General features: G+C 45.0%; 1 protein-coding gene across 1 annotated transcript; it reads right to left on the reverse strand.

Moving 5' to 3' along the window:
* Positions 1-2,850: 2,850 nt before the first annotated feature.
* LOC140723402 (uncharacterized) lies at positions 2,851-48,822 on the reverse strand. Its single transcript, XM_073037978.1, has 10 exons — positions 48,714-48,822; positions 48,339-48,415; positions 46,609-46,773; positions 26,911-27,058; positions 26,474-26,550; positions 24,623-24,787; positions 16,157-16,304; positions 15,664-15,740; positions 12,499-12,663; positions 2,851-2,924 (listed from the first exon to the last, which is right to left on the reverse strand). Exons 2-10 carry the CDS (start codon positions 48,388-48,390, stop codon positions 2,851-2,853), a joined length of 1,071 nt encoding a protein of 356 aa, XP_072894079.1. The 5' UTR covers positions 48,391-48,415; positions 48,714-48,822.
* Between the last annotated feature and the right edge of the window lie 5,762 nt (positions 48,823-54,584).

Genomic DNA, 54,584 nt, shown 5'->3' on the forward strand with positions numbered 1-54,584 from the left:
ATCCAAATTAGGAGCATACAAATTAGCTAATACTACCTTAGTATTATACAATTTCCCTGAAACAATAATAAAATGACTATTTATATCAGATACCTTACTGTGGAGTTCGAAAGGAACATTTTGATTAATAAGGATAGAAACCTCCCTGGCTTTGGCCGGGAAGGAAGAATGGAAGTGCTGACCCACTCATCTTGACATAAGACGGGAATTGTCAAAACTTCGAATATGAGTTTCTTGCAGAAAAGCAATGTCAGCTTTAAGTTGCTTAAGATGCGAAAACACCTTCCTTCTTTTAACAGGATGGTTCAATCCCTTTACATTCCAGCTTATAAATTTCAACAAGCTAACCATTATCAATTATTAAAACATAGAAAGTAGTAGGCATAAACAAGATCAAACTTTCAAATAACAGTTCTGGACCAAGGGTATAAGTCAATAGAATCAGGACAAAAAAGTGTTCTGAATAACAAAGAATAACAAAAAAAAAAGCACTGAATAATGGTGGCACTAGAGAACCCACCCCTCCCTCCAATCCCAAAACTAGATAGCTACCCAAAAAAGCAGCAAGCTCTACAAAAAAAAGACATCCCAAAATCCAACTTCCAGTTTCGTAACATTGACATAAGCTCCACTTAACTAGTAATACAGAAACTAGAGAATTTATGCACTACAAATCAAAATTATAGATGAAGAGAAACAATACCATCAAAAAATAAAAAACTTAATTCAGAATAATAATCCAAAATAATCTACTTGTGAAGAAATATAGTAATTTACAAAGAAAACAGAGGAAGAAAAAACAGAAAGAAGAAAAATTTTATGTGTAAAAAAAAGTATTTATTGGCCATTTAAAAAAAAATAAAACAAGTCTGATGTAGTAAAATGGCTGGGAGACCAAAATTTTCAATAAATTTCTGAGCCTCCATAACCAACTAAAACTATTTGTGGTCCTCAGTATTAAGAGTTATTCAGAGGTGGGCTGGATTACGCAAAAAGAACCTGAGTCCACGAGAAAGTTTTTTTTTAAAGTACTTATCGGCCATTTTAGAAAGTCAGACTGAGTCCGACATAGTCAAAATGGTTGGGAGACCTTCAATAAACTTCTGAGCCTCCTTGACCAATTTAAACCATTTGTGGTCCCCATTATTAAGAGTTATTCGGAGATGGGCTGGGTTACGGAGAGAGGGTTTGAATCCACGATTAAAAAACTCTTTGATAACATCTTTGAACTCAGCACGCATCTTCAAAACTTGAGGGGCATAGTCTTCAACGATACGAATGCTGTGACCCCGATAATCCAGTTTTCCCCTCCAGTGTGCCTCCATGATCAGAAGGTTTTTCACCTGATATCAATGAAAACAGAGAATTACTGGACGTGGCCTAGAGCCCAGGTCAGACCTGGCTATGAATGTCCGGTGCGCTCTGTCTAACTCAAGTGGGCTCGAAAGAAATTCCTTCCTGGAAATCTCACAAAGTAAGGAAGAAAAAAATTCAACAGGAGATCTCCTTTCGACAGCCTCTGGCAAACCGAGAATTCGTAGATTATAACGCCTGCTCCGGTTTTCAAGATTGGTTAGCTTGAGAGTAAGCTTGGTGTTTTGTTCAGTCAAATTGGAACAGACAGCTTCCAGCTGCTGAACACGGCGTTTTAAATCTTCGGAAGTTAACTCAATATGAGATAGACGTTCAGTATGATCATCCATTCTAGCGTTAAGTTGATCCAATTTTGACTCCAACGTACTGAAGGAAGACTTAAATTCAGATACAACGTCTTGTCAATGCAGTTCCAAGATGGAGAGAATCTTGGCAGTCACAGACGTGGAAACTTCTTTTTTCCCAGATTTATGAAGCTTTGTAGCCATTGTGAGATAAGCGTATTCGCAGGCAGATAAGAAAGCACAAAAAAAATTAACAAACTGGGGTAAAAAAAGGGAGATAAAGAGAGGGGAGGTAAGAAATGAAATGCAGCAAAAGTATTAAGTGACTAAACAATCGCCATCTTACCGGAAGTCCCCCTCTCTAAGGATACTTGAGCACAAATGTAACCTCAGAAGAGGGGCAGGAAGACGGCTTGGACAGAGCCCTCAACTGCCTGACACCTCGACCCGTGAGTGGCTATCCTGGCCAGGCCCAGGAGCAAGCCCACCAGTCGATTCCCTGAGCAACCCACCCCCTCCCACCTCCCCACAGCTCCATACTGCACGACCATATATCAGGAGCATGGGGCTGAAGAGCATTGAGAACCCGAGGAGCAAACACCTTCAGATACTCAAACAGGGGCTGCAACCTCTCATACTCCATTTAAACACGGTACATTGATCCCTCCCGGCCACAGAAAGGACAGGTGGACAGATGGGGTGCCAGTGGACAGGCTAAAAAATCTGTTGCATATTACAGGATCCACTGTAAAAAATTGTGGTTCAGAAATCTTCCCTTGATATGTCCATCAATTGGTGAAACCCCAGCCTCTGGTCTACTCATATTCAATCACTGAAGAATATTCAAAGCCATTTTAATTAATCAAGGTATCCTGTACCTATTTCTACATGATAATATATATTTTAATTATTGGAAATCAGGACAACTCGGACACTAGATACAAATTCACAGGTGACATCACTGTTGCTGGTAAAGTCTCTGATGACAATGAGGAGGCCTACAGAAGTGAGACAGCTCAGCTGTTTGACTGGTGTCACAAAGCCAACCTCACACTCAGCATCAACTTGACCAAGCGATTGATTGTGGACTTCAGCAAAGGATTTGGGATTACTCTGTAGACATCCAGATCGTCAGTCTGACTCTCCCCTGAAAGTAACTGAGCCCCATCGGTATGAACTCTGACCTTACCATTTAACCAGCCTGGTTTCTTCCCAGAGCAGCGATGACCACGAACGGCCGTCTCGGGAATCTTCTGTCCACTGGAACTGAAACAACAATCAGAGTTAAGTGCTGAATTTAGCATATTCACCCAGAGAGACCAGGAAATGGGGCCCATTCTGTCCTCAACCTGTACCCTGGTGAATATTCTCCTGATGCTGGGAGTCTTCCTTCTGTTTTCTCTCTCTCCTTCTACCTTCCCCTTCTCTCTCTCTCTGGAATGTGAGATCCCTATAATGCCAACCTCCCTGCAGTTTCCCAATGCACACCACTTGTTCTCCTGAGCAACACACACAAAATGCTGGAGGAACTCAGCAGGTTAGGCTGAATCTATGGAAATTAATGAACAGTTGATGTTTCGGACCAAGGTCCTTCATCAGGACTGGAAAGGAAGGGGGAAGATGTCAGAATAAAAAGTTTGGGGGAGAGGAAGAGGACAGCTAGAAAGTGATAGATGAAGCCAGGAGGGTAGGAAAGATAAAGGGCTGAAGAGGAGAGTAAACCATAGGAGAAAGGGAAGAATGAAAGGACCGGGGGAGGTGATAGGGAGATGAGAGGAGACAAGAGGCTAGAATGGGGAACAGAAGAGAGAGTAGGGGAAAAGAAAAAAAAACAGGAAAAGTTACTGGAAGGAGATGTCAAACTTCATGCCATCAGGTTGGAGGCTGCCTAGATAAGGTGTTACTCCTCCACCAGAAGAGTGGCCTCATCATGGCACAAAATGACACCATGGACCAACATGTCGGAACGAGAATGGTGATGTTATTAAGATGGTTGGTCGCTGGGAAATTCTGCTTTTGGCAGATGGAGCAGAGGTGCTCGACAAAGCGGTTCCCAGATTTACATCAGATCTCACCAATGTAAATGAGGCCACATTGGGCCCAATATGTTTGCAGATGAAGTGGTGCCTCACCAGGAAGGACTATTTGGGGGTGAGGGAGGAGGTGAATGGACAGGTACAGCATTTCTCCTTGTTCTCCTGTTTACATTCCCCTCTGTGTCCAGTTTCTCAGTGATTATCTCCTCACATTACCTGTTAAATCCATACCATTACATTAAATGTTAAATCTGTACCTCACATAACTTGTTAAATCTGTGCCACTTGTTCCCGTGTTTACATTCCCCTTCTGTGTCCAGTTTCTCAGTGATTATCTCCTCACTTTACCTGTTAAATCTGTACCATCCCACTTCAAGATTTCCATCACCCATCCATTGTCCACCGGTACACTCAGTGCTGTTACAATCCGTGCTCCTCCAGGGCTGATCCAGGACGCTGTGGGTCACACACAGATCACCGAGTGCTGAGTCTACGGCTGAGGGACAGAACGACGTTCAGTGTGAATGCAAAGTTCAGCTCAGTTTCTCCAGCCTCTTATTTCCCCCATCTGTACTCCACTGTCACCAACCCCAGAGAGCTCATAATGTTCCATTTATTCTATGACAATAACAACATCACCCATAATACCTTAAGACACAGGAGCAGAATCAGGCCACATGACCCATCGAGTCTTCTCCATCATCCATCATGGTTGATAAATTATCCCTCATAACCTTATTCTTCTGCCTTCACCCCATGGCCTTTGACACCCTTGCTAATCAAAATCCTATAAACCTCTGCTTTAAATGTACCAATGACTTGGCCTCCACCAACACCTGTAGCAACGAATTCCACAGATTCACCACCCTCTGGATGAAGAAATTCCTCCTCATTTCTGTTCTAAACCCAGATAAACATTGGAACCAATCCAATGTTTCTATACTCAACTTCATCGTCGGCCCCCTATCATCTACCTATAAGCACAAAGATGAGCTGTCAGCCCAGTGGCTCATGCTGATAAGGGTGTTCAATTCAATCATTCCCATTGGCCCTCTCCTTACGTCCGTGCATCCTGAAGCTTATCCACTCCATTTGATTGATCCTACCGTTAACCGCACTCAGTCACTTGTCAGCATCAATGCAATTAAATACTTACTTGCAGCAGCATCACAAGCACGTACGATCAGATGCACAGCATTTGCCAGAAAATAATCATTTTTATACAAGAGAGAACACTTTTATTTTTGATACATTTTGAGATACAGCACAGTAACAGGCTCTTTTGCCCCATTGACCCACACCACACTTTATGATGTGGGAGAAACGGCAGAACCCGGAGGAAATGCATGCGGTCACCGGGAGAACCTACCAACCTGCTCACAGAGAGTGGGAATTGAACACAGGTCAATGTCACTGTAAAACTTTACACTGACTGTTATGCTAACACACAGTCACAGGGTGAAACTACCAACCTGCTCAGAGAGTGGGAATTTGACACAGGTCAATGTCACCGTAAAACTTAACACTAACTGTTATGCTAACACACAGTCACAGGGTGAAACTACCAACCTGCTCAGATAGAGTGGGAATTTGACACAGGTCAATGTCACTGTAAAACAATACACTGACTGTTATGCTAACACACAGTCACAGGGTGAAACTACCAACCTGCTCACAGAGAGTGAGAATTGAACACAGGTCAATGTCACTGTAAAACAATACACTGACTGTTATGCTAACACAGAGTCACAGGGTGAAACTACCAACCTGCTCACAGAGAGTGGGAATTTGACACAGGTCAATGTCACTGTAAAACAATACACTGACTGTTATGCTAACACACAGTCACAGGGTGAAACTACCAACCTGCTCACAGAGAGTGGGAATTTGACACAGGTCAATGTCACTGTAAAACTTAACACTAACTGTTATGCTAACACACAGACACCGGGTGAACCTACCAACCTGCTCACAGAGAGTGGGAATTGAACACAGGTCAATGTCACTGTAAAACTTTACACTGACTGTTATGCTAACACACAGTCACAGGGTGAAACTACCAACCTGCTCACAGAGAGTGGGAATTGAACACAGGTCAATGTCACTGTAAAACAATACACTGACTGTTATGCTAACAGGTAGGGAGGTCCACATTTTGGATTGGAGCGGGCAAATGGTCCCTTAATAGGTTGAAGAAAAGGTAGGACCCGTGTAGGTTGAGGACAGGGTACAGTTACACATTGGAGGGAGGTTAGCTGGGGGTAAAATGCTGGCTTGAGGAGGAGGAAGGGATGGTTCAATATTGGATTGAAGACGTTGCATGATGGAGTGATGAGTGCGGTATGTCCTGTGATGGGATGTGGAGAGGGACAGTCCCATATTGGGATGAGGAGAGGGGACTGTCCTGTATTAACCATGTAACAATTACAGCACAGAAACAGGCCATCTCGGCCCTTCTAGTCTGTGCCGAACGCTTACTCTCACCTAGTCCCACTGGCCTGCACTCAGCCCATAACCCTCCATTCCTTTCCTGTCCACATACCTAACCAATTTTACTTTAAATGACAATATTGAACCTGCCTCTACCACTTCTACTGGAAGCTCATTCCACACAGCTACCACTTACTGAGTAAAGAAATTCCCCCTCGTGTTAGCCCTAAACTTTTGCTCCCTAACTCTAAACTCATGTTCTCGTTTGAATCTCGCCTACTCTCAATAGAAAAAGCCTATCCATGTCAACTCTATCTATCCCCCTCATAATTTTAAATACCTCCATCAAGTCCCCCCTTAACCTTCTGTGCTCCAAAGAATAAAGACCTAACTTGTTCAACCTTTCTCTGTAATTTAGGTGCTGAAACCCAGGTAACATTCTAGTAAATCTCCTCTGTACTCTCTCTATTTTGTTGACATCTTTCTTATAATTCGGTGACCAGAACTGTACACAATACTCCAAATTCGGCCTTACCAATGCCTTGTACAATTTTAACATAACATCCCGAATCCTATACTCAATGCTCTGATTTACAAAGGCCAGCATACCAAAAGCTTTCTTCACCACCCTATCCACATGAGATTCCAGCTTCAGGGAACTATGCACCATTATTCCTAGATCACTCTGTTCTACCGCATTCCTCAATGCCCTACCATTTACCATGTATGTCCTATTTGGATTATTCCTACCAAAATGTAGCACCTCACATTTATCAGCATCTGCCAACTTTCAGCCCACTCTTCTAACTGGCCTAAATCTCTCTGTATGCTTTAAAAACCTACTTCATTATCCACAACGCCACCTATCTTAGTATCATCTGCATACTTACTAATCCAATTTACCAACCCATCATCCAGATCATTAATGTATATGACAAACAACATTGGACCCAGTACAGATCCCTGAGGCACACCACTAGTCACCGGCCTCCAACCTGACAAATAGTTATCCACCACTACTCTCTGGCATCTCCCATCCAGCCACTGTTGAATCCATTTTACTACTTCAATATTAATACCTAATGATTGAACCTTCCTAACTAACCTTCCATGTGGAACCTTGTCAAGGGCCTTACTTAAGTCCATATAGACAACATCCACTGGTTTACCCTCATCAACTTTCCTCGTAACGTCTTCAAAAAGTACAATAAGATTTGTCAAACATGACCTTCCATGCACAAATCCATGTTGACTGTTCCTAATCAGAATCTGTCTATAAAGATAATTATATATACCATCTCTAAGAATACTTTCCATTAATTTACCCACCACTGACGTCAAACATACAGGCCTATAATTGCTAGGTTTATTCTTAGAACCCTTTTTAAACAATGGAACAACATGAGCAATATGCCAATCCTCCGGCACCATCCCCGTTTCTAATGACATTTGAAATATTTCTGTCAGAGCCCCTGCTATTTCTACAGTAACTTCCCTCAAGGTCCTAGGGAATATCCTGTCAGGACCCGGAGATTTATCCACTTTTATATTCCTTAAAAGCACCAGTACTTCCTCCTCTTTAATCATCATAGTTTCCATAACTTCCCTACTTGTTTCCCTTACCTTACACAATTCAATATCCATCTCCTTAGTGAATACCAAAGAAAAGAAATTGTTCAAAATCTCCCTCATCTCTTTCGGCTCCACACATAGCTGTCCACTCTGATTCACTAAGGGACCAATTTTATCCCTCACTTTCCTTTTGCTATCAATATAACTGTAGAAACCCTTTGGATTTATTTTCACCTTACTTGCCAAAGCAACCTCTTATCTTCTTCTAGCTTTTCTAATTTCTTTCTTAAGATTCTTCTTACATTCTTTATATTCCTCAAGCACCTCATTTACTCCATGCTGCCTATATTTATTGTAGATATCTCTCTTTTTCCTAACCAAGTTTCCCGTACTGGGGTGGGGAGAGTGGACTGTCCTGTATTGGGATGAGGAGACAGGACAGTCCCGTATTGGGATGGGGAGAGGGGACCGTCCCGTATTGGGATGGGGAGAGGGGACCATCCCGTATTGGGATGAGTGAAGGGGACCATCCCATATTGGGATGGGGAGAGGGGACCATCCAGTATTGGGATGGGGAGAGGGGACCGTCCCATATTGGGATGGGGAGAGGGGACCGTCCCGTATTGGGATGAGTGAAGGGGACCATCCCATATTGGGATGGGGAGAGGGGACCATCCAGTATTGGGATGGGGAGAGGGGACCGTCCCATATTGGGATGGGGAGAGGGGACCGTCCCATATTGGGATGGGGAGAGGGGACCGACCCGTATTGGGATGAGGAGAGTGGACTGTCCCGTATTGGGATGAGGAGAGGGGACTGTCCCATACTGGGATGAGGAGAGGGGACTGTCCCGTATTGGGATGAGGAGAATGGACTGTCCCATATTCAGATGGGGAGAGAGGACTGTCCCGTAATTGGGATGGGGAGAGGGGACTGACCTGTATTGGGATGAGGAGAGTGGACTGTCCCGTATTGGGATGAGGAGAGGGGACTGTCCCATACTGGGATGAGGAGAGGGGACTGTCCCGTATTGGGATGAGGAGAATGGACTGTCCCATATTGGGATGAGGAGACGGGACAGTCCCGTATTGGGATGATTGCAGGGGACTGACCCGTATTGGGATGAGGAGAGTGGACTGTCCCGTATTCGGGTGAGGAGAGGGGACTCTCCCATATTGGGATGAGGAGAGGGGACTGTCCCGTACTGGATAAGGAAAGGGGACTGTCCCGAATTGGGATGAGGAGAGGGGACTGTCCCCTAATGGATGACTAGAGGGGACTGTCCCGTATTGGGATATGGAGAGGGGACTAACCCGTATTGGGATATGGAAAGTGGACTGTCCCGTACTGGGGTGGGGAGAGTGGACTGTCCCGTATTGGGATGGGGAGAGTGGACTGTCCCGTATTGGGATGAGGAGACAGGACTGTCCCATATTGGGATGATTGCAGGGGACTGTCCCGTATTGGGATATGGAAAGTGGATTGTCCCGTATTGGGATGGGGAGAGTGGACTGTCCCATATTGGGATGGGGAGAGTGGACTGTCCCGTACTGGGGTGGGGAGAGTGGACTGTCCCGTATTGGGATGAGGAGACAGGACTGTCCCGTATTGGGATGATTGCAGGGGACTGTCCCGTATTGGGATATGGAAAGTGGACTGTTCCGTATTGGGATGGGGAGAGTGGACTGTCCCGTACTGGGGTGGGGAGAGTGGACTGTCCCGTACTGGGGTGGGGAGAGTGGACTGTCCCGTATTGGGATGAGGAGACAGGACTGTCCCGTATTGGGATGATTGCAGGGGACTGACCCGTATTGGGATGGGGAGAGGGGACTGTCCCGTACTGGGGTGGGGAGAGTGGACTGTCCCATATTGGGATGAGGAGACAGGACTGTGCCGTATTGGGATGATTGCAGGGGACTGACCCGTATTGGGATGGGGAGAGTGGACTGTCCCGTACTGGGGTGGGGAGAGTGGACTGTCCCGTATTGGGATGAGGAGACAGGACTGTCCCGTATTGGGATGATTGCAGGGGACTGACCCGTATTGGGATGGGGAGAGGGGACTGTCCCGTACTGGGGTGGGGAGAGTGGACTGTCCCATATTGGGATGAGGAGACAGGACTGTGCCGTATTGGGATGATTGCAGGGGACTGACCTGTATTGGGATGGGTAGAGGGGGCAGTCCCATATTGGGATGGGGAGAGTGGATTCTCCCGTTTTGGGATGAAGAGAGGGGACTGTCCCCTAATGGATGACTAGAGGGGACTGTCCCGTATTGGGATGGGGAGAGGGGACTGTCCCGTATTGGGATATGGAGAGGGGACTAACCCGTATTGGGATATGGAAAGTGGACTGTCCCGTATTGGGATGGGGAGAGTGGACTGTCCCGTACTGGGGTGGGAAGAGTGGACTGTCCCGTATTGGGATGGGGAGAGTGGACTGTCCCGTACTGGGGTGGGGAGAGTGGACTGTCCCGTATTGGGATGGGGAGAGTGGACTGACCCGTATTGGGATGAGGAGACAGGACTGTCCCATATTGGGATGATTGCAGGGGACTGTCCCGTATTGGGATATGGAAAGTGGATTGTCCCGTATTGGGATGGGGAGAGTGGACTGTCCCGTACTGGGGTGGGGAGAGTGGACTGTCCCGTACTGGGGTGGGGAGAGTGGACTGTCCCGTATTGGGATGAGGAGACAGGACTGTCCCATATTGGGATGATTGCAGGGGACTGTCCCGTATTGGGATATGGAAAGTGGACTGTCCCGTATTGGGATGGGGAGAGTGGACTGTCCCGTATTGGGATGGGGAGAGTGGACTGTCCCGTACTGGGGTGGGGAGAGTGGACTGTCCCGTATTGGGATGAGGAGACAGGACTGTCCCATATTGGGATGATTGCAGGGGACTGTCCCGTATTGGGATATGGAAAGTGGACTGTCCCGTATTGGGATGGGGAGAGTGGACTGTCCCGTACTGGGGTGGGGAGAGTGGACTGTCCCGTATTGGGATGAGGAGACAGGACTGTCCCGTATTGGGATGATTGCAGGGGACTGACCCGTATTGGATTGGGGAGAGGGGACTGTCCCGTACTGGGGTGGGGAGAGTGGACTGTCCCGTATTGGGATGAGGAGACAGGACTGTCCCGTATTGGGATGATTGCAGGGGACTGACCCATATTGGGATGGGGAGAGTGGACTGTCCCGTACTGGGGTGGTGAGAGTGGACTGTCCCGTACTGGGGTGGGGAGAGTGGACTGTCCCGTATTGGGATGAGGAGACTGGACTGTCCCGTATTGGGATGATTGCAGGGGACTGTCCCATATTGGGATGGGGAGAGGTGACAGACCTGTATTGGGATGGGTAGAGGGGGCAGTCCCATATTGGGATGGGGAGAGTGGATTCTCCCGTTTTGGGATGAAGAGAGGGGACTGTCCCGTATTGGGATGGGGAGAGGGGACTGTCCCATATTGGGATGTGTGAAGGGGACAGTCCCGTATTGGGATGGGGAGAGGGGACCATCCCGTATTGGGATGGGGAGAGGGGAATGACCCGTATTGGGATGAGGAGAGTGGACTGTCCCGTATTGGGATATGGAGAAGGGACTGTCCCATATTGGGATATGGAGAGTGGACTGTCCCGTATTGGGATGGGGAGAAGGGACTGTCCCGTATTGGGATATGGAGAGGGGACTGTCCCATATTGGGATGTGTGAAGGGGACAGTCCCGTATTGGGATGGGGAGAGGGGACCATCCCGTATTGGAATGGGGAGAGGGGAATGACCCGTATTGGGATGAGGAGAGTGGACTGTCCCGTATTGGGATATGGAGAAGGGACTGTCCCGTATTGGGATATGGAGAGGGGACTGTCCCATATTGGGATTTGGAGAGTGGACTGTCCCGTATTGGGATGGGGAGAAGGGACTGTCCCGTATTGGGATGAGAGGGGACTGTCCCGTATTGGGATGAGATGGGACTGTCCCGTATTGGGATGAGGAGCAGGGACTGTCCCATATTGGGATTGGGAGAGGGGACTGTCCCGTATTGGGTTGGGGAGAGGGGACTGTTCCGTATTGGGATGAGGAGAGGGGACTGTCCCGTACGTATTTGTAATGTGCCCGCATCTCCACATCTCGTATCTGCTTGTTCTACACCTTTTCCACTCTTTGAGTGAAGAAGTCTCCCAGCATTATCCCCTTGTGATATTTCAGCTATCTCCCTTAACCTAGGGCTTCTTGTTCTTGTCTTAACCAACCTCAATGAACAACCTGCGTATATTGACCCATTAATCCTTTCAGTAGCCCATACTTCCTGTGCGGAAAACCTGAAAGTAGTCCAGTAAGATTTGGCATGGAACGAGGTGGGGGTAGCAGTATTTTTAAGGAGTGCTAAGTGGGTGAACATCACTCACATCTTCAGTTTGCCACACTGGAATAAGGGCTTCAAAGGAACTGTGTTAGGTGAAGTATGACTACAGACAGAGCAGTACCAGGAAAACTCAGCATGTGGGTTGGTGACTCACTACATTCCTGAATATCAACACACCACCTCTGTGTCAATGGGGAACGGTTACCTACACCACCTCTTTGATAATGGCTAGTGGTGACCCACATGATGCTTGTGTCACTGGGGAACCGTGACCTATACCATTGCTGTGTCAATGAGGAACGGTGACCTACACCTCTGTGTCAATGGGGAAAGGTGACCTACACCATCTCAGTGTCACTGGGTAACGGTGACCCACAGCATCTCTGTGTCAATGAGTAACGGGGACCTATCTCTCTGTGTCAGTGTGGAATGGTTACTTACCTGTGCAATACACAGTGTGATTTGCAGGGGTTGGCTTCAGCCAGTATACAAAGTAACCGGTGCAGTTTTTCACCTTGATCTCCAAGCTCCAGGAACAGGTATTTTCACCTGAGCTGAAACAGACATTCCTGTGCACCTCCTGTTCTCCCACGCTGGGGTGGGAACCTGGAATGAGAATAGTAGACAGTGTAAATCTATTTCCCACCCCAGTATAGCAGGGAATGTGATTCAGAACCCACCGTTCAGCTGTGGTGTATAACCCCATTCCCTCAGTGCCTGACTGCTGCTGAAGCCCCGCCTCCAATGTGCACTGACATCTGCCAACATTTAAAAATATTAAACACGAGGAAATCTGCAGATGCTGGAAATTCAAGCAACACACACAAAATGTTGGCGGAACGCAGCAGGCCAGGCAGCATCTATAGGAAAAGTACAGTCAACATTTCGGGCCAATACCCTTCATCAGGATTAACTGAAAGAAGAGATAGTAACAGATATGAAAGTGGGAGGGGGAGGGGGAGATTCAAAAATCTGATTTAGTATATGTGTATACACTCAATTCCAAATTGCTGTTCTGATTCATTTGATCATTAATTGGGATGCAGAAGATTGAGAGGAGATTTGATAAAGGTATACAAAATTATAAGAGGTTTCGATAGGGCAAATGCAAACAGGCTTTTCCCAGTGAGGTTGGGTGGGACTGCACCAGAGGTCATGGGTTAAAGGTTAAAGGTGAGCAGTGGAAGGGGAACATGAGGAGAAACTTGTTTCTCAGACAGTTGTGAGAGTGTGGAATGAGCTGCCAGCAGAAGAGGTGCATGGAAGCTCAAGTTCAATGTTTAAGAAAAGTTTGTATAGGTACAGGGATGGTTATAGGTAAGGAGGGCTGTGGTCCTGGTGCAGGTCGATGGGAGTAGGCAGCTTAAAATAGTTTGACATGGACTAAATGAACTAAAGGGCCTGTTTCTATGCTGTACTTTGCTATGACACTAACTCTGGGAAACTGGCATTCTGCGACCATCAGATCTTCAACATCCTTATCTCCTGCTCACTGACCGTTAACACCCGTACACTTTGGGTCTGTTTGCTTAGCTCACTGTCCTACTCTCTCCAGATGTTTGACTGTAGAGCTAAGCATAGCTCCAATGCCATCTACAAATTCACCCATCTTGTTGGCAGAATCTTAGACGGCGATGAGGAGCCTTACAAGACCCAAATGTCAAAGGTAAGTTCATCTCACAGAGTGGTGGGTGCCTGGAACACCCTGCTGGGGACGGTGGCAGAGGCAGATACATTAGAAACATTTAAGAAAATCTTAGGTAGACTTATGGATGATAAAAAAATGGAGGACTTTATAGAAGGGAAGGGTTAGACTGATCTTAGAGTAGGTTAAAAGGATAGCACAACATCGTGCACTGAGGGGCCTGTACCGAGCTCTAACATTGATTGTGGGTTCAAAGCTGCTGTCACAACAAACTTGCTCTCAACATCAGCAAAACGAAGGAACTGACCCACTGTAGGAAGGAGAAGTAAGGCCGTCTTGCACCATTCTTCATTTAACAGACAGTGGTGGAAAGGCTGAGCAGTTTTAGCTTCCTAGGTGTTACACCTCGGAGGATCTATCCTGGTCCAGCGTATAGCTGGGACCATGAAGGCATAACAGCACTTCTATTTTCTTGGATTGTGGAGATTTGGCATGTCATCAAAAAACTATGTTAAACTTCTACTGATGGTTCAGTGGAAACATTCTGACTGGTTGCCCAGACCTGCCGAAGGGTCTTGGCCAGAAATGTCGACTGTACTTTTTTCCCCACAGATGCTGCCTGGTCTACTGAGTTCCTCCAGCATTTTGTGTGTGTTGCTTGGATTTCCAGCATCTGCAGATGTTCTCTTGTTTCTGACTGGTTGCATGCCATCTTTCTACTCAGGACTGCAATGTACGGGTATGTGAGTGATGGACTCAGCCAATTCCATCACAGGTACAGCTCTACCAATGGGCAATGACGTCCACAAGAGGTGATGACTTAGTCAGGTGACAACCATTGTAAGAGACCCTCACTACCCCGTTCATTTCCTCTTCCTGATACTGCCATTAGGCAGCTGGTGCAGGAGCCTAAAGGACCACAACTCATTCTGCATAAGTTTCTACCCCAATGCCATCAGGTTCTTGGACCAACCTAAAAGACACCAACAACATCAAGCCTGTATTTCTTTTTCTCGCTCCCAACTTGCACAAATGTTACAAAGTATTGTTGTTCATTTATTTTTGTCTATGTGTGTAATGCATCATTTATATTAATTCATCTAACTTATGTTTGTAATTATGGCTCCCTAAGGTTGTTATAACCGGGGGTGGTAGCGGGGACAAGCTCCCATTAAATGTTCCCAATGGCATGTGCCTCAAATGGCCTCTGACAACCATCCTGCACCCAGCCTTCATGTGTGGCTTAGCTACAAAGCCCAGTGGAACCATTTCTACTGACAGGAGGAGGGGCAAAGGCAGGCTACTGGCACCTTAAAACCAGTCGCTTTGAGCAGATGTAGTTCATCAGCCGTGGTTGGCAGCTCACCCAGAAGGAAAACTGTGATCTCAAACCTCCACCATCTTGCAGCTATACAATAAATGGGGAAAGACTCGGGAGTAAACCCCGAAAGAATAATCTGGAGCTGGAGACCCTAAGGCAGTCCTACGTTGAGTTTAATGCTGACTGGCAACTCCTGCAACAATGCGGACGCCAACCTTTGGGTTCATCAGGTGCATGGAGAGGAGGAGCTTGCCACATGGTCAACAGCTTGCTCTCCATATCGTACTGCCCAGGCGTGTGTACCTAGACAGCGAGGACGCAATATCCATGGTCAACCCTGACCACTGGGAGGCCTCAACAATCATAGCAACGTACTGTGCTATTGGTATTCAAACCGAATTTCCATGGCATTTTACCCTGTGTAAGTAGCCTATGACAACCATAAACTCAAACTTAAATTCTCCTCTGCCAGACGTCATCAGGATCCGGAGCTGAAGGACAGTCTGGGTGACTGTGAAGAGCACCTCTCAGAGAGTTTGGTTCCCCTGACCACTAGGGGCCCTCTGAAGGGATCTGGGTCATTGGTCTGACCCTCCCCAGAAAAAGAACTAATCCACACCGATGTAAACACTCAACCTACCATTTAACCAGCCTGGGTTCTCCCCCGAGCAGCGATGACCATGAACAACCGTCTCGGGAATCATTCGTCCTCCGGAACTGAAATGGCAATCAGAGTTAGCTGATGCTTACACTGTGTTTCTAGTCAATATTTTCCCAATCCTGGGAATTCCCTCTTTTGCTCAAACTTCCTTCTACCTTCCCCTTTCTGTTTCTCTCTAAAACATGGGATCTTCCCTGTCGCTGTATGTACACCACATCCCAGAGCAGTCACTGCTGATCCCAGACTCCCTGCATTTCTCTTGTTCCCTGTTTACATTCCCCTGGTGTTCAGTTTCTCAGTGATTATCTCCTCACTTTACCTATTAAATCTATACCATTGCATTAAATGTAAAATCTGTAACTCACGTTACCTGTTAAATCTGTACCATCACATTAAATGTTAAATCTGTACCTCACATTACCTGTTATATCTGTACCATCTCTTTATCTCAGTGACTACCACATCACGTTACCTGTTAAATCTGTACCATCCCACTTCAAGATTTCCATCGTCCATCCATTGTCCACCACTGCACTGGGTGTGGGAACAGTTGGTGCTCCTCCAGGGCTGATCCAGGTCAATGTAGGTTTCACAGGGATCACTGAGTGCAGAGTCTATGACTGAGGGACAGAACAATGTTCAGTGTTTCAATCTTCCCAAGGCAATGCCTCAAGAAGACAGCATCCATCATGAAGGACCCACACCAGCCAGAACAAGCCCTCTTCTCATTACTATCATCAGAGAGGTGGTACAGGAGCCTGGAGACACACTCTCAACATTTTAGGAACAGCTGCTTCCCTTTCACGGTCAGATTTCTGAACGGTTCATGAACCCATGAACACTACCTCACATTTTTGCTTTCTTTTTACAATACTTATTTCATCTTTGATATATACTTCTTATCGTAATTTATTATATATTTTATGCATCACACTGTACTTCTGAAAGAAAACAATATGTATTTCATGGCATGTGTAAGTGATGATAAACCTGATTCTCAATGTTCAAAGTAAAGTTATTATTCAAGTACATATATGTCACTATATACCACCTTTAGTTTTATCTTCTTGCAGGGATTCACTGTACAAATTAATACAATAGAATCAATGAAAAAACTGCACACAAAACAAAAACTGACAATCAATGCGCAAAAGGCAACTGCAAATACAATAGAAAAAAAAAGAAAGAAATAATACTGAGAACATGAGTCCTAGAAAGTGAGTCTATAGTTTGCAGAACCATTTCAGTGTTGGGGTAAATGAAGTTATCCACTCTAGTTCAAGAGCCTGATGGCTGAGCAGTAATAACTGGTACTGGACCTGTTCTGTGGGAACTAAGTCTCTGGAAACTCCTTCTTGAAGGCAGCAATGAGAAGACAGCATGTCCTAGATGGTGGAGGTCCTTTATGACGGAAGCTGCTTGCTTGTGGCAGCGCTCTTTGTTAATGTGCCGGGATTCAGTGCCAATGTTTTTTCCCAGTTAACTGCTACAGCTTTATCAGTCCATTACCGGCCCCTCTGATTCCTCCTGTCATTAAGCCCATGCTCTGGGACATTTTACAGTAGCATCTTTGCAATGTGGGAGAAAACCAGAGCACCCCAGGGAAACCCAGACAGTCACAGAGTAGAAACTCCACACAGAGGGCACCAGAGCCCAAGATTGACCCCAAATTCCTGGAGGAGCAAAGCAGCTGTTTATCGCATACATAGATTGATCTATTACAGTAAATCTTGCACTGATACTGGAGAGCGAAAAACCCTCGGTGCTGGAATCATGCAGCATCAGTGGAAAAACAGTTGATCTTTCAGGTCTAAGAGTGGCCAGTGATACAAAAACTGGTGCATTTGTTGATGGTATGATCAATATGTCCGTAGAGCATAAAACACTACAGCACAGGAACAAGCCCTTCAACCCATGCTGTCTGTGCTGTACAAAATTCCAATTTAAGATAAATCTCTCTGCCTGCACATTCATGTGTCTATCTGAAAACATCTTATACACCTCTGTTAAATATGTGGGTTAAGGCCAAAGGCAAAAAAATGGCTGGAGTCGCTTTGCACTTTAACGCAAGGGTGTTTATTAGGTGCGTCAAAAGTCAAACTTACAAAAATCAGTGGAAGTAGCGAAAAGAAAACTGCCAACATTTACAAATGCAATCTACCAGAAAACACAATAATAGCTCCATAATATTGGCAGCCCCCATCTCCCTCCCCTGAGACTGAAGTCCTTTGGAGTGTGCAGGCCTCTCCTTCACATGTTCTACCAGTCTCATATCGCCAGGACAATCTTCTATGTGGTGGTATGCTGGGGCAATGGCATCAACACGTGTGACACCAACAGGCTCAATAAGCTGATTAGAAAGGCTGGCTCTGTTACAGGAGTCAAACCGGACACACTGGAGCCTGTGGTAGAACAAAGGACCCTCCGGAAAATCCTGGAAATGCTTGACAATGTTTCTCACACTCTGCATGCCACCTTGGCTGAACAGAGGAGCACTTTTAGTAAAAAACTCAGACAACTGCGCTGCTCCAAAAAGCGCAATATGAGGTCATTCTTACCCCTGGCAATTAGGCTCTATAATGAGTCAACCTAGGGGAAGTGATGATCCCTTCCTGACAGACTGTTTGAGGTAACCTATTATTTGTTCTTTCTTAGTTCTCTTCTAATGTTTGTATATCTGTGCATTTGTAATGCTACCGTGACACTGTCATTTCCTTTGGGATCAATAAAGTATCTATCCACTGAGAGTGAAAAGTTCCTTTTTTTTAAGGCACTAGGACATATGTACCATCTTTAATTACCAAAAAAGTTACATTAATACGACACATAAATTACGATGCACCCTACAATTAGTTACAATCATATTACAAAACTAACAAAAGTATATGCCTTAAATACATGATACAAACAACATATACAGTTTACACATCCCATAACTAAAGATATGGAATATTCTGGCGTGTACGGCCAACCTGAGCACATCTGCTTGGTTTCGGATACATTATGAGAACACACTGGGGAAGACATTGAAATGCGCCCTCTCAGTGAACAGCAGAACGACAAGGCAGTGATTGTGTGTGTGTGGAAGGAGTGTGTTTACAGCGTGCTCTCCAGCACAGCCACTGTCGCATCCACTTTCGCCTTTACAACCAGCAACCTGTTGAAGACACCCATAACTCTGTGGGTAAAAAAACTTGCCCCACACATCTGCTTTAAACTTTTCACCTCTCACCTTAAACACATGTCCCATGAATCTCGTGAAATCAGCCGAAAGAGTAGCAGATGAAGTTTAATCTAGAGTAACATGGTCTTCTCCGTGTAAATAAGGAAGTGGGGATGGAGAAGGAGCACAGCTAGAGAGTGATAGGTGAAACCAGGTGAGAGAAAGGTAAATGGGTGGGAGAAGGGGGATAATGTGAGAAATTGGGGTGTGTTATGTGGAAAAGGAATTTGATAAGAGATGCGAGTACACCATGGGAGAAAGTTAAGGAGGAGGGGCACCAGAGGGAGGTGAAAGGCAGGTGAGGAGAAGGGGTAAAGAAGGGAGAAGGGGTAAAGCCTGAATGGGGAATGGAAAAAGACAATGAGGAATGGAGAAATTACTAGAAGTTAGAGAAATCAAGTTCATGCCATCAGGATGGAGGTTCCTCCACCCTGAGAGAGGACTCATTGTGGCAGTAGAGGAGGCCATGGACAAATATGTCAGAATGGGAATGAGTTGTGGAATTGAACTGGTTGGCCATTGGGAAATCCTGCTTGTTGCAGATGGAGTGAAGGTCCTTAACATTATTGCTGTGAGTCACTTTTAATTTCCCCAAGTTGACTGGGACTCACTTATCGAAGGGAAATAATTTCTTAAGTGCCTCTATAGTGGGGGAGTCCAGGACCAAAGGGTACAATCTCAAAATAGAGGGATGTCCATTTTGAACAGAGATGAGAAGGAAATTCTTTAGCCAGGGTGGTGAATCTGTGGAATTCGTTGCCACAGGCGGCCACTGTGGAGGCCAGGTAATTGAGAGTATTTAAAACCGAGGTTGATAGATTCTTGATAAGTTAGGGTGTAAAAAGTTAATGGAAGAAGGCAGGAGAGGGGTTGAGAGAGAAGTCGATCAGCCATGATCAAATAGCAGAGCAGACCCAAAGCAGAATGACCGGATTCTGCTCCAATGTCTGATGGTATTACAGTCTTATCTACTATCCCCTCAACCCCATTCTCCTGCCTCCTCCCCATAACCCTCGACACCCTTACCAATCAAAAACCTATCAAACTCTGTTATAAATATACCCAACGACTTGGCCTCCACAGTGGTCTGTGACAAGTCTACAGATTCACTACCCTCTAGCTAAAGAAATCCCTCCTCATCTCTGTTCTAAAGGGGCAGCCTTCAGTTCTGAGGCCCTCTAGTTCTACACCATTAGAATTATCCTTTCCACGTCTACTCTCTCTGGTCCTTTCAATAGGTTTCAATGAAAACCCCCTCATTCTTCTATACTCCAGCAAATACAAGCCTAGAGCCATCAAGCATTCCTCAAACATTAACCCTTTCATTCCGTGAATCATTTTCATGAACCTTCTCGGTCCTCGCCAATGTCAGCACACCCTTTATGAGAAGAGGGGCTCAAAACTGTTCACAATACTCCTTGTGGTCTGACCAATGCCTTATAAAGCCTCATCATTACATCTTTGCTTTTATATTCTCATCGTCTCGAAAAGAATGCCAAGATTGCATGCCCTTCCAGACCACCAACTCAACTTACATATTAACCGTTAGGAAATCCTGAACTAGGACTCTCAAGTCTCTTTGCACCTCTGAATTATGAATTTGTGCCCTGTTTAGAAAATAGTCTACACCTTTATTGCTTTGACCAACATGCATGACCATATACTTCCCTATACTGTATTCTATCTGCACTTCTTTGCCCAGTCTCCTATTTTGAGGATATTAACTGAACATCACCATGAAAATATGGTGCTTTCAGGGTGCTGCATCGGCAAGTTTGCGGCGCCAGAGGTTCATGGCAGGAAGAGTTTTTCTTCCTTCTACCGTCTGCGTGAGATGATGGGCTATCAGAGACTTAGACTTTTTTTTACCATGCCCATGGTCAGCTCTTTATCAAATTACGGTATTGCTTTGCACTGTTGTAACTATATGTTATAATTATCTGGTTTCTGTCAGTTAGTCTTGGTCTGTCTTGTGTTTCTGTGATATCATACTGGAGGAACATTGTATCATTTCATAATGCATGCATGCATTTCTAAATGACAATAAACAAGGACTGAGTGTCCTCATAGTCTAATCTAATCTAAAAAAATGAGCTGCCCATAGTCCATTTAAACAATGGCCATTATTTTTGTTTAATACTGCACCCCCCCCACCTCCCGGAAGTGCAGTACTGCCTTCACGCTACACTGGAAATAAGCCAGAATCTTGGTTCAGCTGTCTCTGAAGCTGGACCGAATTTGGAAGCATCACCTGTGGCGGCCGATCAGCACAGAGGGGGCAGCACCAAGACAAGTTGGAAGCAGTTTCAGAAGGGAGAGACTGTGGGAGCCAAGGTCACATCCCACCAGGGACCCACAGAAACTTCCAGGTGAAGTATTTGTCTAAAGACATGCACTTAATGATTTTGGGACTGGATTCTACTGCTTACAGACAAGCACAGGGGCTGGGGGATTGGGGGGGGGGGGGGGCGGGTGGTAGTTGATCCTGTATGATGCACAATCCACCCAATAACGAAGTTCCAAAGTCAAAGAATATGTTTGCTCTTCTATCAAGAAACCAGCAGAACAGTCTTGAAGCAATAAACTCCAATTAAACTAAAACTAGCAATATAACAAAATGAACAGTCTTAGCATATTAAATGAAGTATTCTTAAATACATGCAAGAATATTCAAAGGTATTTAAGCAATTTCAACCATTAAGTAAATTCGAGAATATTCAAGTGATTTCAAGAGAATTTAAGCAGTCCTAAGCAATCTCAAGCATACTTAAGTGATCTTAAGTGGTCAACTAAAAAGATATTCTCCCCCACCCCTGGCCCGCATGCTAGCTCTACCCAAACTAGACTGACCCAATGACAAAGCATGAATACGAAACTAAACTCTTGCAGGTATGGTCACAAGGTTCAGCTGTTGTTCCGACCAGATATCAGAATGGGGAAGACCATCAGTGGTGGGTAAATTAATGGAAAGTATTCTTAGAGATGGTATATATAATTATCTGCATAGACAGGGTCTGATTAGGAACAGTCAACATGGATTTGTACGTGGAAGGTCATGTTTGACAAATCTTACTGAATTTTTTGAAGAGGTTACGAAGAAAGTTGACGAGGGTGAAGCAGTGGATGTTGTCTATCTGGACTTCAGTAAGGCCTTTGACAAGGTTCCGCACGGAAGGTTAGTTAGGAAGGTTCAATTGTTTGGTATTAATATTGAAGTAGTAAAATGGATTCAACAGTGGCTGGATGGGAGATGCCAGAGAGTAGTGGTGGATAACTGTTTGTCAGGTTGGAGGCCGGTGGCTAGTGGTGTGCCTCAGGGATCTGTACTGGGTCCAATGTTGTCTGTCATATACATTAATGATCTGGATGATGGGGTGGTAAATCGGATTAGTAAGTATGTAGATGATACTAAGGTAGGTGGCATTGTGGATAATGAAGTAGGTTTTCAAAGCTTACAGAGAGATTTAGGCCAGTTAGAAGAGTGGGCTGAACGATGGCAGATGGAGTTTAATGCTGATAAGTGTGAGGTGCTACATTTTGGTAGGAATAATCCAAATAGGACATACATGGTAAATGGTAGGGCATTGAGGAATGCAGTAGAACAGAGTGATCTAGGAATAATGGTGCTTAGTTCCCTGGAGGTGGAATCTCATGTGGATAGGGTGGTGAATAAAGCTTTTGGTATGTTGGCCTTTATAAATCAGAGCATTGAGTATAGGAGTTGGGATGTAATGTTAAAATTGTACAAGGCATCGGTAAGGCCGAATTTGGAGTATTGTGTACAGTTCTGGTCACCGAATTATAGGAAAGATGTCAACAAAATAGAGAGAGTACAAGAGAAGATTTACTAGAATGTTACCTGGGTTTCAGCACCTAAGTTACAGGGAAAGGTTGAACAAGTTAGGTCTTTATTCTTTGGAGCGTAGAAGTTTGAGGGGGGACTTGATAGAGGTATTTAAAATTATGAGGGGGATAGATGACATGGATAGGCTTTTCCCATTGAGAGTAGGGGAGATTCAAACAAGAGGACGAGTTGAGAGTTAGGGGGCAAAAGTTTAAGGGAAACACGAGGGGGAATTTCTTTACTCAGAGAGTGGTAGCTGTGTGGAACGAGCTTCCAGTAGAAGTGGTAAAGGCAGGTTTGGTATTGTCATTTAAAGTAAAATTGGATAGGTACATGGAGAGGAAAGGAATGGAGGGTTATGGGTTGAGTGCGGGCCAGTGGGACTAGGTGAGAGTGAGCGTTCGGCACAGACTAGAAGGACCGAGATGGCCTGTTTCCGTGCTGTAATTGTTATATGGTTATATATGTGGTCTAAGTGACTTGGGCAGTGGAATGATTGCTGGTGCCAGTCGGGGCAGTTTGAGTATCTCAGAAACTGCTGATCTCCTGTGATTTTCATGCAGATCAGTCTCTGGAGTATACAGAGAATGGTGCAAAAAACAAAAAAAAAATCCAGTGACCGGCAGATAAAGTCTCGTAATGAGACATCAGAGGAGAATGGCCAGACTGGTTCAGGCTGACAGGAAGATGGCTGTAACTCAAATAACTACATATTCCCTCTCCTCACCCTCCCATCATCTCCCCATGGTGCCCCTCCTCCTTCCCTTTCTCCTATGGTCCACTCTCCTCTCCTATCCTATCAGATTCCTTCCTCTCCAGCCTTTTACCTTTCCGAACCACCTGACTTCACCTATCACCTTTTAGACATCCTCCTTCCCTTCTCCCCACCTTTTTATTCTGGCATCTTCCCCCTTCCTTTCCAGTCCTGAAGAAGGGTCTCGGCCTGAAATGTCGACTGTTATTTCCTGACCTGCTGAGTTCCTGCAGCATTTTCTGTGTGTTGCTTTGGATTCCCAGCATCTGCAGAGATTCTCTTGCTCTTTATAAGAGCAGTGTGCAGAAGATAATCTCTGAACGCACAACACATTGAACCTCAAAGTGGATGATCTACAACAGCAGAAGACCGAGAACACTCGTCAGTGGCCACTTTATTGGGTACATATTGATATTGATTCTGATTGACTTCTTCCAATTGTGTCCTGCATTCAGTGTACACAACCCCTATGCTGCAGGAACAAAACACAGATTGGGTAACCATTGACAGAGAGCCCACGTTCAGAGAATCGGTGCCAATCTGCTGTTTTAGTTCTCCATCCCCCGTATCTCTAGCTGGGGTTTTCTGCAGTGATGCAATGAAACCCAAGGCAGAACAACACCTCATCTGAGTTTGATGCAGCCTTGCAAACTCAATAACGAATTCTAGAGCTTCAGATACCTCACATTCCCTGTCCATTCCATCAGTCCCACCTTCTCCAACTAACTCTCCTTCACCATTTCCCCACTCTGAGAAAAGGCCTTGGACTTGGAATGTGAATTGTGTCTCTTTTTCTCTCTATTGATGTTTTCCATCCTGCTGAGAGCATCTAGAAAGTTCCACTTTTGTTTTATATTTCCGGTGTCCAGAAGGTGGAGAGGGACTCTTAATGGTCAGCAGGAGACATCATGGGGTATCCCATTCCCCAGAGAACATTGACTGAAGGCAAGGAGAGGACAATGGAACCCACATTTCGTAGTGAGTCTGGGGAGGAGTGAGGTGGGTGGTGGTGGTGACAGCAGGGCAGTGACTGGAGGACACGGCCTGTGGTTTGAAACATCTCAGAATTTCCCCACATTCTCCCATAGCTTTGCATCAATTTGAAATGAAGACTTACCTGTACAGTACACATATTTACAGCAGGGTGTTGGCTTCAGCTGATACACAAAGAAACGAGTGCAGTTTTTCACCCTGATCTCCTGTTTCCAATGGCAGGTGTTTTTATCCTTGGTGAAGCAGACAGTCTTGGTCACCTCCCCCTCTCCCACGTTGGGATGGGGACCTGAAAGGAGGTGAATAAACACTGTAAAATGTACCCGGTCCAACAGTACAGTGGGGAATGTGAATCAGGACCCACTGTAAATCAGACCGGCCTCAATCAGCGGTGAGCTGCTGCCCTCATCCTTCCCACAGCAGCACCTGGTCCCTGAGACCGGCTCCTATTGAGGAGTAACACACACAAAATGCTGGAAGAAAGAAGGCCAGGGAGAATCTATGGAAAAAATGCCTATGTCTGGCCTGCTGAGTTCCTCCAGCGTTTTGTGTGTGTTGCCCCGATTTCCAGCATCTGCAGATTTTCTCTTGTTTGTCCTACTGGGACTTCCTGGGAGTCCCTGGGGTTTATTTTGGAAACACAAGCCCTTCCCCTGGTGTGACTGATAGCTGAAGACCCTTCCCTACATGAATAATGGCCGATAAAGCTCCAGCCCTGACATGATTGACAACTGGAGAAAACCCATTCCCGATTACTGCCAACTGACAAGGTCCTGCCCCTGGTGTGTCTGACAGCTGGTGAGACCCCACCCTGGTCCAAGTGAAGAATGCAAAGCCAATTCCAATTCATTGTAATATATATATATAAATCAATGTTAAGTCAAACAATTCAAAACCTGAAACTGATCAAACCACCAGAAATCACAATGCGCTTATAAAATTGTAATCAATGATGCATGTTTGAGTTAAATTGAGCCAGACAGAAGATAGGGAAATGGGTGCTATAGCCCAAGTGATTGAAGATTCCCATCTAAGCTTGTCCCATATGCCCACATTTGGCCTATATCCCTCAAAACTCTTCTTATCAATGTACTTTTTCAAGTCTCTTTTAGATGCTGTTAATATACCTGTCTTAACCACTTCTGGCAGCGTATTCCACTTACAGACTACACTCTGGGCGAAAAAATATTTCCCCCTCAGTGTAAAATTATGTCCTCTAGTCCTCAATTCCCCAACCCTGGGAAGTCAGTTTTTAAGATCACCCCTCATTCTCCTACACTCCAGCGAAATAACTCTCAGCAACTCCCCATAGCTCAGTCCGTCCAATCCCAGCAACATCCTTGTAAATCTCCTCTGCACTCGTTCCAGATGAATGGCAGGGTGACTGAAACCGAACACACTGCTCCAGCTGTGACCCAACCATCATCCCACACAACTGCAGCACAACATCCCAACCTCTGTACTCAGTACCCTGACTGACAAAGACCAGTGTGTTAAATGCCTTCTTTGCCACCTTGTCTGCCTGCGATGCCGCTTTCAGGGAACCATCTACTTGTATTTCTCGGTCCCTCTGTTCTACAGCATACCTTACCCTCACTGATCTTCCAAACATTCTACACCTTGCACTTATCAAAATTCCAGTCCCTCATCACTATCGTCCATTCTGCCTTCAACCTTCCCTGCTGAGCCTCAGAAATTTTACATCCACAATTAGCTGATGAATAGTGGTTGTCCTAAGACTTGTACAGCTTGAGAGCCACTTCATAACTGCAATGAGTGGAGTCACTTAAATACCCCAAGGGTAATCTGGAGCACTGGGCAAACTGGGAAACTCCTGGAAACTGGCTCACTCACAGGATGCCATGAAGATCAAGGGTGGGGACCATGCTCTGAGTTATCATGGGAGGAGATCTGATTGTCAGTTTGACCCTTTCCAAAAGTAACCAAGTCCCACTCAAGTAAACTCAGACCCTACCATTCAACCAGCCTGGTTTCTTCCCGGAGCAGCGATGACCACGAACGACCGTCTCGGGTATCTTCCATGCTCCGGAACTGAAACAACAATCAGAGAATCAGTCCCTGAACTAAGGTAGTTAATTCACCCAGAGAAAGACCAGGAATTGGGGCCCATTCTGTCCTGCTCCCTTTCCCCAGTTAATAAAAGGGATCCGGGGATCCCTTTTGTTCTCCCTCACAATCTATCTTCCATTATATTCTCTCTCTCTCTGGAAGGTGGGATCCCCTATATCCATACACTACACAGCCCTGTTTAGTCACTGATGATCCTGGTCTCTGTGCATTTCCCCTTCACACATACACATTCACACTTCCCCCCCCCCCCCCCCCCCCCCCCCGCTCTCCTGTTTACATTCCACTGTGTCCAATTGCTTGGTAATTACTTCTTCGCTTTACCTGCTAAATCTGTACCATTTATCGACAAGGTTGCTGTCAAACTTCCACTGCCCACCAGTGCATTTAGTTTTGGAACAACCCGTTTTCCTCCAAGGCTGGTCCAGGACGGTGTGAGTTTGGCACGGATCACTGAGTGTGGAGTCTGCAGCTGAAAAACAGAACAATGTTTAGTGTTCAGTTCTTGTTCCCCATCCTTTTTCTCTCCTAACCACCCCTATCTGGATTAGAGGGCATGTTCTATAACGAGAGGTTGGACAAACATGGGTTGTTTTGACTCGAGCAGCAGAGGCTGAGGGGTGATCTAACAGAGATTACGAGAGACACAGAGAGAGCAGGCAGATGGTATTCTTTTCCTGAGTTTGCAATGTCGAATACCAGAGGGCATGCAGTTAAAGTGAGGGGCAAGAGTGGGGGTGCCTGGAATGCACTGTCTGGGGTGGTGGTAGAGGCAGGTACGTAATGAACTTTTAAGAGATGTTTAGGTAGACACACGAATCTGAGGGAAATGGAAGCATATGGACATTGTGTAGACAGAAGGTATTGATTTAGTTGGCCATTTGATTACCAATTTAAAAAGTTTGGTACACCACTGTGGGCCAAAGGGCCTGTTCCTGTGCTGTACTGTTCTATGTGCTACCTGCACCTCGCCCTCACCAACCAATAGTCTCCCATTTACTCAAACAGAATTGTATAACAGAATCAGTGAAGCAGTCCCTTTGACCCAAAGGTGGTGACAAATTGGCATATGGGAGGGAGACTGAAAATCTGGTTGAATGGTGCCTTAACAACATTTAGTGTCAGCAAAGGAAAGAACTGATCATCGATCAGTTTTTAGATGTTTCAAAAAGGACAGGGAGGGAAGCAAAAGAGGTGGGGGCGTGGCACTGTTGATCAGAGATAGTGTCATGGCTGAAGAAAAGCAGGAAGTCATGGAGGGATTGTCTACGGAGTCTCTGTGGGTGGAAGTTAGGAACAGGAAGGGGTCAATAATTCGACTGGATGATTTTTTTATAGTCCGCCCAACAGCAACAGGGATATCAAAGAGCAGATAGGGAAACAGATCCTGGAAAGGTGTAATAATAAGAGTTGTCGTGATGGGAGATTTTAATTTCCCAAATATCAATTGGCATCTCCCTAGAGCAAAGGGTTTAGACTGGGTGGAGTCTGTCCCTGTGGCTCAGAAGAGGAAGGCAATAGTGATAGGGGACTCTATAGTTAGGGGTTCAGACAGACGATTCTGTGGACACAGGAAAGAAACTCGGATGGTAGTTTACCTCCCAGGTGCTAGGGTCTGGGATGTTTCCGATCGTGTCCAAGATATCCTGTGGTGGGAGGGAGAACAGCCAGAGGTTGTGATACATATTGGTACCAATGACATAGGTAGGAAAAGGGAAGAGGTCCTGAAAAAAGATGACAAGGAGTTAGGAAGAAAGTTGAGAAGCAGGACCACAAAGTTAGTAATCTTGGGATTACTGCCTGTGCCATGCAACAGTGAGAATAGGAATAGGATGAAGTGGAGGATAAATGCGTGGCTGAGGGATTGGAGCAGGGGGCAGGCATTCAGATTTCTGGATCATTGGGAACTCTTTTGGGGCAGGTGTGACCTGTTCAATAAGGATGGGTTGCACTTGAATCCCAGGGGAACCAATATCCTGGCGGGAAGGTTTGCTAAGGCTACTGGGGAGAGTTTAAACTAGAATTGTTGGGGGGTGGGAACTGAAGAGACTGGGGAAGAGGAGGTTGACTCACAAACAGAGGAAGCTTGTAGACAGTGCGAGAGGGAGGATAGGCAGGTGATAGAGAAGGGACACACTCAGATCAATGGTTTGAGATGTGTCTATTTTAATGCAAGGAGTATTGTAAACAAAGCGGATGAGCTTAGATCAGTACTTGGTGATATGATATGGTGGCCATTACGGAGACTTGGATGGCTCAGAGACAGGAATGGTCACTTCAAGTGCCGGGTTTTAGTTGTTTCAGAAATGATAGGGAGGGAAGCAGAAGAGGTGGGAGCATGGCGCTGTTGATCAGAGAGAGTGTCACGGCTGCAGAAAAGGTGGATGCCATGAAGGGATTGTCTACGGAGTCTCTGTGGGTGGAAGTTAGGAACAGGAAGGGGTCAATAACTTTACTGGGTGTTTTTTATAGGCTGCCCACTAGTAACAGGGATATCAAGGAGCAGATAGGGAAACAGATCCTCGAAAGGTGTAATAATACCAGAGTTGTGATGGGAGATTTTAATTTCCCAAATATCGATTAGCATTTCCATAGAGCAAGGGGTCTAGATGGGGTGGAGTTTGTTAGGTGATTTTAAATTGCAGCAAGAGGCGGAGAGGGAAGAGGTAAAAGAAGCTTGGAGAGAAGCTTTTTTTTAAAACTGATCGCGGCAAAGAGGCTAGACTGCGCAAGCACGTGAAAGTTGGCCCGTGAGGCAGCGGGAGAATTTAAAAAGCAAGCAGAGGCTGAGTACGAGCTTCACTCCAGGTGAGGTAGGGCCAGGTAAGCTCCTTTAATTAATCTAATTAAATTAGGAGTAGGTAATGGAGGCAGCAGTTAGGGCAGTTGAGTGCAGTATGTGGGAAGTCCCTGATGACCACACCTGCAAAAGGTGCATCCAGCTGCAGCTCCTGACAAACCGTGTTAGGAAACGTGAGCTGCAGCAGGATGAACTTCGGATCATTTGGGAAGCAGAGGCAGAAATAGACAGGAGTTTCAGGGAGATAGTCACCCCTAGGAGTCAGGAGACAGGTAGTTGGGTGACTGTCAGGAGAGGGAAGGGGAGTAGACAGGAAGAGCAGAGCACCCCTGTGGCCGTTCCCATCAACAATAAGTATACCATTTTGGATACTGTTGGTGGGGACGACCTACCAGGGACAAGTTGCAGTGGTTACGTCTCTGGCACCAAGACTGGACCCTCAGCTCAGAAGGGAAGGAGGGAAAAGAGGAGTGCAGTAGTGATAGGGGATTCGATAGTTAGGGGGACAGATAGGAGGTTTTGTGGAAGAGATCGAGAATCCCGGATGGTCTGTTGCCTCCCTGGTGCCAGGGTCCACGATATTTTGGATCAAGTTCTCAGTATTCTCAAGAGGGAGGGTGAGCAGCCAGATGTTGTGGTCCATGTAGGGACCAATGACGTGGGTAGGAAGAGTGAGGAGGTCCTGAAAGGTGAGTTTAGGGAGCTAGGTGCCAAGTTAAAGGACAGGACCTCTCGGATAGCAATCTCAGGATTGCTACCAGTGCCACGTGCAGGTGTGTTTAGAAATAGTAAGATAGCGCAGATCAACACGTGGCTGAAGACATGGTGCAGGAGGGGTGTGATTGGCAACTAAATATTCCTGGATTTCGTTGCTTCAGGTGTGATAGAATCGGAGGGACAAGAGGGGGAGGTGTTGCGTTGCTTGTCAGAGAAAATATTACAACAGTGCTCTGGTAGGATAGATTAGAGGACTTGTCTAGGGAGGCTATTTGGGTGGAATTGAGGAATGGAAAAGGTGCAGTAACACTTATAGGGGTGTATTATAGACCACCTAATGGGGAGCGAGAATTGGAAGAGTAAATTTGCAAGGAGATAGCAGATATTTGTAGTAAGCACAGGGTTGTGATTGTGGGAGATTTTAATTTTCCACACATAGACTGGGAAGCCCATACTATAAAAGGGATGGATGGTTTGGAGTTTGTAAAATGTGTGCAGGATAGTTTTGTTGCAGCAATACATAGAGGTACCGACTAGAGAAGGGGCAGTGTTGGATCCTCTGTTAGGAAATGAAATAGGTCAGGTGATGGAGGTATGTGTTAGGGAGCACTTCGGGTCCAGTGATCACAATGCCATTAGTTTCAATATAATTATGGAGAAGGATTGGACTGGATCCAGGGTTGAGATTTTTGGTTGGAGAAAGGCTAACTTTGAGGAGAAGCGAATGGATTTAGAAGGAGTGGATTGGGACAATTTGTTTTATGGGAAGGATGTAATAGAGAAATGGAGGTTATTTAAAGGTGAAATTTTGAGGGTACAGAATCTTTATGTTCCTGTTAGGTTGAAAGGAAAGGTTAAAAGTTTGAGAGAGCCATGGTTTTCAAGGGATATTGGAAACTTGGTTAGGAAAAAGAGAGATATATACAATAAATATAGGCAGCATGGAGTAAATGAGGTGCTCGAGGAATATAAAGAATGGAAGAAGAATCTTAAGAAAGAAATTAGAAAAGCTAAAAGAAGATACAAGGTTGCTTTGGCAAGTAAGGTGAAAATAAATCCAAAGGGTTTCTTGAGTTATATTAATAGCAAAAGGATAGTGAGGGATAAAATTGGTCCCTTAGAGAATCAGAGCGGACAGCTATGTGTGGAGCCGGAAGAGATGGGGGAGATTTTGAACAATTTCTTTTCTTCGGTATTCACTAAGGAGGAGAATATTGAATTATGTAAGGTAAGGGAAACAAGTAGGGAAGTTATGGAAACCATGACGATTAAAGAGGAGGAAGTACTGGCGTTTTTAAGGAATATAAAAGTGGATAAATCACTGGCTCCTGACCAGATATTCCCTAGGACCTTGTGGGAGGTTAGTGTAGAAATAGCAGGGGGCTCTGACAGAAATATTTCAAATGTAATTAGAAACGGGGGTGGTGCCGGAGGATTGGCATATTTCCCATGTGGTTCCATTGTTTAAAAAGGGTTCTAAGAGTAAACCTAGCAATTATAGGCCTGTCAGTTTGACGTCAGTGGTGGGTAAATTAATGGAAATTATTCTTAGAGATGGTATATAAAATTATCTGGATAGACAGGGTCTGATTAGGAACAGTCAACATGGTTTTGTGCGTGGAAGGTCATGTTTGACAAATCTTATTAAATTTTTGGCAGAGGTTACAAGGAAAGTTGACGAGGGTAAAGCAGTGGATGTTGTCAAAATGGACTTCAGTAAGGCCTTTGGCAAGGTTCCACACGGAAGGTTAGTTAGGAAGGTTCAGTCGTTTGGTATTAATATTGAAGTAGTAAACTGGATTCAACAGTGGCTGGATGGGAGATGCCAGAGAGTAGTGGTGGATAACTGTCAGGTTGGAGGCCGATGACTAGTGGTGTGCCTCAGGGATCTGTACTGGGTCCAATGTTGTTTGTCATATACATTAATGATCTGGATGATGGGGTGGTAAATTGGATTAGTAAGTATGCAGATGATACTAAAGTAGGTGGCGTTATGGATAATGAAGTAAGTTTTCAGTTTGCAGAGAGATTTAGGCCAGTTAGAAGAGTGGGCTGAACGATGGCAAATGGAGTTTAATGCTGATAAGTGTGAGGTGCTACATTTTGGTAGGAATAATTCAAATAGGGCATATGTGGTAAATGGTAGGGCATTGAAGAATGCAGTAGAACAGAGTGATCTAGGAATAATGGTGCATTGTTCCCTGAAGGTGGAATCTCATGTGGATAGTGTGCTGAAGAAAGCTTTCGGTATGCTGGCCTTTATAAATCAGAGCATTGAGTATAGGAGTTGGGATGTAATGTTAAAATTGTACAAGGCATTGGTAAGGCCGAATTTGGAGTATTGAAGATGTTAACAAAATAGAGAGAGTACAGAGGAGATTTACTAGAATGTTACCTGGGTTTCAGCACCTAAGTTACAGGGATAAGTTGAACAAGTTAGGCCTTTATTCTTCGGAGCGTAGAAGGTTGAGGGGGGACTTGATAGAGGTATTTAAAGCTATGAGGGGGATAGATAGAGTTGATGTGGATAGGCTGTTTCCATTGAGAGTAGGGTAGGTTCAAACAAGAGAACATGAGTTGAGAGTTAGGGGGCAAAAGTTTAAGGGAACACGAGGGGGAACTTCTGTACTGAGAGAGTGGTAGCTGTGTGGAACGAGCTTCCAGTAGAAGTGGTAGAGGCAGGTTCGGTATTGTCATTTAAAGTAAAATTAGATAGGTATATGGACAGGAAGGGAATGGAGGATTATGTGCTGAGTGCAGGTCGGTGGGACTAGGTGAGAGTAAGCGTTCAGCATGGACTCGAAGGGCCGAGATGGCCTGTTTCCGTGCTGTAATTGTTATATGGTTAGGTATATGTTCAGGAAGGTTTCCTGACACAATATGTAGATAAGCTTACAAGAGGAGAGACTGTACTTGATTTGGTATTGGGAAATGAACCTGGTCAGGTGTCAAATCTCACAGTGGGAGAGCATTTTGGAGGTAGTGATCACAATTCTATCTCCTTTACAGTAGCATTGGAGAGAGGTAAATTGGAAGCTTAAATTGGGAACAGAGGTTCTCAGGGAAAAGTACAAAAGAAATGTGACAAATGTTCAGGGGATATTTCTGTGGAGTTCTGCAATGGGACGGGGAAGGTATGGTAGGGTACAGGAACTGTGGTGTACAAAGGCTGTGATAAATCTAGTCAAGAAGAAGAGAAAAGCTTACAAAAGGTTCAGAGAGATAGGTAATGTTAGAGATCTAGAAGATTATAAGGCTAATAGGAAGGAGCTTAAGAAGGAAATTAAAAGAGCCAGAAGGGGCCATGAGAAGGCCTTGGCAGGCAGAATTAAAGAAAACACCAAGGCATTCTAAAAGTATGTGAAGAGCAAGAGGATAAGAACTGAAAGAATAGGACCTATCAAGTGTGACAGTGGGAAAGTGTGTATGGAACTGGAGGAAATAGCAGAAACTTTACTTCTGTATTCACTATGGAAAAGGATCTTGGTGATTGTAGTGCAGACTTGCAGCAGACCGAAAAGCTTGAGCATGTAGATATTAAGAAAGAGGATGTGCTGGAGCTTTCTGGTGATGATCTTTGCATCATCAATGAGGTTCCAGAGGATTGGAGGGCTACAGATGTTGTTCCTTTATTCAAGAAAGGGAGTAGAGATAGCCCAGGAAATTAGAGACAAGTGACTCTCACTTCAGTGGTTGGTAAGTTGATGGAGAAGATCCTGAGAGGCAGGATTTATGAACATTTGGAGACGTGCCTTACGTCTGATTGAATTTTTTGATGATTTGACTAAACACATTGATGAAGGAAGAGCAGTAGATGTAGTGTATATGAATTTCAGCAAGGCATTTAATAAGGTACCCCATGCAAGGCTTATTGAGAAAGTAAGGAGGTGTGAGATCCAAGGGGACATTGCTTTGTGGATCCAGAACTGGCTTGCCCGCAGAAGGTAAAGAGTGGTTGTAGACAGGTCATATTCTGTATGGAGGTCAGTGACCAGTGGTGTGCCTCAGGGATCTGTTTTGGGACCCTTACTCTTTGTGATTTTTATAAATGACATGGATGAGGAAGTGGAGGGATGGGTAAGTTTGCTGATGACACAAAGGTTGGTGGCGTTGTGGATAGTGTGGAGGGCTGTCAGAGGTTACAGGGGGACATTGATAAGATGCAAAACTGGGCTGAGAAGTAGCAAATGGAGTTCAACCAGATAAGTGTGAAGTGGTTCATTTTGATAGCTCAAATATGATGGCAGAATATAGTATTAATGGTAAGACTCTTGGCAGTGTGGAGAATCAGCGGGATCTTGGGGTCCGAGTCCATAGAACGCTCAAAGCAGCTGCACAGATTGATGCTGTGGTTAGGAAGGCATATGGTGTATTGCCCTTCATTAATCGTGGAATTGAATTTAGAAGCCAAAAGGTAATGTTGTAGCCATATAGGACCCTGGTCAGAACCCACTTGAGTACAGGCAGTCCCCGGGTTACGTACGAGTTACGTTCCTGAGTCCGTCTTTAAGTCGGATTTGTACGCAAGTCGGAACAGGTACATCGGTATTATTTAGCGTCAGTTCGTCAAATATTTGTCTTAGTATATAGGATATATTTTACCTTTCTATGCATATAAAACACTTAAGAAACGTATGTATTCCAATAATTAAACCACTGCGCTGCTTAGTAATAATTGTATCTTTCATCGGGGCAGGGCCTTTCACATGCTCCGTTATTCTCACTTTATCCGTTATCCTTTAAAATTGTTCCGATCGTTGACTGACTGTAGCCTAACGCTTTTCCAATGACCGATGGCGTTTCACCTCTTTCCAAATGCTTTATTATTTCCACTTTACTTTCAATCGCAATCGCTTCCCGTCAATGGAACAGAAACACTGCGGGCGGCGGGTCCTGAGCTCCGCCAGCTCCCGAGGTCCACTGGGTCCTAAGGACCACCGCACTGAGACAGGCTGATTGGGACAAGTGGGGGCTGTGCTGGGTTTAGGTATTTGATCCTCCACAATATTTCGCGTGGGAATTTAAACTGGAGGTGGCTGTGTTTTTTTTATGAGGTCGAGGTGCGAGCTCAGTATCAACCCGGCACGGATGGTACGTGAGTCACTGGATCGACATCAACCCAGCACGGGAGCGGTCTGTCACTGGATCGAACTTGGGAACCCCGGCACTGATCTCACAGCGCCACCAGCTGACCGAAACCGGGGGGTGGGTTCAGGGTGAATCTTACTAAGAAAAGTTTAAGCCAAATACAAAGTTAAACACTGAACACAGTGTCAAAGGCAATGACTTAAAATGGCGGACAGCGTCGCGATCTGACTTAAAGTGGCGGACGGCGTTCTCCTTCCTTGGTTCGTAAGTATGAGTTGTCTGTAAGTCGGACGTTCGTAACTCGGAGACTACCTGTACTGTGCTCAGTTCTGGTCACCTCACTACAGGAAGTATGTGGAAGCCATAGAAAGGGTGCAGAGGAGATTTACAGGGATGTTGCCTGGATTGGGAAGCATGCCTTATGAAAACAGGTCGTGTGAACTCAGCCTTTTCTTCTTGGAGCGACGGAGGATGAGAGGTGACCTGATACTAGGTGAGTGTAAGCGTCGACACGGACTAGAAGGGCTGAGATGGCCTGCTTCCGTGTTGTAATTGTTATATGATAGAGGTGTGTAAGATGATGAGAGGCATTGATCGTGTGGATAGTCAGAGGCTTTTTCCCAGGGCTGAAATGGTTGCCACAAGAGGACACAGATTTAAGGTGCTGGGGACTAGGTACAGAGGTGCTGTCAGGGGTAAGTTTTTTTACTCAGAGAGTGGTAAGTGCATGGAATGGACTGCCTGCAATGGTAGTGGAAGCGGATACGATAGGGTCTTTCAAGAGACTTTTGGATAGGTACATGGAGCTTAGAAAAATAGTGGGCTATGGGGAAGTCTAGTAATTTCTAGGGTAGGGACATGTTCGGCACAACTTTGTGGGCCAAAGGGCCTGTATTGTACTATAGGTTTTCTATGTTTCTATGACTACAGGAGGAAGGAGCTAGAGGTCCATGAGTCAGTCCTCATTAGGGGATCAGAGGTGGAGACGGTCATTAACATAAATTGCCTTACATGTCTTGGGACCAGCATGTCAGTGGCATCACAAAGGCGGCACAACGGAGCCTCTGCTTTCTTAGAGGACTGCGTAGATTTGACACATCAACTAAAACTTTGACGAAAGTCTTTTGAACAGTGGAGACTACCCAGATTGATTGCAACATGGCTTGGTATGGAAACCCCAATGCCGAGGAATGAAAAAGTCTACAAAAGTAGTGGATACAGCCCAGTCCATCACAGAAAGAGCCCTCCTTATCATTAGCACTTCCACAAGGAGCAATGACACAAGAAAGCAGTATCCATCATCAAGGATCCCCTGCATACAGGGCCTGCAAAATGACAGATGGGATTTAACGTAGACAAGTGTGAGGTGTCAACACTTTGGGAGGACAAACCAGGTTAGTTCCTACACAGTGAATGGTAGGGCACTGAGGAATGCAGTAGGAAAGAGGGATCTGAGAATACAGATCCATAATTCCCTGAAAGTGGCAATCCAGGTAGAGAGGTTTTGGCACATTGACCTTCATAAATCAAAGTATTACAATCTTATGTTTGAGTTTTTAAGATGACAGTGAGCCCCAGTTTGGAATATTATATGCAGTACCGTCACCCACCTACAGGAAAGATATCAATGACCGAAAGAGTAGAGAGGAAACTTACAAGGATGTTGCTGGGACTGGACATCCCTGAGATAACTGAAAAGGTTGCAGAGGTTACTACTTTACTCTCTTCAGCATAGGATAATGAGGGGAGATTTGATAGTTACACAAAATTAAGAGTATAGTAAGGGTAAATACAAGCAAGCTAAGGGTGAAAAGTGAAATGTTCAAGGGGAACGTAAGGGGGAACTTCTTCACTCAGAGGGTGGTGAGAGTGTGGAATGAACTGCGAGCAGAGGCAGTGGATGCAGATTTGACTTGAACACAAAAGAAATTTGGATAGGTACATGGATGGAGTTGTGGAAGACTATAGTTCCAATGGTATTCAGCAGAACAATAGTTCGGAATGGACTAGATGGTTCAAAGATCATGTTTCTGTACTGTAGTGCTCTATGACCCCATGACTACAAGATGACTAAATATTGAGGGACCCCCCACCATCCAAGTCATGTTCTCTACTCACTGCAGGTGGTAGGAGGGGGTGAGAGAGGATTCAGAAGTGATTGTTGGACTGAAGAGGGTTCTAAGATAGATCGCTGCTGCTATTTGAAACTGTTTTAGCACCAGGTTCAGGAACCATCATTACCCTTCAAGTATCAGGCTCCAGAACTGGCATGAATGAACTCAACTTGAGCTGATATCACAAACCAAAGGACTCACTTGCAGGGACTCTAGACCTCACGCCTTAGTATTATCTATAAGCAGCAGCCTCTCCAGACTCTGGATTGGGGATTGCCAAACATTACGTGGATTTTCTGGTGTAGTCTGTTTTGTCATGTGCTTTTGTGATATCATTCTGGAGGAACGTTGTCTCATTTTTTAACTGCATTGCAGTTGTGGTTTCTAAATGGCAATAAACTGAATCTGAATCTATCTGTCATTGTATTTCCACACTTTGTCTCAGTTGCACGTCGGTTGTTTGTTATCTTTGTTCGTGTATAATTTTTCATTGATTACATCTGACATTTTCTCTTCAGCATAAAGAGGAGAAGGTTGGGGTGGGGTGTGGTGAGAAAGAATTCAGAAGTGATTATTGGACTGAAGAGGGTTCCAAGATGAATCAGAATCAGGTTTAATATCACCGGCATATGTTATGAAATTTGTTGTTCTGCAGTTGCAGTATGGATGCAATACATAAAAAATACAAATGGGAATATACATGCACCCATAGATTAAATTAAATAAGTAGTGGAAAAATAAGAGACAAAAAGAAGTGAGGTAGTGTTTATGTGTTGGCTCATGGACCATTCAGAAATCTGATGGCGGAGGGGAAGAAGTGGCTCTTAAAAGTTCAAAGTACAATCTATTATCAGAGTACATACACGACACCACATACAACCATGGGATTATTTTTCTGTGGTTGTACTCAGCAAATCTATAGAACAGTAACTATAATCAAGATCAATGGACAACAAACTGTACAAATGTAAATATAAATAAATAACAATGAATAACAAGCTAAGTCCTAAGAGTGAGACCATCAGTTGTGGGAACACCAAAAGTAGAATGAGTGTAACTATCCCCCTTTATTCAGGAGCCTGATCGTTGAGGGGTAGTAACTGTTCTTGAACCTGGAGGTGCACGTCCTGAGGCCCTTGTACCTCCTACCTGATGGCAGCAGTGGGAGAAGAGAATGGCCTTGGTGGTGAGCATCTTTGATGATGGATTCTGTTTTCGACAACAACACAGAGTGTGTGTCTTCAGGCTCCTGAACCTCCTCTCCGATGGTGGTAATAGGAAGGGAACATCCTTAATGATGGATGCTGCCTTTTTGAGACATTGCCTTCTGAAGGTGTTCTCAATGCTGGGGAGGCTAGGGCCCATGGTGGAGCTGACTGAGTTTACAGATGTCTACAACTTTTGGCTGATCCTCCATACCAGATGGTGATGCATCCTGTTAGAATGTTCTCCACTGTACATCTGTCAAAATTTGTTCAAGTGTGTGGTGATATACCAATTCTCCTTTGATGACAGGCAAGTGGTGCCTGATAGGTGAGGTGGGTCGGGATGGAGTTTGAATGAGATACAGAAAGGGAAAGGGAGAAAAGGGAAGAACAAAAAAAGAGGGAGCAAGACGGAGGTGGGGGAAAGGGAGTGTGAAGATAGAAGGCAGCTGCTGGAGGGAGATTAGTAGTGCTAAATTGTGATATGTATGTACACTGTTAATGTTAGGACCCTTGACAATATTGATGTATGGAGGGACTTTGGGGTCCATGTCCATTGCTCCTTGAAAGTGGCTGCACAAGTAATTTAGTGGTAAAGAAGACATACAGCATGTTGGCCTTTATTTCTTGACCACTGATCTCAAGAGTCAGGAAGTTATATTGCAGCTTCATAAATTCGGAGTATTGCTTTCAGTCGCAGCTCTCCACTACAGGAAGGATGTCGAGGCTTCAGAGAGGGTACAGATGATGTTTACTGGGATGATGCCTGAATTAGAAGGGATGAGCTTTAAGGAAAGTTTGAACAATCTTGGATTGCTTTGTGCAGAGCAGTGGAGGCTGCAGGAAGTACTGGCAGAAATTTAGAAGATTATGAGAGGCAGAGGTCGACAGCTGGTATCTTGTTTTCAGAGTTGAAACGTCCGATACTAAACAGCATGTATTTAAGGTGAGAGACGGCAAGTTCAAAAGAAATTTGTGGAGCAAATTTATTTAGTTAGTTTTACACACAGACAGTGATCGCCAGCTGAAAATGACCATTATGGGTGGTAGTAGGGGCAAATACAATCGATGCATTTAAGAGGTTCTTATATAGGCACATGCATTTATTTAATTTCTAGTTCAATTAGTTTAGCATATCATGGGCTGATGGCCCATTCTTATGCTCTACCGTTCAATATTCAGGTTTTAACTAATTTGGCAGGGGGATGGGAACTGGACTGATAGGGCTGAGGAAGGGGAAAACAGAAATAAATCAAAGACATTGGGCAATAGAGATGATAGAAAGGACAGGCAGGAGATGAGGCATAATCATAGCAAGTGGGGTGAGTTACAGGGCTATAGACGCGTGATGCAGTTAAAACAGAGAGCAACAAATACTGGACTGAGAGTATTGTATTTGAATGCATGCAGCATAAGAAATAAAATGGACGATTTTGAAATTCAGCTACAGATTGGCAAGTATGATGTTGTGGCCATCTCTGAAACTTGGCTAAAGGATGGCTGCCATTGGGGGCTGAACATCCATGGATATACGGTGTATCGGAAAGATAGGTTAGTGGGCAGAGGGGGTGGTGTTGCCCTGTGCATAAGAAATAATATTAAATCATTTGAAAGGTATGATATAGGATCGGAAGGTGTAGAGTCTCTATGGGTTGTTAAGAAATGGCAAAAGTAAAAGGACCCTAATGGCAGTTGTATACAGGCCTCCAAACAGCTACTGGGATGTTGATTACAAATTACAGCAGGAGATAGAAAAGACTTGTCAGAAGGGCAATGTCATGATAATTGTTGATTTTACCATGAAAGTGGAATGGAAAAACAAACCACTACTGGACCTCAAGAGAGAGAATTTCTAGAACGTCTAAGGGATGGCTTTTTAGAACAGCTTGTTATTGAGCCCACTAGGGGATCAGCTGTGCTGGATTGGGTGTTGTGCAATGATCCGGAGATAATTAGAGAGCTTAAGGTTAAGGAACCCTCAGGGAAATGTGACTCAATATGGTCGCATTCACTTTGAAATTTGAGAAGGAGAAACTAAATTCCAATGTGTTGGTATCTCAGTGGAATAAAGGAGATTACAATGGCATGAGAGAGGAACTGGCCAAAATTGACTGGAAAGGGACACCAGCAGGAAGGATAGCAGAGCAGCAATGGCTGGAGTTTCTGCAAAAAATGAGGGAAGTGCAAGACGGATATATTCCAAATAAGAAGAAATTTTCGAATGGAGGAAGGACACTACCGTGGCTGACAAGTGAAGTCAGACCCAAAGTAAAAGCAAAAAAAAAGGGGCATACAAGGAAGCCAAAGCTAGTGGGAAGATAGAGGATTGGGAAGTTTTTAAAAACTTGCAGAAGGTAACTGAGAAGGTCATTAGAAAGGAAAAGATGAATTATGAAAGGAAGCTGGTGACTAATATCAAAGAAGATACTAAAAGCTTTTTTAAGTACATAAAGGGTAAAAGAGAGTTGAGGGTAGATATAGGACCAATAGAAAATGACACTAGAAATATTGTAATGAGAGACGCGGAGATGGCAAAGGAACTGAATGCATATTTTGCATCAGCCTTCACAGTGGAAGACCATCTGCAGTATACCAGACAAGAGAGTCAGGGAAGTGAAGTATGTGCAGTGAAAATTACGACTGAGAAGGTGCTCAGGAAGCTTAATGGTCTGAGGGTGGATAAATCTCCTGGATCTGATGGAATACACTCACGGGTTCTGGAGAGATTAGAGAGGCAATAACAATGATCTTTCAAGAATCCAAAGAATCTGGCATTGTACTGGATGACTGGAAAATTGCAGATGTTGGAGGCTATCTAGATGGAACATGAGTTGTTGCTCCCCCACCGTAAGCATGGCCTCATTGACAAAGTTTTAAGGGAACTGGAGGTTTCTCAGATTCCTGTAAATAATGGATCAGCTTACAGAGAGGAGATGCAGCAGCTAACGGACTGCTGCAGAGCCAACAACCTGTCTCTGAATGTGAACAAAGCAAAAGAGATGGTTGTTGACTTCAGGAGGGCATGGAGCGACCACTCCCTGCTGAACATCGACGACTCCACAGTAGAGATTGTTAAGAGCACCAAGTTTATTGGTGTTCACCTGGTGGAGAATCTCACCTGGCCCCTCAAAACCAGCTCCATTGCAAAGAAAGCCCAGCAGCATCTCCACTTTCTGCGAAGGCTGAGGAAAGTCCATCTCCCACCCCCACCCCCCCCCATCCTTATCACAATCTACAGAGGTTGTATTGAGAGCATCCTGAGCAGCTGCATCACTGCCTGGTTCGGAAATTGCACCGTCTCAGATCGCAAGACCCTGCAGCAGATAGTGAGGTCAGCTGAGAAGATCATCAGGGTCTCTCTTTCCGCCATATAACCACATAACAATTACAGCACGGAAACAGGCCATCTCGGCCCTTCTAGTCTGTGCCGAATGCTTACTCTCACCTAGTCCCACTAACCCGCACTCAGCCCATAACCTTCCATTCCTTTCCTATCCATACACCTATCCAATTTTACTTTGAATGACAATACCGAACCTGCCTCTATCAGTTCTACTGGAAGCTCGTTCCACACAGCTACCACTCTCTGAGTAAAGAAGTTCCCCCTCGTGTTACCCTTAAACTTTTGCCCCCTAACTCTCAACTCATGTCCTCTTGTGTGAATCTCCCCTACTCTCAATGGAAAAAGCCTATCCACGTCAACTCTATCTATCCCCCTCATAATTTTAAATACCTCTATCAAGTCCCCCCCAACCTTCTACGCTCCAAAGAATAAAGACCTAACTTGTTCAATCTTTCCTTGTAACTTAGGTGCTGAAACCCAGGTAACATTCTAGTAAATCTTCTCTGTACTCTCTCTATTTTGTTGACATCTTTCCTATAATTTGGTGACCAGAACTGTACACAATACTCCAAATTCAGCCTTACCAATGCCTTGTACAATTTTAACATTACATCCCAACTCCTATACTCAATGCTCTGATTTATAAAGGCCAGCATACCAAAAGCTTTCTTCACCACCCTATCTGCGTGAGATTCCACCTTCAGGGAACTATGCACCATTATTCCTAGATCACTCTGTTCTACTGCATTCTTCAATGCCCTACCATTTACCATGTATGTCCTATTTGGATTATTCCTACCAAAATGTAGCACCTCACACTTATCTGCATTAAACTCCATCTGCCATCGTTCAGCCCACTCTTCTAACTGGCCTAAATCCCTCTGCAAACTTTGAAAACCTACTTCATTATCCACAACGCCACCTGCGTTTCATCTGCATACTTACTAGTCCAATTTACCACCCCATCATCCAGATCATTAATGTATATGACAAACAACAGTGGACCCAGTACAGATCCCTGAGGCACACCACTAGTCACCAGCCTCCAACCTGACAAACAGTTATCCACCACTACTCTCTGGCATCTCCCATCCAGCCACTGTTGAATCCATTTTACTACTTCAATATTAATACCTAAAGATTGAACTTTCCTAACTAACCTTCCATGCGGAACCTCGTCAAAGGCCTTTCTGAAGTCCATATAGACAACATCCACTGCTTTACCCTCATCAACTTTCCTAGTAACCTCTTCAAAAAATTCAATAAGATTTGTCAAACATGATCTTCCACATACAAATCCATGCTGACTGTTCCTAATCAGACCCTGTCTATGCAGATAATTATATATACCATCTCTAAGAATACTTTCCATTAATTTACCCACCACTGACGTCAAACTGGCAGGCCTATAATTGCTAGGTTTACTCTTAGAACCCTTTTTAAACAATGGAACCACGTGAGCCATACGCCAATCCTCTGGCACCATCCCCGTTTCTAACGACATTTGAAATATTTTTGTCAGAGCCCCTGCTATTTCTACACTAACTTCCCTCAAGGTCCGAGGGAATATCCGGTCAGGACCCGGAGATTTATCCACTTTTATATTCCTTAAAAGAGCCAGTACTTCCTCCTCTTTAATTGTCATAGTTTCCATAACTAACTGACTTGTTTTCCTTACCTTATACAATTCAATATCCTTCTCTTTAATGAATACCGAAGAAAAGAAATTGTTCAAAATCTCCCCCATCTCTTTCGGCTCCACACATAGCTGTCCACTCTGTTTCTCTAAAGGACCAATTTTATCCCTCACTATCCTTTTGCTATTAATATAACTGTAGAAACCCTTTGGATGTATTTTCACCTTACTTGCCAAAGCAACCTCTTATCTTCTTCTAGCTTTTCTAATTTCTTTCTTAAGATTCTTCTTACATTCTTTATATTCCTCAAGCACCTCATTTACTCCATGCTGCCTATATTTATTGTAGATATCTCTCTTTTTCCTAACCAAGTTTCCAATATCCCTTGAAAACCATGGCTCTCTCAAACTTTTAACCTTTCCTTTCAACCTAACAGGAACATAAAGATTCTGTAGCCTCAAATTTTCACCTTTAAATGACCTCCATTCTCCATTACATCCTTCCCATAAAACAAATTGTCCCAATCCACTCCTTCTAAATCCTTTTGCATTTCCTCAAAGTTAGCCTTTCTCCAATCAAAAATCTCAACCCTGGGTCCATCACGGACATTTACACTACACGCTGCATCCACAAAGCAACAGCATTATGAAGGACCCCACGCACCCCTCATACAATCTCTTCTCCCTCCTGCCATCTGGGAAAAGGCACCAAAGCATTTGGGCTCTCACGACCAGACTATGTAACAGTTTTTCCCCCCAAACTATCAGACTCCTCAATACCCAGAGCCTGGACTGACACCTTACTGCCCTATTGTCCTGTTTATTATTTATTGTAATGCCTGCACTGTTTTGTGCACTTTATGCAGTCCCGGGTAGGTCTGTAGTCTAGTGCAGTTTTTTTTTCTCTGTGTTGTTTTTTTACATAGCTCAGTCTAGTTTTTGTACTGTGTCATGTAACACCATTGTCCTGAAAAAGACGTTGTCTCATTTTTGCTATGTACTGTACCAGCAGTTATGGTCGAAATGACAAAAAAAGTGGCTTGGCTTGACTTGAAGGTTGAATACTGACTATACCTGTGTATTCTGGTCTGAGCAGCTGCTTTTTTTTGAGTGAGATAAGGACTAAGAGCTCACACACCAGGAAGTCTGACTTTTCACACCTTTTTGGTTTCGACACAAGGTGGAGATAAGGCAGGGCATTCCTTACATTCCTTTCCTAACTTCAGTAGAGTCTCCTATCTAAATTTATTAAATTCTGCTCGATTTGAGCAGCTGGATTAACCTTTGATCTGACTGTTCTTTTGTACTGAGATGTTAAAGGATCAATCTGTCCTGCTAACATGTAAATGCTGAGTTACCAGACAAGGACATGCAGGATGTGAGAATTAATTATACTCTGTTCTCTGTCTACCTCTGCCTGATGTGATTAAGTATTCTTTGTCAAGTACATTTACCTCCGTTTTAGGTGATTGTGGCCTTTGTCTCGGACTGTCATTGTTGCTAGGCTTTCCTGACAAAGATACTATATAAAAAACTCTGTATCTGTGCTTCGAGAGAGAGAGAGAGAGACTTCCATGTCTGAGTCTCTGTGAGGCAGAAGGAAGGCTCTCTCTCGTAGCTTGCTACTAATAAAGGTGGAAAAGAATCAACTGTAGTACTTGTTTCATTACATCACCATTAACATCATTATTGTGTCAAAAGAGGAGGCCAAGGACCAACATTTCAGAAATGGAATGGGGACAGGAATTAAAATGGTTGGCCACTGGGAAACACTGCTTTTGGTGGATGGAGTCTGAGTGGTCGACAATGCGGTCCCCAATTTACATTTGTTCTTACCAGTGTAGAGTTGGCCACATCAGGTAGCCTCCAAACTGATGGCACAAACATTGACCCCTCCCTCTGGCAATTCTGTTTTCTTACTTTCCCCCGGTGCTCCTCACCCTCAATGTTCCACCCACCCACTACCAGACTACCCCCCCCCATGTTAAACCCACTCTCCCCACCTGCTTTCTTCCAAACCTCAGAAAATACAGGCCCAGAAGCTATCAAACACTCCTCATAGATGGGTGGGGTCACTCACATGTGCCACCATAGCGCCAGCTAGCTTTTCTCTATGCACCAAAGACACAGTGAGAGCAACGCTGTAAGTCATTAGATAATCGATATGTTGAGTTAAAATGTTAACGCCGATTCTGTTAAAAGTAACGACGGTCGATAAGGTTTATGTTTTCGTCAGTTAGAGAGTCGGGATAGTTTGTATTGAAGTGTATCTAAAGCAGTCAATGGAGCAGCTGGATTCTGACTGTATGCTGCACTTTAATGTAATGTAGTTATTGTAGTTTTACCTTTGCAAGTATTCACAATGTAAATGTGATATTTAGAAGGAAACAAACACTGTACCAATCTTGTATTGTTTTTCAACAGTTTTCACCATACGTTAATGTGAAGAGTGAACAGTAAATGGTTAATCTTACTGCAGCCTTGTTTGCATTAATTGTGGTTTATCTCGACGTTTACCTCGGCGTTACGTTACACCCGAGCGAGAACGTTACAAACCCATTAAACCTAACTCTACCTCTCATATCCTGAAGTAAGACCAGTAAGATTATTTTACTTATTGAGATACAGCACGGAATAGGCACATCGGCACTTCACGCTGTACCACACAGCAATCCCCAACTTAACCCATGTCTACTCACAGGACAATTCACAATGACCAATTCACCTTCCCACCAGATTGTCTTTGGAATGTGGGAGGTACAGGAGCACCCGGAGGAACCCCATGCGATCACAGGGAGAACGTACTAACTCCTTACAGACAGCAGTGGGAATTGAAAGCGTTGTGCTAACCACTACCCTTACCGTGCCACCTCATTAGGCACAGAACATGGTGGAGAGGAGGGGGCGGATAACAGTAAGTATAAGGATGTGGTGGGAGGATGGAAGTCACTCATCAGGCCAGGAGTGTGAACCTTTAACTTTCCATAGACTGAGGGTGAGGGCTCCAGAGCAACTGAGTGAGAGGGCTTCACTGACCACAGGCAGGGCAGTAACTGTAAAATTCAGCCTCAGGTTCCCACAATCTGCCACCTCTGTGTTAACAATGAATAGTGACTTACCTGTACAGTACACAGTGTGATCCCAGGGTGTCGGCTTCAACCGATACACAAAGTAACCGGAGCAGTTTTTCACCCTGATCTCCTGGTTCTGGGAACAGTTGTTTTCAACCTGGGTGAAGCAGATGGTCCTGGTCACCTCCCCCTCTCCCACGCTGGGATGGGTACCTGGAAGGAGGTTTATAAACTCTGTAAAGATATACCCAGTCCAACAGTATTGTTGAGACTTTACAAAGCACTAGTGAGGCCTCACGGAGCATTGTGAGCAGCTTTATGCCCCTTATTAGGAAGGATGTGCAGAAACTGGAGAGGGTTCAAAAGAAGTTCATGAAAATGATTCCAGGATTGAAAGCCTTCTCCTATGAAGAGTGTCTGATGGCTTTGGGCCTGTTCTCACCAGAATTCAGAAGAATGAGTGGTGACCTCATTGAAACCTGTCAAATGGTGAAAGACCTTGATGGAGTGGATGTGGAGAGGATGTTTCCTATGGTGGGTAGAGTCAAAGATCAGAGGACACAGTTTCAGAATAGAGGTGCGTCCTTTTAGAACAGAGATGAAGAGGAATTCCTTTAGCCAGAGAGATGAATCTGTGGAATTCTTTGCCACGGGCAGCTGTGGAGGCCAAGTCTATGCATATTTAAGGCAGAGGTTGATAGATTCTTGATTAGTCAAATTAAGGGATATGGGGGGGGGGGGGAAGACAGGAGATTGGGGCTGAGAGGAAAATTGTATCAGCCATGATGAAATGGCAGAACAGATTCGATGGGCCAAATGGCCTAATTCTGCTTGTATTTCTTATGGTCTTATAGTACAGTGGGGAACGTGAAGGACTCACTGTAAATCAGTGATTCACAACCCACGAGTCAGTCCGCCTTCAATCCATGCTGAGCTCAAACATACTAAAATTAGGAATAATAAGCAGTTAAAATAATTTAAACCACCGGAAATCACAAACATTGAAAACTGAAAACAATAATCTACATTTGAGCTAAATATCACATTTACTTATCTAATTAATCTCAGGCAGATGGGGCTCGACAGCCACGGTCGGCAGCTCACCCAGAAGAAGGAAAACTCTGATCTCCAATCTCCGCTGACTTGCAGCAATACCTACTAATGGAGAAGGCTTCAGGAGTAAACCCTGAGGAAAAATCCAGAGTTGGAGTCCCTGAGGCGGTCCTACATTGAGTTCAACGCTGACTGGCAACTCCTGTGACATTACTGATGCCAGACTGTGTCGGTCTCTGCTGTTCCTTTGCATTCATCAGCTGCATGGAGATGGGGAGCCTGCTGCATGGGCAACAGCTTGCTCTCCATATCGTACTGCCCTGTCCTGCATATCGTGTAGACAGCTAGTACACAATATCCACAGTCAGCCTCAACCAATGGAGGGCCTAACATTGATTACTTGATAAACTGTGAGTGTCCTGGGACATGTCCAGCTCCCGAGAGCTGCTCCACCACTGCACTGAATGGAGTCACTGGAATTGCTCTGGGTCAAATGTGGAGCAGAGTCAGCAAGTGCATGGATCACAGCTCAATACTAGGAAGCCCCGGGAAGCTGATGCTCTTCTTGAAGGTCCAGGGTTACTGCACAGCCTGTGTGATCGTGGGGAGACCTCTCAGGGAGCTTGGGTTCCACATCCGAGTACCAATCTCTCTGAAGAGATTCAACGTCAGTCTGACCCTCCCCAGAAGTAACTGAGTCTCATTGAAGTAAGTTCTTAACCTACCATTTAACCAGCCTGGAATCATCCTGGAACAGTGACCCTCTGAAACGACCATCTCAGGAATCTTCTGTCCACTGGAACTGAAACAACAATCAGAGAGTCAGTCCCTGGACTGAGGGAGTTTGTTCATCCAGAGAGACAGGAAATTCTGACCTATTCTGTCTGCACACAGTCCCTTGACAGAAACCCAATCCCAGGAATCACCCTTCTTCTCTCTCTCCCCTTCTGCCTTCTCCTTTCTCTCTCTCTGGAATGTGGGAATCTCCCCTCTCCCCATCTCAGTGTAGTCACTGATGATCCTGGTCTCCTTGCATTTCCCATTCACACACCCCTTGTTTCCCCTGTTTAAATTTCTCAGTGATTATCTCCTCACTTTACCTGTTAAATCTGTACCATCCCGATTCAAGATTTCGATCTCCATTCCAGTTTCCACCGGTGCACTCAGCGTGAGAAAAGTTAATCTGCCTCCAGGGCTGATCCAGGCTGGTGTAGGTTACACACGGATCACTGAACGTGGCGTCTGCAGTTGAGGGACAGAACAATGTTCAGTGTGAATGTAAAGTTCATGTTCCCCATCCCTTTGCTCCTCCAACCATCCCTCATCTGCACCTCTACCATCACCAACCACAGAGAACCGATGATCTTCCATTTACTCTCTGACCAATAACAAGTTATCCAAACACCGGAACGAATCCCAGATCCCTAATCCGAGCTCCATCACTCTGCCACCATCCACTTATCGGCACAGAACTGGCCATTCAGCCCAATGCGTTCATGCTAACTTCCAGAGGACCAATCACATCATTCCCATTCCCAACTCCTTATTTCCATGCATCCCGTGGCCATGGACCCTACCATTAATTCACTCTGATGCCTCCCCTTTGATTCCTCCTGCCATTAACCCACACTCTGGGGTAGGTCATAGCAGCCAATTAATGTAACCTGGATGACCTTGTGGGAGGACCAGGAGCACCTTGGGGAAAACCCATAGTGACAGGGAGATCATGCAAACTCCACACAGATAGTAAGTTCAGCCAAGAGCTGAGATCCAGTCATGGGGGGAGAGATTCAGCCTAATGCATGTGGGTTGGTGATGACAGAAAGGGGTTCAGGCCAGGGAGAGGGTGTGGGTCAGGCCGTTGACAGTTGTCATTTCAGGAGGGCATCTCATAGACCTGACATCTTCAGGTGAACTGAAGGTGTGGTGGTGAGGTTGTATGCAATTGATAAGAGGTCTGATTTCAGTGCGGAAGTGAACTGCCTACTTTTGGGATATCCAAGGACTTCCCATCAGACCTTGTCCCCATGCCTTTCTGATAATTCGAAACCCTGACGCACCTGTACAATACACCGAGTGATGACCAGGTGTCGGCTTCAGTCGATACACAAAGTAACCAGAGCAGTTTTTCACCCTGATCTCCTGGAGAAACTGGCAGTTGTTTTCACCCTTGGTGAAGCAGATGGTCCTGGTCACCTTCCCCTCTCCCACGTTGGGATGGAGACCTGGAATGAGATTTATAAACACTGTAAAATGTACCCGGTCCCACAGTACAGCAGGGAATGTGAATCAGGACCCAGTGTAAATCAGTGCCTCACACAAACACAGTCCATGCTGGCTTCAGTCAGCGGTGAGCTGCTGCCCTCTCCCTCCCCACAGCAGCACCTAATCCCTGACACCAGCCTCTATCCTAGGTCCTGGAGGTCTGCTGGATTTAGACTGGAAACACAAACCCTGCCCCTGGTGTGACTGATAACTGCTGAAAAGCTGCCCCTGACATGATTGACAGCTACAGAGACCTATCCCCTGACGTGCCTGGCAGCTCCACCCCTGACATGACTGACAGCTGCAGAGGCCCCGCTCCCAACGTAAGTGACAGCTGTTGAAATCCAGCCCCTGATATTAACAACAACTAGTGAAGCCCCACCTCTGATGCAACAGACATTTGTTGAAGCCCCACCCCTGACATGATTGACAGCCAGTGAAAACCCATTCCCGATGTGACTGACAGATGGTGAAGCCCCACCCCAATATGATTGACAGCCTGTGAAGCTCCTGACAAAGGGTCTCGGCCCGAAATGTTGACTGCTCGTTTCCACAGTTGCTGCCCGACCTGCTGAGTTCCTCCAGCTTGTTTGTAAAGCTCCATCCTCAACCCGCCTGACTGCTGATGAAGCCCCACCCCTGATGTGACGGACAACAAGAAGCCACGCCTCCGACATGCTTGACAGCTCCTGAAGCTCTGCCCTTGACTTGCCTGGGGAATGGTAAAGCCACCCTGTAAGTGTACTACAGACATTAGACTGTAAAGAATTTGCAGTGATTTTTTTGCTGAAGACATGACAGTATAGCATAGTAATAGCTGTGCCCTCTGGTCCTAGACTCCCTCACTATAGGAAACAACCTCTCCACGTTCACTCCAACCAGGCCTTTCAGTATTTCATAGGCTTCAATGAGTGCAGGCCCAGAGCCATCAAATGTTCCTCATACATTAACATGTATGACCGTTCTCACCAGAATCCTCTGGACCCTTTCCATTGCCAGCACATCCTTTCTTGGATAAAGAGGCCTAAAACTGTTCACCATATTTCAAGTGCCATCTGACCAATGCCTTACAAAGCCTCAGCTTTGGGAGTCCTGAGGCAAGTGCAGTTCCCTGGGAGACCACACTGGGTCTAATCTGGAGCGCTGCATGAAAACAAACTGCTGGAGGTCTCCCAGAGTCAGGCTCCCTCAGTGGAGGAAGTGGACCATCGACGACGTGGGGTTGAGACTCTTCATCTCCCCATCCAGATGCAGAGCTGGACTGACAAAGAATTGACAATTTATTTCCCTCCACCGATGCTGCCTAACCCTCAGGGTTCAACGGGGCTTTGATTTTACTGAAGATTCCAGCATCTTGTGTCCTCACCAGAAGCTTCTTAGAGTCATATAGAAGTACAGCACAGAAACAGGCCATTTGGTCCATCTAGTCCATGCCAAAACCATTTAAACAGCCTACTCCCATTGACCTGCACTGGGACCATAGCCGTCCATATCCCTGCTATCAATGTACCTATCCAAACTTCTCTTAAATGTTGAAATAGAGCATGCATGCACCACTTGTACTGGCAGCTCAATCCACACTCTCACCACCTTCTGAGTGAAGAAGTTTCCCCTTAAACTTCTCACCTTTCACATTTAAGCCATGACCTCTAGTGGTAGTCCCACCCAACCTGCAGTGGAAAAAGCCTGCTTGCATTTACCCGATTTATACACCTCAATTTTATTTACCTCTATCAAATCTCCTCTCAATCTTCTACATTCTAAAGAATACAGTCCTAACCTATTCAATCTTTCCTTATGTCAGGACCTCCAGACCCAGCAACAACCTTGTGAGTTTTTCCCATACTCTTTCAACTTTGTTTATATCTTTCCTGTAGGTAGGTGGCCAAAATTACGCCTCACCAACATCTTATACAGCTTTAGCATCCCATCTACTGCACTCAGTACATTGATTAATGAAGGTCAATGTGCCAAAAGCTTTCTTTATGACCCCATCTACCTATGATGCCACTTTCAACAAATTATGGACCTGTACTCCCAGATCCCTTTGTTCTGCCACACTCCTCAGTGCCCTATTGTTCACTGTTTAAGGCCTACCCTGGTTGACCCTACCAAAGTGCAAAACCTCGCACTTGTCTACATTAAATTTCATCTGCCAGTTTTCAGCCCAATTTTCCAGCTGATGCAGATCCCTCTGCATGCCATAATAGTCTTCTCACAGTCCACTACACCCCCTATCTTGGTGTCATCTGCAAATTTGCTGATCCAGTTAATTACATTATCATCCAGATCATTAATACAGATGACAATCAACAAAGTACCCAGCACTGTTCCCAGTAGCACACCACTAGCCACAGGCCTCCAGTTAGAGAGGCGACTATCAACTACCACTCTCTGGCTTCCCCCAGAAAGACAATATCTAATCTCATTCACTACCTCATCCTGAATGCCGAGCGGCTGAACCTTCTTGACCAGTCTCCCATGCAGGACCTTGTCAAATTCCTTACTAATGTCCATGTAGATAATATCCACTGCCTTGCCTTTATACCCTTTCCTGGTAAATTCCTCGCAAAACTCTATAAGATGGATGAGACATAATCTACCACGCACAAAGCCATGCTGACTATCCTTAACCAGTCCATGTCGATCCAAATACTCATATATCCAGTTCCTTAGAAAACCTTCCAACAACTTTCCCACACCTGATATCAGACTCACTGTCCTATAATTTCCTGGTTTCTGGTTAGAACCCTACTTAAACAGCGGAACTACACTGGCTATCCTCCGATCCTCTGGTATCTCTCCTGTTGCTAAGGATGTTTTAAGTATCTCTGCTCGGGCCCTGGCAATTTTTGCACTTGTCTCCCTCAGGGTCCAAGGGAACACCTTGTCAAGCCCTGGGGATTTATCCACCCTGATTTGCCTCAGGGTAGCAAACACCTCCTCCTCTGTAATCTGTACAGGGTCCTTGAAGTTGATGCCACTTGGCCATACTTCTATGAACCCTGAATCCATCTCCATGGATACTAGCATGGATAAAGCAGTGGCTGATTGGCCAGAGGCAAAGATGCAAAGAATACATTTAAGATCTCCCCATCTGTTTTAGCTCCATGCACGGATTACCATTCTGGCCTTCCAGACAACCAATTTTGACCCCAGCAATCCTTTTGCTCTTAACATAAGATAAATAAAGTGAAAAAGAGAGGCAAGAGAGGTTATCGGACCACTGGAAAATGATGCTGGAGAGGTAGTAATGGAAAATTGCAAATGTCACTCCACTCTTCAAGAAGGGAGCAAGGCATCAGAAAAGAAATTATGGGCCAGTTAGTCTGACCTCAGTGGTTGGGAAGATATTGGACTCGATTACTGAGAATGTGTTTTCAGGATATTTGGAGGCACATGATAAAGTAAGCCATACTCAGCTTGATTTCCTCAAGGGAAATTCTTGCCTGACAGATCTGTAGAAATTCCTTGAAGAAATAACAAGCAGGATAGACAAAGGAGAATCTGTGGATGTTGTGTACTTGGATTTTCAGAAAGCCTTTGACAAAGGCGCCACACGAGGCTAACTTAACAAGTTAAGAGCCCATGGCATAACAGGAAAGATAGTAGCATGGATAAAGCAGAGACTGACTGGCAGGAGGCATAGAATGAGAATAAAGGGGGCCTTTTCTGGATGACTGTCAGTGACTAGTGGTGCTCCACAGGAGTTGGTGTTAGTACTACTTCTTTTTACATTATATGTCAATGATTTGGATGATGGAATTGATGGCTTGTGAACAAAATTGCAGATGATACAAAGATAGGTAAAGGAGCAGATAGTTTTGAGGAAGTAGAAAGACCTTAGACAGATTAGGAGAATGGGCAAGAAGTGGCAGATGGAATACAGTGTTGGGAAGTGTATGGTCATGTACTTTGGTAGAAGAAATCAATGGGTTAACTAATTTCTACATGGAGAGAAAATTCAAAAATCTGATGTGCAAAGGGACTTGGGAGTCTTTGTGCGGGATCTCCTAAAGGTTAATTTGAAGGTTGAGTTGGTGTTGAGGAAGACAAATGTTAAGTCGGTATTAATTTCAAGAGGACTGGAATAGAAAAGCAGGGATGTAATGCTGAGGCTTTATAAAGCACTGGTGAGGCCTCAGTTTGAATATTGTAAGCAGTTTTGGGCATCTTATATAAGAAAGGATGTGCTGACATTGGAGTTCAAATGAGGTTTATGAAAATAATCCAGGATTGAAAGGCTGGTCATATGAAGAGCATTTGACAGCTCTGGGCCTGTATTCACTGGAATTCAGAAGAATGAGGGGTGAACTCATTGAAATCTATTCCATGTTGAAATGCCTCAAAGTATAGATGGAGAGAGGATGTTTCCTAGGGTGGGGGAGTCAAAGACCTGAGAGCACAGCCTCAGAATAGAGGGGCGTCCTTTTAGAATGGATACGAGGAGGAATTTCTTTAGCCAGAGAGTGGTGAATCTGTGGAATTCACTGCCACAGGCAGTTGTGGAGGCCAAATCATTGGGTATATTTAAGGCAGAGGTTGATAGATTCTTGATTTGTCGTCACATGAAGAGATACGGGGAGAAGGCAGGAGATTGGGTCTGAGAGAGAAAATGGATCAGCCATGATGAAATGGCAGAGCAGAATTGGGCCAAATGGCTTAATTCTGATCCTGTATCTCATGGTCTCAATCTGAACAGGATC

This window comes from Hemitrygon akajei, unplaced genomic scaffold, assembly GCF_048418815.1.
Source record: "Hemitrygon akajei unplaced genomic scaffold, sHemAka1.3 Scf000112, whole genome shotgun sequence".
In the NCBI taxonomy this organism is placed as follows: domain Eukaryota; kingdom Metazoa; phylum Chordata; class Chondrichthyes; order Myliobatiformes; family Dasyatidae; genus Hemitrygon; species Hemitrygon akajei.

Excerpts from the sequence above, each read along its gene's own strand:
- LOC140723402 (XM_073037978.1), bottom strand. The coding sequence starts at position 48,390 with ATGGTCGTTTCAGAGGGTCACTGTTCCAGGATGATTCCAGGCTGGTTA. Across the intron at positions 24,788-26,473 it reads GAAACCAGGCTGGTTGAATG|GTCCCCATCCCAACGTGGGA; the intron begins GTAGGGTCTGAG and ends ACCTCCTTTCAG. Across the intron at positions 2,925-12,498 it reads TCACACTGTGTATTGCACAG|TTCCAGTGGACAGAAGATTC; the intron begins GTAAGTAACCAT and ends TTGTTGTTTCAG.